Below are 72,089 nucleotides of genomic sequence, written 5' to 3'. Positions count from 1 at the left end.
TGTATCCAGCTTCTATTTGTAATAGATTTTGTCCATGAGAATTTCATTTTCTGGAAGAAAGGGGGGAAAAATGGACAGTCTTCACACTTCTGGAAGAATGTAATGTGACTCCAATGATCATATTTAATACCTTGAGGATTGTGTAATTTTATGGGAGGAGACAACCCTGGGAGGAAGGAGATGGACCACCGAGTAGAACCTTAGGAGGAAACAGATAACCTTAGCAAGTTTGGAGTGGCAGTAGCTGTGTCAGTTGGCCCTGACTTAATTTTTAATTTTACCAGTTAGGTGATAGCCACTGGAGAGGAATAAAAGGCTTGTTGGAGGGTGAACTTTTAAGAGGGTGGATGTCCTGCTAAACACAAATTGGTGGTCACTGCTTTGTATTTAATTTTTAACAATTCCCCCTTTTTGGTCATTCAGCAAGCTGAGAGTGTAACCAACTAGTATTGTGTTACTCTCAGTTACCACTGTTGATGTAGCTATGCTGAAGAATCACATATTCAGTGCTTCCACTAGTTGAGTAGTCAGGATGGAGGGCATTTTTGGTCATTTTTGGTCATTCAGCAAGCTGAATGGTCATTTTTTTTGGTCATTCAGCAAGCTGAGAGTGTAACCAACTAGTATTGTGTTACTCTCAGTTACCACTGTTGATGTAGCTATGCTGAAGAATCACATATTCAGTGCTTCCACTAGTTGAGTAGTCAGGATGGAGGGCCATGTGATTGCTGTTACCGACAGTTGCATCCTCACCAGGGACATGGACGGTCAAATCATTGAGTTCCTCAAGTTGTCTAATCTTGATGGCTGTCATTTGATGTGTGAGTGGCTGCCAAAAGGCATTTAAAACCTTTGAGAGGATACAACACACCAGAATGGTTCATACGATGACTATAAGGAAAATAATAGCCAAGGATTGAAAAATTCCCCAGAGCAGATATTCACAGGAGCCAAGATTTAAGCAACTGAATGAATCAAATTACTGGTAACATTATTCCAGGACATATAAGATTTTTAGGAATTTCATATAATTTCTGAATTACTTATTTTAATGATATATATCACATATAAACTTGCTCTAAGAATATTAAATGTTACTTTTTATTTGGCAGTGTTTCCCCTCCACATTAACATAACAAATAAGCCTAAATAAATAACATTTCTCTTTTTATAAGGCAAAAGAGCATCTCTTTTGAGATCTCCCAGGGACCCTCTGGAAAATCCCAAAGTTAGTTAGTTCAAGGTCAGAAAGACTTCATTCAGAATTTGATTTGGGGAATTTTGCTCGAAATGTCACAAGTTTTAAAACACTTGATCAAGCAGGATCACAGGTCACTGGGAAGCAGTACTTAGTTATCCAGTCAACCATAGTGACAACTAAAGAATTCCAAAGGTAAATACAGAAAGTTACATAGTTGTATTTAAAAAACCTTTGCTCTTTTAATATTGAGAAGACTGTTTTCGTAAATAATCAAATATCTGATGAAGATGACATGGATCACAGGAATTATTTTCTAAGACACAGAATCTTTGTTTTCCAGGCAATTTACAGCAAAGGTAAAGAAAAACCTTTTATAATCTTTTATTAAGACCAGACTGATAATCTAAGAAATTTTGTGATTTTAACAAAGAGGAAATTAAACTCTGCTTTTGTATTAGTACATTATTGAGTTCATTTAAAAAACCCTTATAAATTTATTCAATTTAGCCGGCTATGTCATAATAACATAAAATTTCTTTTCCTCAAACATGCAACTTTCTACATACATTGAGGTTTTGTCTTATTCTTTTTCCTTTCTTATTCTGGAACAACCCATCATTTTATTTAGACAACTTTACTGTCTTTTTCCTTAACAAAACACATCCTGTATTTCTTGCATACTCTTCATATAAAACTACATCTCATTTTATTCTCATATTTTGTGTATACAAAGTTGTTTTCCTTTACCCTTATCATTTTTATATATTGATTATAAAATTTAACTATCAATAACCTTTACTTTCCAGGGAAAATTAGGAAGCAGGCAGTTATGAACTGTCTATCATATATTAACATCAGTAGTAGGTTAACAAATTTATAAATACATAATTATAAACTTTAAAATTTTTAGAGACTTGTTTTTCATAGCACAGTTTTTCAATGTGGCAAAAGACATTTATTAATAGACTCTAGTATATTTTGTCTCTGTAAAAATTAAAAAGCCAAAAGTAGATAAATTTAAACTTATGTTTAGCAATCAATGTCTCAGTATATTATTTGGAAAGGATTTAAATTTGCCATGAATACCCATTATGTAGTTTAATTTGGTATAAACTTTTATTTACATTTATTTAAATTACTCGTTTTTAACAATCATGCTTAGTTTAGACATCAAATAGCTAACCATCATCTTAAGTTATTTTTCTTGTTGACAAATTCTGTAACATGGAGATAGCATGAGCTTATTTGACTGATAAACCCAGGTAGAAAAAGTTGTATGTTTGTATTACATTTAATATTGACAGTTCTGAAAACATGGCTGTTTTTATTAACCCAACAAACTTAAACTACTTTTATTTATCAAAGATGATCCCAATCATGTGATTATCCCAATTAAGTAGAACACTTTTTTTTTCTTGTCTTAAACTCTTAGTGAGGTAACGTGTCCATGGACTGAAAAGCCAACTCTGTGGCAGACATAGGTTGTGGCATCTGCAATCCTTAACTCATAATTGCCCTGACTTTTGATCATTCTATTTGGTACTTTAGTACTATTAAGCAACTCATTCAGTGAAACATGAAAGAGGTACTATAAAGAAATTAAACACATTTTTTCTTTCTACTTCCTCAATTTAATATTTTTTTCCTTCTTCTGCTAGATTGATGTGACTTTAATGTATAATTTGCCCTTCATTTAAAAAAATTTTATATTGGATATAGTTGATTAACAATGTTGTGTTAGTTTCAGATGTACAGCAAAGTGATTCAGTTAGACATATACATGTGTATGTTTTTTTCAAGTTCTTTTCCCATTTAGGTTATTACAGAATATTAAGCAGAGTTCCCCATTGCTATACAGTAGGTCCTTGTTATCTGTTTTAAATAAAGCAGTGTGTGTATGTCAATCTCAACCTCCCAATCTATCCGGCCTCCCCACCCTTCACCCCCGTAACCATAAGTTCGTTCTCTAAGTCTATGAGTCTGTTTCTGTTGTGTAAATAAGTTCACTTGTATCATTTTATTTAAGATTCCACGTAAAAGCGATATCATATGATATTTGTCTTCTCTGACTTTACTTAGTATGATAATCTCCATGTCCCATCCATGTTGCTGCAAATAGCATTATTTCATTCTTTTTAATGGCTGAGTAATATTCTATTATATATATGTGCCACATCTTCTTTATCCGTTCATGTGTGGATGGACACTTAAGTTGCTTCCATGTCCTGGCTGTTGTAAACAGCACAGCAATGAGTATTGGAATGCACGTATACTTTCAAACCATGGGTTTCTCTGAATATATGCCCAGTAGTGGGATTGCTGGGTCATATGGTAGTTCTATTTTTAGTTTTTTAAGGAACCTCCATACTGTTCTCCATAGTGGCTGTATCATTTTACATTCCCACCAACAGTGCAAGAGGGTTCCCTGTTCTCCACACCCTCTCCAGCATTTGTTGTTCGTAGATTTTTTGATGATGGCAATTCTGACCAGTGTGAGGTGATACCTCACTGTAGTTTTGATTTGCATTTCTCTAATGATTAGTGATGTTGACCATCCTTTCATGTGTTTGTTGGCAATCTATATATGTTCTTTGAAGGAATGTCTATTTATATATTCTGCCCATTTTGGATTGGGTTGTTTGTTTTTTTGATATTGAGCTGCATGAGCTGCGTGTATATTTTGGAGATTAATCCTTGTCAGTTGCTTCGTTTGCAAATATTTTCTCACATTCTGAGGGTTGTCTTTTCATCTTGTTTATGGTTTCCTTTGCTGTGCAAAAGCTTTTAAGTTTCATTAGGTCCCTTTTTTTTACTTTTGTTTTTATTTCCATTTCTCTAGGAGGTGGGTCAAAAAAGGATCTTGCTGTGATTTGTATCAAAGAGCGTTCTGCCTGTGTTTTCCTCGAAGAGTTTTATAGTGTCTGGCCTTACATTTAGGTCTTTAATGCATTTTGAGGTTATTTTTGTGTATGGTGTTAGGAAGTGTTCTAATTTCATTCTTCTACATGTAGCTGTCCAGTTTTCCAGCACCACTTATTAAAGAGGCTATCTTTTCTCCATTGTATATTCTTGCCTCCTTTATTAAAGATAAGGTGACCATATGTACATGGGTTTATCTCTGGCCTTTTTATCCTGTTCCATTGACCTATGTTTCTGTGTTGTGCCAGTACCATACTGTCTTGATTACTGCAGCTTTCTAGTATAGTCTGAAGTCAGGGAGCCTGATTCCTCCAGCTCCGTTTTTCTTTCTCAAGATTGCTTTAGCTATTCGGGGTCTTTTGTGTTTCCATACAAATTGAGAAAATTTTTGTTCCAATTCTGTGAAAAATGCCATTGATAGTTTCATAGGGATTGCATTGAATCTGTAGATTGCTTTGGGTAGTAGAGTCATTTTCACAATGTTGACTCTTCCAATCCAAGATCATGGTATATTTCTCCATCTGTTTGTATCATCTTTCGTTTCTTTCATCAGTGTCTTATAGTTTGCTGCATACAGGTCTTTTGTTCCTTAGGTAGGTTTATTCCTAGGTATTTTATTCTTTTTGTTGCAGTGGTAAATGGCAGTGTTTCCTTAATTTCTCTTTCATATTTTTAATCATTAGTGTATAAGAATGCAAGAGATTTCTGTGCATTAATTTTGTATCCTTCTACTTTACCAAATTCATTGATTAGCTCTAGTAGTTTTCTGGTAGCATCTTTAGGATTCCCTATGTGTAGCATCATGTCATCTGCAAACAGTGACAGCATTATTTCCTCTTTTCCGATTTGGACTCCTTTTATTTCTTTTTCTTCTCTGATTGCTGTCACTAAAAGTTCCAAAACTATATTGAATACTAGTGGGGATAGTGGGCAACCTTGTCTTGTTCCTGATCTTACTGGAAATGGTTTCAGTTTTTCACCATTGAGAACGGTGTTGGCTGTGGGTTTGTCATATATGGCCTTTATTATGTTGAAGTAAGTTCCCTCTATGCCTACTTTCTGGAGAGTTTTAGTCATAAATGGGTGTGGAATTTTCTCAAAAGCTTTTTCTGCATCTATTGAGATTATCATGTGGTTTTTATCCTTCAGTTTGTTAATATGGTGTATCACATTGATTGATTTGCGTATATTGAAGAAACCTTGCATTCCTGGGAATTCCCCACTTGATTATGGTGTAAGATCCTTTTAATGTGCTGCTGGATTCTGTTTGCTAGTATTTTGTTGAGGACTTTTTCATCTGTGTTCATCAGTGATACTGGTCTATAGTTTTCTTTTTTTGTGACACCTTTGTCTGGTTTTGATATCAGGGTGATGGTGGCCTCATAGAATGAGTTTGTGAGTGTTCCACCCTCTGCTATATTTTGGAAGAGTTTGAGAAGGATGGGTGTCAGTTCTTCTCTGAATGTTTGATAGAATTCGCCTGTGAAGCCATCTGGTCCTGGGCTTTTGTTTGTTGGAAGATTTTTAATCACAGTTTCAACTTCAGTGCTTGTGATTGGTCTGTTTATATTTTCTGTTTCTTCCTGGTTCTGTCTCGGAAGGTTGTGCTTTTCTAAGAATTTGTCCATCTCTTCCAGGTTTCCATTTTATTGGCATATAGTTGATGTAGTAATGTCACATGATCCTTTGTATTTCTGCAGTGTCAGTTGTTACTTCTCCTTTTTCATTTCTAATTCTGTTGATTTGAGTCTTCTCCCATTTTTTCTTGATGAGTCTGGCTAGTGGTTTATCAGTTTTGTTTATCTTCTCAAAGAACCAGCTTTTAGTTTTATTGATCTCTGCTGTTGTTTGCTGCATTTCTTTTTCATTTATTTCAGATCTGATCTTTATGATTTTCATTTATTTCAGATCTGATCTTTCTGCTAACTTTGGGGGTTTTTTGTTCTTCTTTCTCTAATTGCTTTAGGTGTAAGGTTAGGTTGTTTATTTGAGATGTTTCTTGTTTCTTGAGGTAGGTTTGTATTGCTGTAAACTTCCCTCTTAGAACTGCTTTGCTGCATCCAATAGGTTTTGGGTCGTCGTGTTTTCATTGTCATCTGTTTCTAGGTATTTTTTGATTTCTTCTTTGATTTCTTCAGTGATTGCTTGCTTACTTAGTAGCATATTGTTTAGCCTCCAGGTGTTTGTATTTTTTACAGTTTTTTTTCCTGTAATTGATATCTAGCCTCATAGCGTTGTGGTCAGAAAAGATACCTGATATGATTTCAATTTTTAAAAATTTACCAAGGTTGTATTGTGACCCAAGATATAATCTATCTTGGAGAATGTTCCATAAGCACTTGAGAAGTAAGTGTATTCTGTTGTTTTTGGATGGAATGTCCTATAAATATCAAGTCCATCTTGTTTAATGTGTCATTTAAAGCTTGTGTTTCCTTCTTTATTTTCATTTTGGATGATCTGTCCATTGGTGAAAGTGGGATATTAAAGTCCCCTACTATGATGCTGTTACTGTCAATTTTCCCTTTTATGGCTGTTAGCGTTTTGCCTTATGTATTGAGGTGCTCCTATGTTGGGTACATAAATATTTACAATAGTTATATCTTCTTCTTGGATTGATCCCTTGATCATAATGTAGTGTCCTTCTTTGTCTCTTGTAATAGTCTTTATTTTAAAGTCTATTTTGTCTGATAAGAGAATCGCTACTCCAGCTTTCTTTTGATTTCCGTTTGCATGGAATATCTTTTTCCATCCCCTCACTTTCAGTCTCTATATGTCTGTAGGTCTGCAGTGGGTCTCTTGTAGACAGCATATATATGGGTCTTGTTTTTGTATCCATTCAGCCAGTCTGTGTCTTTTGTTTGGAGCATTTAATCTGTTTACATTTAAGGTAATTATTGATATGTATGTTCCTAGTACTATTTTCTTAATTGTTTTGGGTTTGCTTTTGTGCATCTTTTCCTTTTCTTGTGTTTCCTGCCTAGAGAAGTTCCTTTAGCATTTGCTGTAAAACTGGTTTGGTAGTGCTGAATTCCCTTAAGGTTTGCTTGTCTGTAAAGGTTTTAATTTCACTATCGAATCTGAATGAGATCCTGCTGGGTAGAATAATCTTGGTTGTAGGTTTTTCCCTTTCATCACTTTAAGTATGTCCTGCCACTCCCTCCGGCTTGCAGAGTTTCTGCTGAAACATCAGCTGTTAATCTTATGGGGATTTTCTTGTATGTTATTTGTTGCTTTTCCCTTACTGCTTTTAATATTTTTTCTTTTTATTTAAATTTTGATAGTTTGATTAATATGTGTCTTGACATGTTTCTCCTTGGATTTATCCTGTATGGGACTCTCTGAGCTTCCTGGACTTGATTGACTATTTCCTTTCCCATGTTAGGGAAGTTTTCAACTATAATCTCTTCAAATATTTTCTCAGTTCCTTTCTTTTTCTCTTCTTCTTCTGGGACCCCTGTTATTCAAATGTTGGTGTGTTTAATGTTGTCCCAGAGGTCCCTGAGACTGTTCTCAATTCTTTTCATTCTTTCTTCTTTTTTCTGCTCTGCAGTAGTTATCTCCACTGTTTTATATTCCAGGTCACTTATTCGTTCTTCTGCCTCAGTTATTCTGCTGTTGATTCCTTCTAGAGAATTTTTAATTTGATTTATTGTGTTGTTCATCATTGTTTGTTTGCTCTTTAGTTCTTCTAGGTCCTTGTTAAACGTTTCTTGTCTTTTCTCCATTGTATTTCCAAGATTTTGGATCATCTTTATTGTCATTACTCTGAATTTTTTTTCAGGTAGGCTGCCTATTTCCTCTTCATTTGTTAGGTCTGCTGGGTTTTTTCCTTGCTCCTTCATCTGCTGTGTGTTTCTCTGTCTTCTCATTTTGCTTTACAAACTGTGTTTGGGGTTTCCTTTTCACAGGCTGCAGGTTTGTAGTTCCCATTGTTTTTGGTGTCTGCCCCCAGTGGGTAAGGTTGGTTCAGTGGCTTGTGTAGGGTTCCTGGTGGAGGGAATTGGTGCCTGTGTTCTGGTGAATGAGGCTGGTCTTGTCCTTCTGTTGGGCAGGGCCTTGTCCAGTGGTGTGTTTTGGGGTGTCTGTGAACTTAGTATGACTTTAGGCCACCTCTCTGCTAATGGGTGGGATTGTGTTCCTATCTTGGTAGTTGTTTGGTATGGGGCGTCCAGCACTGGAGGTTGCTGGCCATTGGGTGGAGCTTGGTCTTAGTGTTGAGGCAGTGATCTCTGGGAGAGATCTTGCTGATTGATATTACATGGGGCCCGGAGGTCTCTGGTGGTCCAGTGTACTGAATTCAGCTCTCCCATCTCAGAGTCTCAGGCCTGACACCAAGCTGGAGCACCAAGACGCTGTCAGCCACTCGCCTCAGAAGAAAAGGTAGAGAAAAAGAAAGAAAAAAAATTAAAAATATAAAATAAAATAAAACAATTAAAATGAAATATTTATAAAGTAACAGAAAAAAAAGAAGAGAGCAACTAAACCAATATCAAATCCACGAATGATAACAAGTGCTAAAAACTGTACTAATATAGACATAAAAATCAGAAATAAATCAGTGACAGACAGCAAACCCCAAGTCTACAGTTGCTCCCAAAGTCCACTGCCTCAATTTTTGGTTGATTCGTTTTCTGCTCAGGTATTCCACAGATGCAGGGTACCTCAAGTTGATTGTGGGGATTAATCTGCTGCTCCTGAGGCTGCATGGAGAAATTTCTCTTTCTCTTCTTTTTTCACATAGCTCTTGGGGTTCAGCTTTGGTTTTGACCCCACCTCTGTGTGTAGGTTGCCCTCAGGCTTCTGTTCCCACCCAGGCAGGATGGGGTTAAAGCAGCGGCTGATTAGGGGGCTCTGGCTCACTCAGGCCAGGGGGAGGGAGGGGTATGGTAGTTATAATTGGAATGTGGGGCAAGCCTGCTGTGGCAGAGGCCAACGTGACACTGCAGCAGCCTGAGACGTGCCATGTGTTCTCCCAGGGAAGTTTCCCTGAATAACGGAACCCTGTCAGTGGTGGGCTGCATAGGCTCCTGGGGGAGGCAGCGTGTAGATAGTGACCTGTGCTTGCACACAGAATTCTTGGGGGCTGCAGCAGTAGCGTTCGCGTTTCATGCCCGACTCTGGTGTCTGAGCTGATAGCTGTGGCTCGTGCCCATCTCTGGAGCTCATTTAGGTGGTGCTCTGCCTTCTGTGGGCAGACAGAGAAGGAATCCTCTCTTCGCACACCCTGAAACAATGGTTTCTTGCCTCTTAGGCAGGTCCAGAGTTTTTCCCAGACTCCCTCCCAGCTAGCCGTTACACACTAACCCCCTGCTGGCTGTGTTGACGCCGCCAACCCCAGTCCTTTCCCTGCTCTCCGACTGAAGACCGAGCCTCAGCTCCCAGCCTCCACCCACCCCGGCAGGTGAGCAGACAAGCCTCTCAGGCTGGTGAGTGCTGGTCAGCACCTATCCTGTGGGTTAGGAATCTCTGCTTTGCACTCTGCACCCCTGTTGCTGCACTCTCCTCCTTGGCTCTGAAGCTTCCCCCCACCCCGCCCATCCCCCATCTCCACCAGTGAAGTGGTTTCCTAATGCGTGGAAGTTTTTCCTCCTTCACAGCTCCCTCCCAAAGGTGCAGGTCCCGTCCCTATTCTTTTGTCTCTGTTTTTTCTTTTTTCTTTTGCCCTACCCAGGTATGTGGGGATTTTCTTGTTTTTTGGGAAGTCTGATGTCTTCTGCCAGCATTCAGTAGGTGTTCTGTAGGAGTTGTTCCATATGTAGATGTATTGTTGATGTATTTGTGGGGAGGAAGGTGATCTCCACATCTTACTCCTCTGCCATCTTGAAGGTCTCCCCTCTGCCTATGTTTCCTCTAGGAATTTCATAGTATCTGGTCTTTGATTTAGGTGTTTAATCGATTTTGAGTTTATTTTGGTATATGGTGTTAAAGAATGTTCTAATTTCATTTTTTTTTTTTTACCTGTAGCTGTCCAGTTTTCCCCACACTATTTATTGAAGAGACTGTCTTTTCTCCAGTGTGTTGTCTTGTCTCCTTTATTGTAGGTTGATTGACCACAGGTGCGTGGGTTTATTTCCTGGTTTTCTATCCTGTTCCCTTGATCTATATTTCTCTTTTTGTGCCGGGAGCCTGATTCCTCCAGCTCATTTCTTTTTCTCAAGATTGCTTTGGCTATTCGGGGTCTTTGGTGTCTCCATACGAATTTTAAGGGGCTTCTCTGGTGGCGCAGTGGTTGAGAATCTCCCTGCTAATGTGGGGGACATGGGTTCGAGCCCTGGTCTTGGAGGATCCCACATGCCATGTAGCAACTAGGCCCATGAGCCACAACTACTGAGCCTGCGCGTCTGGAGTCTGTGCTCCACAACAAGAGAGGCCGCGGTAGTGAGAGGCCCGCACACCGCGATGAAGAGTGGCCCCCGCTTGCCACAACTAGAGAAAGCCCTCGCACAGAAATGAAGACCCAACACAGCAAAAAATAAATAAATTAATTAATAAACTCCTACCAACAACACCTTTAAAAAAATTTTAAGATTTTTTTATTCTAGTTCTGTGAAAAATGCCATCGGTAATTTGACAGCGATTGCATTGAATCTGTAGACTGCCTTGGGTAGTATGGTCATTTTGGCAATATTGATTCTTTTAATATAAGAACGTGGTGTATCGTTACATCTGTTTGTGTCACCTTTGATTTCTTCCAACAGGGTCTTATAGTTTTCGAGTACAGGACTTTGGTCTCCTTAGGTATGTCTATTCCTAGGTATTTAATTTTTTTTTATTTATTTATTTTTGGCTGCATTGGGTCTTCGTTGCTGCACATGGGCTTTCTCTAGTTGCGGCAAGTGGGGGCTACTCTTCATTGCAGTGCGCAGGCTTCTTATTTGGTGGCTTTTCTTGTTGTGGAGCATGGGCTCTAGGCGCGTGGGCTTCAGTAGTTGTGGCAGGCAGGCTCACTAGTTGTGGCTCGAGGGCTGTAGAGTGCAGGCTCAGTAGTTGTGGCACACGGGCTTTGTTGCTCCGCGGCATGTGGGATCTCCCCAGAACAGGGCTCAAACCCGTGTCCCCTGCACTGACAGGCGGACTCTTAACCACTGCACCACCAGGGAAGCCCTATTTTATTCCTTTTGATGCAGTGGTAAATGGGGTTGTTTCTTTCATTTCTCTTTCTGATCTTTTGTTGTTAGTGTATAGAAATGCAATAAATTTCTGTGTATTTATTATATTTCCTAGAACTTTAGCAAATTCATTGATGAGCTTTAGTAGTTTTCTGGTAGCATCCTTAGTATGTTTAGTATGTTTAGTATGATGTCATCTGCAAACAGTGACAGTTTTACTTCTTTTCTAATTTGGATTCCCTTTATTTCTTTTTCTTCTTTGATTGCCATGGCTAGGACTTTCAAAACTATGTTGAGTAAGAGTGGTGAGAGGGGCGCTCCTTGTCTTGTTCCTGATCTTAGAGGAAATGCTTTCAGCTTTTCACCATTGAGTATGATGCTAGCTGTAGTCTTGTCATATATGGCTTTTATTTTGTTAAAATATGTTCCCTTTATGCCCACTTTCTGGAGAGTTTTTTTCATAAATGGATGTTGAATTTTGTCAAAAGCTTTTTCTGCATCTATTTAGACAATCATATGATTTTTATTCCTCAACTTGTTGATGTGATGTATCATACTGACTGATTTCTGGATATTGAAAAATCCTTGCATCCCTGCAATAAATATCACTTGGTCATGGTGTACGATCCTTTTAATGTGTTGTTGGATTCTATTTGCTAGTGTTTTGTTGAGGATTTTTACATTTATGTTCACCAGGGATATTGGCCTGTAATTTTCTTTTTTTGTGGTATCTTCATCTGGTTTTCGTATCAGGGTGATGGTGGCCTCATAGAATAAGTTGAGGTGTATTCCTTCGTCTGCAATTTTTTGGAATAATTTCAGAAGGATAAGTGTTAACTCTTCTCTAAATGTTTGATACAGTTCGCCTGTGAAGCCATCTGGTCCTGGACTTTTGTTTGCTGGTTGTTTTAAAATTACTGATTCAATTTCATTACTGTCAACTGGTCTGGTCATAGTTTCTATTTTTTTCCTGGTTCAGTCCTAGGAGATTGTGCCTTTCTAAGAATATGCCTGTTTCTTCTAGGTTGTCCATTTTATCGGCATATAGTTGTTTGTAGTAGTCTCTTATGATCCTTTGTATTTCTGTGGTGTCCATTATAACTTTCTCCTTTTTCATTTCAAATTTTATTGATTTGAGCCCTCTCCCTCTTTTTCTTGATGAGTCTGGCTAAAGGTATATCAATTTTGTTTATCGTTTCAAAGAACCACTTTTAGTTTCATTAATCTTTTCATTATTCTCTTTGTCTCTATTTCATTTATTTCTGCCCTGATCTCTATGATTTCTTTCCTTCTACTAACTTTGGGATTTGTTTGTTCTTTCTCTAGTTACTTTAGGTGTAAGGTTAGATTGACTATTTGACATTTTTCTTGTTTCCTAAGGTGAGATTGTATTGCTGTAAACTTCACTCTTTGAACTGCTTTTGCTGCGTCTCAAAGGTTTTGGATCGTCTTCCTTTTGTCTTCATTTGTCTCTAGGTATTTTTTGATTTCCGCTTTGATTTCTTCAGTGATCCATTGGTTGTTTAGTACCATACCATTTAGCCTCCATGTGTTTCTATTTTTTTACAGTCTTTTTTTCTTGTAGCTGATTTCTAATCTCATAGTGTTGTGTTTGGAAAAGATCCATGATATGATTTCTGTTTTCTTAAATTTACTGAGGCTCGCTTTGTGGCCTAGTATGTAATCAATCCTAGAGAATGTTCCATGTGTACTTGAGAAGAATGTGTATTTTGCTTGTCTTGGATGGAGTGCTCTATAAATATCAAGTCCATCTGGTCTAATGTGTCATTTAAGATCTGTGTTTCCTATTGATTTTGTGTCTGGATGATCTGTCCATTGATGAAAGTCGGGTGTTAAGGTCCCCCATGTTATTGTCGATTTCTCCTTTTAAGACTGTTAGTCTTTGCCTTATATATTGAGGTGCTCCCATGTTGGGTGCATATATATGTACAATTGTTATATCTTTTTCTTGGGTTGATCCCTTAATCATTATGTAGTGTCCGTCTTTGTCTCTTGTAGCAGTCTTTAAAGTTTATTTTGTCTGATATGAGTATTGCTACTCCAGCTTTCTTTTGGTTTCCATTTGCATGGAATACCTTTTTCCATACCCTCAGTTTCAGTCTGTATGTGTCCCTAGGTCTGAAGTAGGTCTCTTATAGACATCATATACATGGGTCTTGTTTTTGTATCCATTCAACCAGTCCATGTCTTTCGTTTGGAACATTTAATCTATTTACATTTAACGTAATTATCTGCTATTGATTCCTTACAATACATATTGATATGTATGTTCTTATTGCCATTTTGTTAATTGTTTTGGATTTGTTTTTGTAGGTCTTTTTTCTTCCCTTACTCTTTTGTTTTCTCATGTGTTTTGATGACTAACTTTAGTGCTGTGTTTGGATTCCTTTTTCTTTTGTGTGTGTTGTCTGTTGTAGATTTGGGGGTTTGGGTTACCATGAGATTTTGATATAGCAGTCTGTATATAAACAAGATTGTTTTAAGTTGCTGGTCTTTTAATTTCAAATGCATTTCCAATATCTTCCATTTGTACTTTCCTCAGAATTCCTGGTTGTGATATTTGTGTGTGGATGATTTCCTACATTTACTGTATGTTTTCATTTACAGGTAAGCTTTCCCATTCGTAATTTTCTTGTTTCTAGTTGTAGCCTTTTCTTTTCCTCCTAGAGAAGCTCCTGCAGGATTTGTTGCAAAGTTGGTCTGGTAGTGCTGAATTCTCTTAGGTTTTGATTTCTCCTTCGAATCTGAATAAGAGGCTTCCTGGGAAGAGTATTCTTGGTTGTAGGTTCTTCCCTTTCATCACTTTAAATGTATCGTGCCACTCCCTTCTGGTCTGCAGAATTTCTGCTGGGAAATCAGCTGATAACCTATTGTAATATCCTTGTGTGTTATTTGTTGCTTTTTTCTTGTTGCTTTCAGTATTTTTTTTCTTTATCTTTAATTTTTGTCAGTTTGGTTACTATGTGTATCTGTGTGTTCCTCCTTGGGTTTATCCTGCCTGGGACTCACTGCGTTTCCTGGACTTTGGTGACTGTTCCCATTCCCATGTTAGGGAAATTTTCAGCCATTATCTCTTCTAATATTTTCTCAGGTTCTTTCTCTCTCTCTTCTCCTTCTGGGACCCCTATAATGCAAATGTTTGTGTGTTTAATGCTGTCCCAGAGGTCTCTTAGGCTGTCCTTATTTCTTTTCATTCCTTTTTCTTTATTCTGTTCCATGTCCGTGATTTCCACCATTCTGTCTTCCAGCTCACTTATCTGTTCTTCTGCCTCAATTATTCTGCTATTGATTCTTTCTAGTGTGTTTTTCATTTCAGTTATTGTATTTTTCATGTCTCTTCATGTGTTCTTTAGTTTTTCTAGGTCCTTGTCAAACATTTCTTGTATCTTCTCCATCTGTGCCTCCATTCTTTTTCCAAGGTCTTGGATCATCTTTACTGTCATTACTCTGAATTCTTTTTCAGGTAGGTTGCCTATCTCCACTTCACTTAGTTGTTCTTCTGGGGTTTTATCTGGTTCCTTCATCTGGGACATATTCCTCTGCCTTCTCATTTTGTCTGACTTTCTGTGATTATGGTTTCTGTTCCATAGGCTGAAGGGTTGTAGTTCTTCTTGCTTCTGCTGTCTGCCCCCTGCTGGATGAGGCTGTCTGAGAGGCTTGTGTAGGCTTCTTGGTGGGAGGTACTGGGTCCTCCCCACTGGTGGGTGGAGCTGGATCTTGTTCCTGTGGTGAGCAGGGCTGTGTCAAGTGTTGTTTTTATCAGGCATCTGTGTGCTCAGGAAGACTTTAAGCAGTCTTTCTGCTGATGGGTGGTACTGTGTCCCCACTCTGTTGGATGTTTGGCCTGAGGCATCTCAGCACTGGAGCCCACAGGCTGTTGGGTGGGGCCAGGTTTTGGTGAGAAAATGGCGGCCTCCAGGAGAGCTCACACCAATGCGTGCTCCCCAGAACTTCTACCACCAGTGTCTTTGTCCCCACAGTGAGCCACAGCTGCTCTTTATCCTGCAGGAGACCCTCTAATACTAGCAGGTAGGTTAGGCCCAGACTTTTTTCCCTGGATTCTGGTGCACGTGAGAACTTGTGTGTGCCCTCCAAGAATGGAGTTTCACTTTTCCCCCTGTCCTGTTGAATTCCTGCAATCCAGCCCTGCTGCCTTCAAAGCCAGATTCTCTGGGGGCTCCTCCTCCCATTGCTGGACCTCCAGGCTGGGGAGCCTGACGTGGGTCTCAGAACTTTGACTCTTGTGGGAGATCGTCTATGGTATAATTATTTTCCAGTTTGTGTGTCACCTACCCAGTGTGTATGGGATTTGATTTTTTGCAATTGCACCCTTCCTACAGTCTTTTGGGCTTCTTCTTTGTCTTTGAATTCAGGATATCTTTTTTGGTAGGTTCTAGCAGGTTTTTTGGTCAATGGTTGCTCAGCAGCTTGTTGTGGTTTTGGTGTTTTTGTGAGGGGATGAGCTCACGTCCTTCTTCTCTGCCATCTTGTCTCTAAATAGAACTCTTAAAAATGTCACATATACATAATATACATACATATATATGTATATATACATAAACATATAGACAGACCGATACAGAGATCTTATAGCTTTCACTTACAAATTTCGTCAATGTCTCAGGTATAATAATACAAAATTAAAAAGAATAAATGGATCCAAATTATGTTTCTTGCAGGTAGACTAAGTTAAGGTTACCTGCTCAGAAGGCCAGAGTTTTTTGCTAAAGATTTGTATTTGACTGCTGTAAGCATTTTTTAGAAAAACAATTTTTGGAGTCGTTTTGTCTATGTAGAGCTTCTGCATACCAATCAAAGAATGCATTTCATTGTCTCTTTAATGTTTAAGATCCTCTCTTTTGAAGGGTGCCCCGTAATGTGGAATTACCTAAGTTAACATTTCCCCACAGTGGCCACTATAATTGCAAATTATCCAAAAGTTCACCCATTTTCCAAAAAGGCACAAGATCCTGGTTCATAGTGAGTATAGATATAGGAAGCAGGAATTTTTGAGAGAAGTAGAGAATTTTAGACCAGGTGGAACCCATCTTTGCCTTTAGATTTCCTAAACCCCAAATAACCTATGGGGAGCCTGGTAATCCTATCGCTCCCTAAAACCCAGGGAATCACAGGTTTCTCCCTTTATAGACAGAAGGATGACTTACCAAGAAACTTCAACAAACAAAATACAGCTATGCACAATAAAGTCAGAGAGCTCAAAAGGCAAAGAGAGCAGAGCTCAGATCCAAGAGAGACTCTACCCTCAAACTCCGAGTTTGGCATAAAGCAGTGAGCTCAGTGAGCCCTGTGGGTACCAGCACCTTTTGCTCACTGACCTCAGAGTTGTTGAGGGTCTTTGGGTCCCACTTCTGATGCCAGAAAGTGTCAAAAATCCAGAAATAGCAAAATTTAAACCAACAAATCAATGAGTAGTATTTAAGTAAGTGTTTATTGTGCATATAAGAACAGTTCACAAACTGGGAGCTTCTGAACTCAAAGACTGATACGAAGCTCAGGGACATTAATTTACAGCATGGCTTATAAAGTAGAAATGAGGAAGTTTTTAACCTTTTCAATGATTGGTTATTACTGTAGGGGTTTCCAGATGGCCGTGGATTGGTTAAAAGTGATTTTCTCATACCATTTTTAGGAAGATGACTTAAGTTTCTTTTATGATTATCAGAGGCATTTACAAGACGTAATCTAAGTTAAATTTCACTTATGTTCATGAAATAAGCTAGATTTAGTTTTACTTACATGGCTTCAATGGTTTTGTCTGCTCAGGGAATTCTTAAGTCTGGTCTCAGTTTTGTGTTTAATTTTAACACTATCGTGTAAACTTTTGGTAGAAATATATCATCACTTGTACCCACATAAAATTAAACAGAGCCACACCATGTTTATATCTGTATATTATCTACACTTTACATCTGAATTTATGATTCAGCTAATTACTTAGGTCATTATAGATATTTAATTTCTCGAATGTATTTTTTAATATCATATTAAGCTCCTGTTATTATTAAAGCTTGTTATTATTAGTATAAAGTCCTGACTAAGAGAGTTTTTTCATATTACTTTTTTTTTTTTTTTTTTTGCGGTACGCGGACCTCTCACTGTTGTGGCCTCTCCCTTTGCGGAGCACAGGCTCCGGACGCACAGGCTCAGCGGCCATGGCTCACGGGCCCAGCCGCTCCGCAGCATGTGGGATCTTCCCGGACCGGGGCACGAACCCGTGTCCCCTGCATCGGCAGGCGGACTCTCAACCACTGCGCCACCAGGGAAGCCCCATATTACTTTTACATAAGAATCTCAGATTGACCTCATCACCTTTATAACCTAGACTCCAAGGCCCACCATGAGAAGGCTGGTGGGCAGATATGTCTTAATACATACAGTAGAATGCTATCTAAAAAGTGTCTTCTATTTGGGAGTATATTGATTTCTTCTTTCTGCTGTAATAAGTTACTGCAAATGTACCAGCGTAACATAACATAAATTTATTATCTCACAGTTCTGGTGGTAAGAAGTCCTAAAATCAAGATGTTAGCAAGACTGTGCTCCTTCCAGAGCCTCTAGGGAAGAATCCATTTTCTTGCCTTTTCCAGCCTCTAGAAGCCAATGGCATTCCTTGATTTATGGCCCCTTCCTCTATCTTCAAATATCTTCAAATCTCTCCCTCCTTCTCCTTTTCCTTCTCCCTCTCCCCCTCTCCAATCTCTGCTTCTGTCCTAACATCTCCTTCTCTGACGCTGACCCTCCTGCCACCCTCTTATAAGGACCCTTGTGGTTATATTAAGCCTACCTGGGTCATCCAAAATAATCTTCTCATCTCAAGGTCCTTAAGTTAATCTCACCTGTAAAGTCCCTTTTGCCATGTAAGGTAACATATCCACAGCTTCTAGGAATTGGGACATGGGCTTCTTTGGGGTGGGACATTATTCTACCTACCATAGGGGGGTTATTTCCCAGTACACTTATCAACTGTGAAAAATTCTTTTCATTTCTTTTTTTTTCTTTCACATATATTTCCTGATCACCTACTAGGCACCTAGTCGAAGACACTAGGCAGGTACTGAAGGCACTGTCCCTGTCGTAAGGAAGCCAGATGTCTATTAGTAAAATAAAGTGAACTTTAGACTTCTGAAGATTTTTTAAAATCATTTTTAGGTTGTACAGCAATCCTGTTTATATTTGTCCTATTTATTGGTAATAATAATATTTCATACCACATTTGTACTTATGACACAAACATTAATGCCCTTTAGCCAGAGACCTCCAAGAAAGTAACTATAGTGGAACAAATTGAGTTTATTATTCATTGTAGTGAGGAAGAATACACACCATGGGAAATATGTGGTGTCTCAGTAAGAGGTTGTTAGAAGAGACTTATTATAGGATTTGGGTTTTGGCTAGGAAATTTGGGGCAAAGTCTAAAATAGTAGAGACTCACTCTAGATTGGGTGCTGTCAGTAAGCCAGGGTAATTTTGTGATTGGGTATCTCAAACATCTTGTCTGTAGGTATAGCAGACCAGAGTAGAATAAAGCTGTAATAGGCAAAGAAGCAACAGTCACTCATATTAGCCAAGACAGGGGGTTGTTCAGTATTCTGTGGATGACACAGTGAACTTGTTTATATCTCACTTATTCCTGGCCTCAGAGTAACCTAGTCTGATGTTGGTGTTTGAGATTATGCCCAACAAGGAACAATATGGCCTAGCAGTGAGCCTCAGTCCTGCTTATAATACCTTGGAGGCCTTGGTCATTCTACTTCCCACATGCTTGACTCATGGTGTTTCCCATCCCTGTCCCATCTGTGGCACTTGTTAAACATGCAGAATTCCAGACCCACCCCACAATCACTGCATCAGAATATCTGAGTATTGATTTGACCAGGTGATTCTTAGACACACTAAAGGTTCAAAATATCTTTATTTAAAAAAGCAAAAACAAAATCAAATATTTATCAGTGTTAAATGTTTGTGATTACTGTCTTTAGTAATGATTTTCTCACATCTTAGTCTTTTATTTTCATTATTTGTTCTTGTGTTGACTGAGTATCACCTGAAATCGGCACTGCAGTCTGCAGCAGGACTGAACAACTGTTGCTGTTTGGGTTCTGAATGCACACTTCACCGTCATCTCTCTGCATTGTCTTCCTGTTGGCAAGCTTTCCCACGTGCTTTACACCTGAAACCACATAAGCCTTACAACTTCACTCTGATGAGCATGCCTTTTAAAAGCTAAGCTAACGGTGTTTTCCTAGTTCCCACATGAAAACATGAAGAATGCAGGGCCTTTAGGATGGAGCCTGTGCCTTCAAAATAGTATCCATGACACTCATGCCTCAATTTCTGGGGTTTTTTTGTTTTGTTTTTTTGTGACAGTATAAATATGCACTACAGAAAGACAAAATCAAATGTACAGTCTGACATTTATTGGTAATTATTAATACTAGTACTATAAAATATGGCTCCAGGTCCTCAAAGTAAATTTTTCTAAAGCAATAATAATTTCAATATCATGCTTTAATTATGTTTGTATGTTTATAGGTAATTTTAGAGAAATGAATGTTCACAGAGGACATGCTAAAGCTCAACATAAATTAAGAGAGAAAAGATAGATATATGAAGTGTGTATTTACCCATAATTTGTTACAACTTGTAATTCCAGAAGAAAATCAGAATTTAATAGGCATTCTGGAAGAATTGCCATATTCTGAGTGTCAATAAAGTGTCCTATACTGGTGCTTTTTTAAGTGTTCTAAGCAGAGGACCAGTCGTTTTTATTTATTTGCTTGTTCACTTTTTAAATATCATTACCAAATTTTCACAGGTGGATAATTTTTAATAGAGTAATACTGAATTTATAAAAATAATTGAAAAGGAACATAAAAACTGCAAATCTATTCTTAAATTATTATTAGATTCAACAAGTATAAAATTACTGTCAAATTGCTATAAAAATTCCTAAGATTTAGTCTCAATTTCTGTGCTTACTTCATTGTAGATTAGTAAAAAACAAAAATCACAGATTACTACAGTTTCAGTGGTACTGTCTGATATCATACTTAAGCACTGGGTTTTTAATGTTTATAGCATCATAATTTGTTAGAGCTATGCTATAAGGAAACTAAGAAATTTAACCTCAGATTTTTTTCCAGTTTTATTGAGAAATAATTGACATACATCACTATATAAGTTTAAGACATACAGCATGATGGTTTTATTTACATATATTATAAAATAAGTAAGAGTGGTGAGAGTGGGCACCCTGTCTTGTTCCTGATCTTAAAGGAAAAGCTTTCAACTTTTCATCATTATGATGTTAGCTGAGGGCTTATCATACATGGCCATTTTTATGTTGAGATATTTTCCTTCTGTGCGTAAATTATTAAGAGTTTTTACCATGAATGGATGTTAAATTTTATCAAAAGCTTTTTCAGCTCTATTGAGATGCTCATATGATTCTTTTATTTTATTAATATGAAGTATCACATTGATTTGCATATGTTGAACAATCCTTGCTTCCCATGGATAAATCCCACTTGATCATGGTGAATGATCCTTTAATGTGCTGCTGAATTGGGTTTGCTAGTATTATATTGAGAATTTTTGCATCTCTATCAGGGATATTGGCCTGTAGTTTTCTTTTCTAGTAGTGCCCTTTTCTGGTTTTGGTATCAGGATAATGTTGGCCTCGTAAAATGAGTTTGTGAGTGTGCCCTCCTCTTCTTCTTCTTTTTTTTTGAAGAGTTTGAAAAGTATTGGTGTTAATTCTTCTTTAAATGTTTGGTAAAGTTCACTAGTGAAGCCATCTGGTCCTGGGCTTTTCTTCCTTGGGAGATTTTTGATTACTGATTCAATCTTAATAAGAACATTGAAAGAGGTAAGATTGACGTTCTTGGTCGGGGACTTGGCAGTTCCAAAGCAAAGATAGCTAGTTAATGAATGGAGCAGGAGAGGCTAATGGACAAGAAGGAATGAATATTATTTGGTTTATTTTGAATATTTAGAAAAAATAAAAATGAGAGTATGGTGCTACTTATAATTTTTAAATTTTAGTAGGAATGTGTTAATTATAGAAAGAGTAATTTGAGTTTTTGATATACCAAATGTAGAGGTTAGTAACAAAGCTAAATAGAACTGTGATCCATTTTTACTTCTTCCCAGAAAACTACTCTTGCTGTTGTGACTGAGCTCATCCTTCATTTGTCTTTTCCCTCCCGTCCCACTTCCATTGTGTCATTATGTCCCACTGAGATGGCTGACTAATGTTGAATGCCTCACATCTGTAATAGTCTCTGCTTTGTCCTTGGGACTTCTAATAGTGCCTGACACATAGTTAAGTGTTGAGTAAAAATTTTTCAAAAGATCAAATTAAAGTATGTTCCCCAATACATGCCACAATACTATGTTTTTCCTTGTGATTTTTAACATAAATTTCTCTGTTTGTATATAATGTTCTTTTCTAAAATCCTTGAAGACAGGTTCTATTCAAATGGCACAGTTTCCTTTAATATTTTCCCCAAATCCCCAGAAAAAGGTCTTAACTCTATTCTGAGCCTAGATGTATTATTTCATTGCAATTATTTGCTTATACATGTCTTCCACTGTGGTGTAAATGATCCTGAGTACAGAAATTTTGTCATTCTTCTAACCTTCTTCCTCTGTGCCCTAGCACAGTGCCCCCAGATCCTAGGCAATAAAAGTTTATTCTACAGAAGAATAAGTGAATTACTCAGTGAGATCAAGAGAAACTGTCAAATAGCTTTAGTTTTATTTATCATACATAGAATTTTGTATTTTGCTTCTCTATTTTGTGTAAAGCTTCTAACTCCTAAAGTCTAATAGTTATAATTTTCAATTTGATTGATAATAAGTATACTAGACTTCTCTACCCAATCTTTTTGTCATGTTATTTGTTTGTTTGTTTACTTTTCTGAAACAAGGAAGAATTTAACCAAATTTATAAGACCTGCTCTCATTAATATTCTAAAATATACAGCCCTCTCTCCTAGAAATAATTATGGAGGGTGCACTATCTACATTATGTTTTCTAAGGTCTGGGATGCTCTTCTAAATAGGAAAGATTTCTTGCCTCAGTACTGACCCCAATTTTATCAGAAGATGTTTATAATTGGGGGCACACTCAACTGATCCCTAATCTCTGTCAAGGTTACTTCCCTTAGGTTAATTACCCAGTACTTAACTCTTGCATTTGACCCTCATACAAGAGCATATTCAAAAGGATTCCAACCTTACTGAGTTAATGAATTGCATCTTTACGTAATTCTCTACTAGTTGGATAATAAAGTAGTTTGCAACAGAATTTATTCTCTTCATAACTTTATCTCCTTTGCAACATCATGAGATAAATCTTCTTTGAAGATCACTTATATAATGTCACATATTTTTCAGCAATCAGTTTTACTAATTTATAGTCCTAACTCCTATTCTCCCATTTTATCTTCTGCTGAGTAAATAGATTAATAGAATCACAGTCCTCTGGTTTACACTGGATATTTCACAGTGAAATTTAGGGGAAATTTTTCCTTTATTTTGTAACACATTGCTAGGCCACCTGTATCATCAAGTCACACATTTGGATTTGTCAGTTTAAGTTTTTCTTAGAGCACTCTTCCAAATTAATGTTGCAGGAACCCATCCTATTTTGATATATGGCCAACACACAAAATGCAAAATATCAATTTAACTGTAGTTCTTACACTCATTTATTAATGTGCCTATTCAAATACTTTTTCAAGTCTTGCTACAGAACAGGCTCTAGTTTTAGTCTGGAGATTCAGTGTTGAGAAAAACAAAACAAGTTTCCCACATTGGAACTTACATTCCAGTAGTTAAAGATAAATAACAAAAAATGGAAAACTAAATAGACAAGATGTCTTGCAATTATGTATTGTGTAGCATATACAGGGAAATGTGATAGTGACTAAACATTTTCTTTATATAGGTTGTTTAGGGAAGGCATTTCTGAAGAGGTGGTCTTTGACCTTAGACTTGAGGGATGAGAAAAGTCAGCAACAGAAAAAGGAAATTTTTTAAGTAGAGGAAACTAGCAAATGCAGAGGCTCTAAGGAAGGGATACCCTAGGTATATTCAAGGAACATTAAGAAGGCCAGTGTGTCTAGGGGGTAGTAAGCAGGGTTTTCAGGGAAAGGAGTATATGAACTGGATGTCTAGGGTTAGACCAAAACCAGATCACATAGGGTCTTAGAGTATAAAGGGAAGTCATAAGAGGATGTTAAGCAAGAATATGATACAATTGAATTTATGTTATCAAAAAATTTCTCATACTGCTATAAGAAGAATGGATTTTAGGGCATGGAAGCAGGAATCCCAATAAGAGGTTGTGGCAATAGTTCAGGAATAAGATGATGGTCACCTAGACTAGGAGAGAGCTGGACTCATTAGAGATAAATGCTGGAAGTAGAATAGATAGCATTTGCAGATGGATTGATTTACTGGGTAAATAAAACATAAGAATAAAAAAAGATGGCTAAATTTTTTACTTGAGCAATTAGTCAAAAAACCGTGCCTCTTACTGACACATGTACTTTGGGGAAATGTAGAGGGATAACCATTACTTTTTTTCCCGTTCAACTTCCACTCCCACTTTTAAATATAGCATTCTGATTTTTCATTGGGCATTCTCCCTCCTCCTACTGAATCATGTTATTTGTATGGGCGTTCCTCCATTTCCTAGCTCAGATATGGGTAATGAGATGCAAGCTTGGCTAGTCAGTGTTTTCAAATCTTCCATCAAAGTGATTGACTTAGTGACCACATTTGGCCCAGTTAGATGCAACCCTGAGACTTTGGATTGAGCTAAAAGAGATAAGGTGCTCTTTTTCCAAAGTGAATGGTAAATTAGGAGGATTTCATTTTGGAACAGCTAGAGGTTATCACATTGGGAGAGCATGCCAGAGAATGAGGCCAGTGCAGAGGCAAACCAGGCCAAATGGTAGAGTGAGACACCAAGTCCTGATGGTGTTTTTAATCCCCTAAAGCCCCATGCCTGAAGCGAAATTGGCTCTGGGAACTTTCAGTTATCTGTTCCAAAAATTAGTTTTTGTATGCTTGAGATGATATGAGTTGGGTTTCTCTTCCATGTAACCAAGAGCTCTTATTAATACAGGTAAGAAATTTGATTTAGGTATATTAAGATTGAAATGCCTGTTTAGGTTTGCCAAATTAAAATACAAGATGCCCAGTTTAATTGGGCTTTCAAATAAATGATGACTAATTTTTTTAGTGTAAGTGTGCCCCAAATATTGCTATTTCTGGCAAGCCCATACCAATTAGATAACAAAGTGGAGACGTGAAGTGGGTTGTTGCCTCTATAGAGCTAGCGCTCCAGAGAGAGGTCAGGGATTTTGATGTATATTTGGAAATTGTCACATTAGTGACAACATTCAAAGCCATGGGACTAAAGAATTAAATCTTGGGAAACACGGCAGATAGAGTTGAGGCAGTGTCCAGGGCTAAACCTAAGGAAGGCCCATTCTGTTGAAGTCTGGAAGAGAAGGACGAAATTGTAAGACTGAGAAGAAACTGCCAGTGAAGGTGGAAATAGTGTCAAGGAGAGTTTTTACTTTTTAGAAATGAGTTTCAAGGCTGGAGTCCTCAACATCTCCAACAAAGATTAGCAAACTTGCCTGTCAAAACAACGGACACCCTTTCCTCCTTGGCACTTACCTGCTGAGCCCTTTCAACATTTTCAGTATTTCTTGTAACTATCCCAATGTCCAGGCCCCTTTGGCCATTATTGGAGACATCTAGAAACTTACCTCCTCTTTTTTTTTTATTGGTGCAGAGATGTGCCTTCTCTGCTGCCTCTGATATTTTTGGACTTAAAAATCCCTTTTCTGTTTCTGTCAAATAGCTCGAGACTTTAAAGATAAGGAAGAGTTAGAACCGATATGTGCTATGACTAACTACTAGTTCAAAGTACTCTGTTCAGGTGTGAGAATAGGGAAACAAACAGCTCTAGTGAACAGTTGTTCATGACCACAGTGTTACCAACATTGCAGAGCCTACTGACTTCTTTTTTTGTCAGCCTCACTGTCTGACTTGTCTTCCATCTTCACTCTATCCAGGTGTCCTTATAGGGCCAGCAGTCACCCTCTTTGTTTCTCCCCAGTTACCTTCCTTTTCTTCCTTTAACTTCTCCCTTAATTAACTGTGAAATGGAAGTGTACAGTGGTAGGAGTTTTTCTTTCTTTGTTTTGTGATTCTCTTTTTATTTTTAACCAGATTGTTTATAATTATAAAGTAATAAAACTTGCACAAAACGAAAAGAATTAAAGCAGTCATATAAGGGACAAAAAGTAAGCACTAAAAGTCCCCTTCTGCCACAGCCCGTCTTCTTGAGATAATTGTTAACAGTTTTTGTCTATCTAATTACTTACATTTATTGTACATTACACATTGCTTACTATGCTCCAGAAGCTATTAAAATGCTTCAAATACGGTCATTTATTTAATCTTCACAAAGGCCCTTTGGCAGATAAGGAAAGTGACCTATAGAAAAGATAAATAACTTCTCCAGAGTCACAAAATAAGTATATATATGCATCTTTAATATGCATGATATAAATATTCTCTGACAAAAGTAAAATACACAGATGACTTCAGTGATACCCATTTAAAAAACGTGCTGCTGTAGACATACTCTTTATTGATACAAACACTAATAGAACTTTTGGGTCTGCAGAATTTCTTTAGTGGCATTGAGCCCCACATCTGTTACTGTTCTTGTCAGTGAGCTCAACTTCCGCTAAAGTTATCATTCTACAGAACTTTTCTTCTTTGTGTGATCTGAGTGGGAATCTTTTTATGGGAGTTGCTGGAAATACCCAGAAATTCAATTTTTTATATTTCAGGCCTGCATTTCCACACAAAGTGGACAGTACTTGCTGGACCACACCTACAGCATTGTCACAAACTTAAAATTCCCATTCATCCAAAGATGATTTTTTTCAGCCATGATATGGGGCAGGTAGCTTTTGATTGGCAAATAAGCCACTCAGTTAATTGGCAGAGATTTGCAGGTTACTTCTCAGGAACAAGAAGCATAGACTGGGCTTGGCTTCCTCCAGGGAACTCTGTTCTGACTTCCAGCAGCACTGGGGCTTGTGGCCTCCATTTTTATCATGAAGCAGGCATTAACACCATAGCTTCCAATGTCTGTTTTGTGTTACTTTCTTTATTTCCAACACTCTGAGAATTCTGATCTTTGCTTGTGTATTTGGAATTGGAGAGAGAAATTAATGCATGTGCTCAGTCGTCCACCTTGACTCAAAAGCTTTAGTACCACTTTTATGGTACAGATACGTAAATCTTAAGAACATGTGGTCCACTCACTTTCTTAATTACTCCTTGATTTTTAGTATTTGATAAGTTTCAAAAATTGTTTCACAAGTCCCTTCACTCTTTGCTATCCTCCTCCATTCACAACCTCCAAACTAAATGTTTTAACTTTGGCAAAATATGGAAAGACTTACACAAAAGGGCCGATGTATTTCACTGTGTTTTGTTTATAAGTTTAATAACAGTTTCAGTTATGCAAAAAATATTTATCTTAGTGTAATACTGCATATATTCCCTCACTTCTTTAACTAGGAAGAGTACTAAACTGAACAAAGTCTCCTCACATTGAGAGAATGTAGGAAGTAACATATACTTCAAAATGAAATGGCACATAGAAAAAATTTTTTGTGCCTCAAGGAGAAATAAATTTCTAATACAATTTAAATATTCTTATCCACAAGGAATAGGAAATCTAATAGCTTGCTTGTGTTTGAGCAGCAAGCCCCTTCACAAGATGGGCTTGGGAAACTTTATAAAGGCAGACATTTGATTATAAGTTGGGCGATTTGATTGCATGACACCCTGGTCAGGCGGCATTAATATATCTGTTTTTAAAATAGCCTTCCCGACTATTACATTTCACTTGATTCTCTGAAAAACTTAACTTGTTTGAGACGCTATGAAGGCAAGGTCAGAATTTGGGTCACTATCTTATTTAATACCTAATGTTTCCCTTAATGATAAAGAAGATATTTTTGAGCCTAATGCCTTCAACGTTCCAAAATATTGGTTGAGCACCTACTACAGGAAAAGCACATTATTAATTAATTCCAATTTCTTTCTTAGAAGCCTTTCCCATTCTAAATTTGCCTTTAATCCAGGACTTTTTGCTTCTTAAAGATTGTGACTTTCAGTCAGTGCCTGCTTAGCCACTTCCTAGATTTTGGCAAATGATTCTATAAACACTAATTTTCTGTAGGTGTAAACCAGATTCCCATATGCTGTGCTATCTGAAAACAATGAAAAGGAGAAAAGGCAGTGGACTGAAAAGGAACTCAAGAGAAGCGATTAAAAGGTCCACACTAATTCACAATGATAAAGAATGTCAGATAATCTTGCTGACAAATTCTCTAGAAGTAGACTCCTTAGTTTTTCAGGGGAAAAAAAAGTACCTGTTTTGAGACCATAAAGCCTTGGCATTTATTGTGAGAGACATGGAAACTTCCACACAAAGACATAGAGATAGTCCAAAAGTCTTTTATTGACCTTAAGATGTATATGTCATATATATGTTATTTATATATCATGATATATATTTTTATTTGTTTAAAAACATTAAGCACCTTTCTATGCTAGAGCGAATACTGAACAACTCATATCTGTTCCAATTTTATTCTTCCATCTAAAGTTAGTAAGTCGATAATATTTTTAACTTCTGTGCATATAGTTTCAATATTTACACAGTTTTTATTACATCCCAGGATTTCTGGAATGATTATCAGCTGGTATTTTTATAACAGTGTTTTCCAGGGATTTTGACTGCTTCTACAGTTAGCAAACAAATACCAATTTTTGTTTGCATTGATGAACACTGCAATATGATTTCACCTGAGATAATGGATAGTTTTTTCTATATTTGATAGCTTTTCCTATCCTTTTCTTACAATTGTAACTTTTAGATGAATCCTTATTTATATTGTCCTCCATTCTAACATAACACCAACTAAAGTGAAAAACAGCATACTGCATTCCAAAGTCAAAGTGTCAGATAGTTCTCCAGGATGACTCGATGACCCCTGTTCCTAAATATTTGCATTCATTTCAGGACTCAGGAAAATTGTCACAAATAATGGCTGTAATTATTACAGTACATTTGTTCCCTAAATCGACTTTAGGGAGAAAAAGTTATGCTGTTACTTTTAGCGATGATATAAACTAGGCTCTTGAATTGAGGGATCACTTCTGAACTGACCTGGAAAGGAGACACAGCTACGGCGGCTTCAATTACATTAATATGGAGGACCTGACTATTTTAAGAGCTATTTAGTCTTATATTTTGGGGCCAGGAATCACAAAGTTGCCACCCCTTCAGTAATTCTAATGCCCAAATAAAGAAGGAAATGTGATTTATTTATCTATTCTACATATTTATTATTATTTTAATGTAATCCATCTTAATTGTTTATTAATAAATACTGAAATTTTATTTGGACGTTTGCAGATGTAAAGCTAAGTGAATTCAGGATATAAGTCACAAAATTAAGGTAAGGTTCTTTTATAGACTATTTTTAGTGATAAAATCAAACGCTTCTAAATCAACTGAGACTGTATATATCTTTCAGTGAAGTCCCAAACTGGTAGCTTTATTGTCTGTGTCAACCTTGGAGGAGTCAGTCTAACAAAAAGGGTGATAGTAATTTGATTTTTAAATTGACTTCAGTTTTTATTTATTATAATCTTAAATTCCTATTTCTCATCGTACTAGTATATCTGAGTTAAAACAAAATATAATATGAATGGTGTTTGCATATAAACCATCCTTAAAATCTTTCAATTTTGCTTTTGTCACCCTTCATTTGTTATTATTTTTGTTTGTTTGCTAAGCTGATTGTTTGTCCCCCCATTCCAAATTATTTGTATAAAACTGAATTATGTATCTTACCAGCTACAAATAGTTTTTTTCATTTTTGAAAGTAGAGAATATTTTCAGAAACATAGTCTAAGTTAAAAAAAAAAACATGGTAAGAGGAGAATAACACCAAAAGGGAAGAGGAATAGTGATTTCTATGGTTACACTATTAAATAACAATAGCAACAACAACATTAATAGTGTTATTAGGTACCATTTGTGTAGCATTTATCATGAGCTCTATACTGTTCTAAGTGTTCATGTACACTAACTCATGTAATCCTCACAACAGTGGGAAAAAAGTCAAAAAGTGGTTAAGTAATTTGCTAAAGGTCACAATGGAAAAGTCACAAAGGAAAAATGCAAAAGTCAAGTTTAAGCAGAAGATTTCTTTTTTTAATTCAAGAATGTTGTTAAGTGCAGCTACTTGAGGAACGCAGGAATGAAAATTCTAAAAATATTGAGATATCAGGAAAAAAAAAACTTACCTAATTTTCAGGGACCTGAATGCAAAAGAAAGATATCATGAGTTCCTAGAAATAAATCAAATTAGCCTGATTAGCCTGTCAATGAATTTTATGTTGAAAGACCAGACTTCTGAGGCTCAGTTCCAATCCCATGTTTGCTAGTTTCATTGGGCAAGTCATGTTAATTCTAGGCCTGGATATTTTTCACTCTAATAAGAGGGATTTGATAAATTTCTAAAGACGCTTCCCCCAGATCAAATAGATTACCTTTATTTAATACTATACCAGCCATGGATTTTTTTTGCTGAAGTTTTAAAAAGTGGGATCACCTAAGTATAATGCATTGGAAGGATACTGGAAGAATTCAGTGTCTTGAAGGGAAAGGCAAAGAACCAGGTGTGGTCCAGACTGGAATCTGGTGTCTAGCTAGCTAGCTAGCTTACTTGCTTTATTTATTTATTTATACTGCTGCGTTGGGTCTCCGTTGCTGGGTTTTATACTGCTGCGTTGGGTCTCCGTTGCTGGGTTTTATACTGCTGCGTTGGGTCTTTATTTTGGCTGCGTTGGGTCTCCGTTGCTGTGCATGGGGGCTCCTCTTCGTTGCAGTGTGTGGGCTTCTCAGTGTGGTGGCTTCTCTTGTTGCAGAGCATGGACTCTAGGTGCACAGGCTTCAGTAGTTGTGCCTCGCAGGCTCTAGAGCACAGGCTCAGTAGTTATGGTGCACGGGCTTAGTTGCTCCGCGGCATGTGGGATCTTCCCGGACCAGGGATCGAACCTGTGTTTCCTGCATTGGCAGGCGGACTCTTACCTACTGCGCCACCAGGGAAGTCCCAGAACCTGGTAGCTTTAGAAGACCTTGATAATGTTTATGTGGCAATCCCACCATCCTTCACCACTAGAGCAAATAAATCCCAAAGATTTCTTAAAACTTTGTATCACAGACACTCTAGTTCTAAGAGAGTCAAATCGGCCATGGTTTTGTCCTGTGTCCAAATATTGGTGACACCAAAGCAGGAAGAGAAAAAAATGTGGTGGGAGGAGCCTTACAAAGAAAAAAGGCAAGTTTACCCAATGGAATTTTTGTCTGCTATGGCTTAATAACTGGATACTCTAAGACTCCTGTACTAGAATTTTTTTAATGTGGGGCTTTAATATATGGCTCTTTCCCTTGAGATAATTAATAACTAAATTGGGACAAATATATTAATAATGAAAAAATAAGATGTTAGAATTATTGTGCATTTCTTCCACAGATTTATATAGGAGGGTTATAAAACTGATGAGCAATATCTCTTAAAAATCTTCCCCTTCAAGTTTTAAGTTCAAGTACATAATTATTGATGTAAATGCCTAAGAATGTTTTTAATCTTAGAACTGACATGATGAACATAATTACTAATTTCTTCCCAGAATTTCTACCTTTGATAAACTTTCAAAGTTTTTTTCCTCAATAGATAGACACCCAATTTAAAAATTACAAAAAGAAAATATACTTCTAAAAACTGAAGAAAATATCTGAGTGGAAAAATGGCAACCCTTTATTGAGAATTTTTATATTATTACAAACTAAGTGAATGATTAACAATGCCAGAGAACAGATGATTGTTTCATATGGCTCTCTGTTCAGTGCGGATTGCCAACGTGGGAGAAATCCTTGTAAATCTTAGCATTGCTCCCACACAACCACCTACACAGATGATCGCTTGACTTTCATGCTAACAATAGATGTGTTAGTAGAACTCTCACCATCTGCAAAATGGAGTGCACTTTAGAAAAAAGTAACTGCAGCAGACAGTAGTAATTGCTTATATGTTGTGATTAGCATTTTATATTTACATTTAAAAGGTATGAATTTAAGCAGTGATGACTCCCAGTTTAAATAAGGTCAGTCGCTGTGATAGCTCCCGGATTAAATAAGGTCAGTCCTAGATAACAGATAAATTTATGTTAGAAAACTTGATTTTGAATTAATTTCTACTTAAAATTTATCTGTATCCAAGAATGCATAATAAAATGTGAATTAAATGAATATTGATATACTCACTTCTCCTCTAATAATAATACTTAGAATCATGTACATTAGTTATAAAATTCTCTACAAAGTCTGTCACAACTGTCCTAATTTTTTTATAGAATTCCTTCACAGGCACATTTATTTGGGTTTCCCTATTCTTAAATCTATTTTATTATCAGTGCAGGATGAGTATTGTGGAAAATAAGCTTTATACCATTGGAAAATACAGTCTTTGGCCTCTTTTCCCACATTGATTTTTTTGTCAAGGATGGAAGGGTCCATGATTCCATTATTGGGACTTAGTGGAGGACTCTAAGGCAAAGTGTTAAAAAATGAATTATCTGGTTTCTCCATAGGGAATAAAGTGGTTAAGGGCTCATGTGTAGACCCTGCTCATGCTTGGAAGGTTGGATGTGACAGAGAGGAGAATGGACATGTGGCTGATGGAAGGTGGGATGAGTCCCATTTTTCTCAAATTAACACAAACAGGTACAATACCACTCTGTACTGGCAAGGCTCCCATGTGTTTCTAACCCATGTGTCTCTAACATTTGGCCTGAATAATCTTGTCCTTTCATGTAGATGATGGACACAGTCTATATGAGGTATGAGAGCTCCTGTAACCCCAAAATATCATCCTAAATAGCATTGCCTAAAATTCTGTGATGAAATGTTTCTTTATTATAAACATGGCCTTTTCCAAGCCTATTTTAATGCAGATTATTTTAGAAAGAGTGGTACATTAAAACAATAGAAACTTAGTATGATTTAGTTTTGTCTATTTTCCACTTTAAATAAATTACAGTTCTAGAAACTTAATATTAGAAGGACATTTAGGATTAGAAGGAAAATGAAACATCATCTAGTCCAAACAGTGCATTTTACAGATGATAAAATTGAGGCTTAGTTAAGACTCACACACCTAGTTAAGCACAAGTCCAGAACTAATCCCTAAGACTTCTGACTCCAGCCAGTGCTTTTTCCATTTACTGTCATAAAACATTGAGAGAACAGTGGTCCCTTGGGGTGAGGAAGGGGTGCTGGAAAGGAATAGAAAGCAGGAGAAGAGTAGAGAAAAGTAAATATGCTGATCCCGTGCAATTATTTTTCTAGGGTTGATCCACATAACAGAGTCATTAGCAGGATTGAATTTAATTAAATCAATGTTAGATATGTAGGTCAGTTAGCCCCACAAATCACTGGTACCTTTTGACTAAAGTTTAGCAATAGGAAAACGTCTCATATTTCAGGGCTGGGGAAATCTGCACTCATATCAGTCCCATCCAAAAAGCTATGAACCTAGAATAAGATAGGAGGAGTTGTTCAAATATCTTTTGTACTAGCCAGTTCTGCTACAAAAGCAAATTGCTTAGGATTGGGAAGTATATAAAAGGAAGATCATCTTTTCTAAGGTTGGAGGTATATTATTTCTCCTCTAAGTCAGAAAATAAATAAATAAAAAGACTTAGGCTCAAAGGTATACAATATAACCAAAAAAATTCAGTTCTTATAAGTACATAATTTATTCATTTAAAAAATATCTATATAGTAAGTTCAATGAATAAGAGTAGACAGAAAACTTGAAACATGCGATAACTAATCTATATCATATATTTGGCAAGTCAGTACATTTGAAATGATAAAATATCTCAATTTTTACTCATGTTTTATTATTCATGTTGTATTATTCTATTAATCAACTTTTATTCTAACACATGAGGTGGACCCATGTGAAGTTAGGAAATTAATTTCATCTTCCTTGTATGTGATGAAAAATGAACTCATAAATTGAGTAAAACCAGTTAATGAAAACTGCATTGTGTATAGTGGATAATTAATAAAGATTTGTTAGGTAAAATGTTTCTTGAAAGCTGAAAGTAAATTTACTTCGTTTAGTTTTTTCATTTCCTAATTGGAAATCGTATCTCTCTTGGTTTTCTCTGCTTAGGAGATTGACATCTAATAAGGTAATGCAGTTAGAATCAGAATAGCCTAGGATAAGACAACAACTTCAAAGTCTCCGTGGCCCAACTTTAGCCAGGAAGGAGTCATTAGAGTTTAAGGGGGAAGCTGAACTTATACTACACCCATCTCTCATGAGGCAGTGTGAGTCAGTGCCCCACTTTTGTCAGGGTGGTGTCGGTGGGGTCCAGTGAGAAACTGAGCCTACATGTCCACCCAGCCCTCATGCTACACATCAGTGGGAGACTGTTGATGGGCACTTGGATTGCTTCCATAATTGGCTATTGTAAATAATGTTGCTATGAACATTGAGGTGCATGTATCTTTTTTAATTAGTGTTCTTGTTTTCTTTGGATGTATATGCAGCCTTGGAATTGCTGGATTATATGGTAGTTCTATTTTCAGTTTTTTGAGGAATCTCCATACTGTTTTACATAGTGGGTGAACCAGTTTACATTCCCTCCAGTAGTGTGCTAGAGTTCACTTTTCTCCACATCCTCACCAACATTTGTTTTTAAGTTTAATTAGATCCTGTTTGTTTATTTTTGCTTTCATTTCCTTTGCCTTAGAAGACAGATCAAAAAAAAATATTGCTATGATTTATGTCAAAGAGTGTTCCGCCTATGTTCTCTTCTAGGAGTTTTATGGTTTCAGGTCTTACATTTAGGTCCTTGATCCATATTGAGTTTATTTTTGTTTATGGCATGAGGAAATGTTCTAATCTCATTCTTTTACTTGTACCTGTCCAGTTTTTCCAGCACCACTTATTGAAGAGACTGTCTTTTCTCCATTGTATATTCTTGCCTCCTTTGTTGAAGATTAATTGATCATAAACAGGTGGGCTTATTTCTGGGCTCTTTATACTGTTCCATTGATCTCTGTGTCTATTTTTGTGCCAGTATCATGATGTTTTGATCATTGTGGCTTTGTAGTATAACCTGAAGTCAGGAAGCACAATACCTCTGGCTTTGTTCTTTTTTCTTAAGATTGTTTTGGCCGTTCGGGGTCTTTCATAGTTCGATATAAATTTTAGGATTATTTGTTCTAGTTATGTGAAAAATGTCATGCGTATTTTGATAGGGATTGCATTAAATCTGTAGATTGCTTTGGGTAGTATGGACATTTTAACAATATTCTTCCAATCCAAGAACATGGGATATCTTTCCATTTTGTTGTATCATTTTCAAATTCTTTCATTAATGTTTTATAGTTTTCAGAGTATAGGTCTTTCACCTCCTTATTTAAGTTTATTCCTAGGTGTTTTATTCCTTTTGATGTGATTGTAAATGGAATTATTTCCTTAATTTCTCTTTCTGATAGTTCATTATCGGTGTATGGAAAAGCAGCAGATTTGTATATATTAATCTTGTATACTGCAACTTTTCTGAATTCATTTATTCTAACAGTTTTTTGGTGGAGACTTTAAGGTTTTCTTTCTATAGTATCATGTCATCTGCTAATAGTGATAGTTTTACTTCTTCCCTTCCATTTTAGATACCTTTTATTTCTTTTTCTTGTTTGATTGCTTTAGCTAGGACTTCCAGTACTATGTTAAATAGAAGTGGTGAGAGTAGGCATCCTTGTCTTGTTCCTGATTTTAGAGGAAAAGCTTTCACCTTTTCACTGTTGAGTATGATGTTAGCTGTGGGTTTGTCAAAAATGGTCTTTATCTTGAGATATGTTCCTTCTATACCCACCTTGATGAAAGTTTTTATCATGAATGTAAGGTGGATTTTGTCACATGCTTTTTCTGCATCCATTCAGATGATCATGTGATTTTTATCCCTTCTGTTAATGTGGTGTATCACATTGATTGATTTATGAATATTGAACCATCCTTGTATCCCTGGAATAAATCCCACTTGATCATGGTGTGTGATCCTTTCTATGTATTATTGGATTCTGTTTGCTAATATTTTGTTGAGGATTTTTACATCCACATTCATCAAAGATGTTGGCTTATAATTTTATTTTTTTGTAGTATCTGTCTGCGTTTGATATCAGAGTAATGGTGGCCTTGTAGAATGAATATCGGAGTATTCCATCCTCTTCAGTTTTTCGGAATAGTTTGAGAAGGATAGGTATTAGCTATTCTTTATATGTTTGGTAGAATTCCCCTCTGAAGCCATACATTCCTGGACTTTTGTTTGCTGGGAGTTTTTTTTTAATTACAAATTCAGTTTCACTACTAGTGATCAGTCTGTTCAGATTGTGTATTTCTTCCTGATTCAGTCCTGGAAGGTTGTATTTTTCTAGAAATTTGTCCCTTCTAGGTTATCCATTTTGTTGGCATATAACTGTTCATAGTTGATTAATTGTATCTCTGTGGTATCAGTTGTTATTTTTCCTCTTTCATTTCTTATTTTGTTTATAATAAGATAAACTTTCTTCTTGATGAGTCTGGCTAAAGGTTTGTCAATTTTGCTTATCTTTTCAAAGAACCAGCTCTTGGTTTCATTGATTTCTTTTTCTTTTTTCTTTTTTTTTTTTGTTCTCTATTTTCTTTCTTTCCTCTATGACCTTTATTATTTCCTTCCTTCTGCTGAATTAGGGCTTTCTTTGTTCTTCTTTTTCTGATTCCTTTAGATGGAAGGTTATGTTGTTTATTTGAAATTTTACATGTTTTTTGTTTTCTTCTTTCTACCCTCACTTTCTTATCATTTTCCTTCTGTCCAAAATGGCTTTGTTCCTTTTTCTATAATAATCAAACTCTAACTCACAGTTTTTTAGTCATATGAATCTAGAGTTCCCTTAGTGTTTATTTTTACCCTCTGAGTTCATTTATTTTTTCACTAATATGTACAGTACTTTTACATAATTGTTATTAATGTACACATTTCATTTTGTGTCCAGCTTTTGTTTAATTGAAATATAGTTGATTTATAATATTGTGTTAGTTTTAGGTGTACAGCAGTGATTCAGTTATATATATATTTTTAGATTATTTTCAATTATATATATTTTTTCAGATTACTTTCCATTATAGGTTATTAAAGGATATTAAAAATATTATGCAGTAAATCCTTGTTGTTTATCTGTTTTATATATAGTAGTGTGTACCTGTTAATCCCCTACTTCTAATTTATCCTCCTCCCCCCTCCTTTCCCCTTTGGTAACCATAAGTTTTTTTTCTATGTGTGTGAGTCTGTTTCTGTTTTGTATATTGATTCATATGCATTATTTTTTAGAGTCCATATATAAGTGATATAATAATTGTCTTTGTGTGACTTAACTTCGCTTAGTATGATAATCTCTAGGTCCATCCATGTTGCTGTTCTTTTTTCTGGCTGAGTAATATTCCATTGTATACATGTACCACATCTTCTTTATCCATTCCTCTGTTGATGGACATTTAGGTTGCTTCCACGTCCTGGTTACTGTAAATAGTGCTGCAGTGAACATTGGGGTGCATGTGTCTTTTTGAATTATGGTTTTCTCTGGGTGTATGCCCAGTAGTAGGATTGATGGGTCATATGGTAATTCTATTTTTAGTTTTTTAAGGAACCTCCATACTGTTCTCCATAGTGGCTATATCAATTTACATTGCCACCAACAGTGCAAGAGGGTTCCCTTTTCTCCGCACCCTCTCCAGCATTTATTGTTTGTAGATTTTGTGATGATGGCCATTCTGACTGCTATGCGGTGACACCTCACTGAAGTTTTGATTTACATTTCTCTAATAATTCACAATGTTGAGCAGCTTTTCATGTGCTTCTTGGCGATCTGTATGTCTTCTTTGGAGAAATGTCTATTTAGGTCTTCTGCCCATTTTTTGATTGGGTTGTTTGGATTTTTTGATATTGTGCTGCATGAGCTGTTTGTATATTTTGGAGATTAATCCTTTGTCCAATGATTCATTTGCAAATGTTTTCTCCCATTCTGAGGGTTGAATTTTCATCTTGTTTATGGTTTCCTTTGCTGTGCAAAAGCTTTTAAGTTCCATTAGGTCCCATTTGTTTATTTTTGTTTTTATTTCCATTACTCTAGAAGGTGGGTCAAAAAAGAACTTGCTGTGATTTATGTCAAAGAGTGTTCTTCCTTTGTTTTCCTCTAAGCGGTTTATAGTGTCCGGTCTTAAATTTAGGTCTAAAAATACGGAATGCTTCACGAATTTGTGTGCCATGCTAATCTTCTCTGTATCATTCCAATTTTAGTATATGTGCTGCTGAAGCGAGCTCTAGTTGTAGACTTTTTGATGATAGCCACTCTGTGTGTCCAGCTTTTTAATTTTTTGCCTTAACATTATTTCATTTGCACATGAACCTTATCAATATAGCCCACATACGGCTCAGTATTCTCTTCTATTAATCTTATAAAACACTTCAGAAAGAGATTACATCATCAGAGTCAAGTACTCCCTTTTTGTAATACAAATATATATTCTAGACTAAGAGGTAATTTGCAGCCACTGGAAATGCTTAAACAAAATAAATCATGAGGGACATAATTGATCAGGAATGTGACTACAGTTGTCTATTAGTCCGCAGGGTACTGGTTCCAAGGACCCACTATGGATACCAAATCCCTGGATGCTCAAGTTCCATAGTCAGCCCTCTGTATCCATGGATTCTGCATCTGCCCAGGTGCAGAACCTGCAGATATGGAGGGCTGACTGTATTTACTGCAGAAAATCTGCATGTAATGGACCTGCACATTTCAAATCCATGTCGTTCAAGGGTCAACTGTATATGCGTAAACAACAGAACAGGTCTGTGAAATAAAATGACTCTGTTACTTTGGGGCAGTATATTGTGGTTTTTAACTGTTATTTGACTAAATTAACAATTAACCTAGATGTTTTTCTACTGTGTAGATGCTACCTAATTCATGTAGAGTTAAAGCCACAATATTTTACAAATTAAGAAATTACATATATAGAAAGAATAGTTCTCTTTCTGCTTTCAGCTGTAGTCAATAATCTTTTTTATTCTCCAGATAGTACAATCTAGCCTTTAGCAGTACAATATTGCTTTGAGTTATTTTCTTGCTGGTTGCCCTGGGGATTAAAATTAGCATCATAATTTAAAACAACCTAATTCAGATTAATACTAACTTAATTTCAATAGTATACTTTGCTCCAATATAGCTCCTTTCCCACCTCCTCCTTCATACTGTTATTGTCATACAAATTACACCTTTATTATGCATTATATACTATGCATATGTTATACACTATATTTACTATACCTTCCAAATTCATTGATACAATTTTATAATTATTGCTTTATGCTGTTGTCTTTTAAACCATATAGGAGAAGAAAAGTTATTAAGAAAAATACATTTATACTGTCTTTTATATTTACTGATTTACCTTGTGCTTTTTATTTTTGTATTGAGGTATGATTGACATACACAAAGGCTGCACATGTTTAATATATACATCTTGATGAGTCTGAAGATAAACATACACCTGTGAAACCATCACCATATACAATACCATAAACTGAACTATCACTTCTAAAATTTTTCTCCCTGTCATTTTTTTTTTTCTTTATGAGCGTAAGTAAAACTGTGTACCCTTTAATCAACACATCATGTGGAATTGAGTTACTCTCTGGTGTTCTTTCATTTCAGCCTGAAGGACTCTCTTTAGTATTTCTTATAGGGTAGGTCTCCTAGTGACTAATTCTCTTAGTTGTTGTTTATCTGGGAATGTTGTAATTTCTTCTTCATTTCTGAAGAATAGTTTTGCCAAATATAGGACTCTCGGTTGACAGTCTTTTTCTTTTAGCACTTTGAATATGTAATCCCATTGCCTTCTGGCCTTGATGGTTTCCAGTATTTGGGGCAAGGTTTGACAAACACTCTCTTAAAGAGATAGAGCTGGCACAAAATCATTGCTCTGCAGTGGGGAGCAGGTAGGACTGCTGGGAAACTCATTCCAAGGGGTGGTGTAGCAATCTTCAGATGTGACTCATGTCAACTGAAGTCTGACGTCAAGTAGAGGTTTGTTCCCTGAGGTATTCAACTCTACCTAAACATGTCAGACAACATTCCCAAAGATGAAATATTTTGAAATGAGTTGGCATTCACCAAGGAGACACTTTGTAGGTAAAAGAAAATCAAGTTGTGGGGAGCCACGTGTGCAAATCAGACTTCAGAAAGGGTGTTGGCTGATTAGGAAATTCAGCTACTATGCAGGAGGACTGTACAAGTGGAGAAAAAGGTGAGAAGTTGGTAGTGACCACATTTTAGTGGGCCTTTCAGTCACCCCACCGAAAGTGGACACAATACTGATGTGTATGGTGGAAGGTAAAATCAGATTTACTTTCTAGATGTTTGTTAAAGTAAGGGAATTAGGGACATCCTTGCTAGTTCAGTTACCAAACACTGTGGACTCAATTCCAAAGCAGGCTGAGGACAGCCTGAAGGAAAAAGTGAGGGATGTATAGAGACTCAATACTCTGGCCAGTAAGCACATATTTGTTCAAGAAATGAGACAGGATTAGGCCCCCTTACAGGCAAGCAGGAGAGCAGTGAACCCACACAGTGAAGTAGACTTAAGTAGAGGAAAGACCTTTTATGTTTTGTCTGATCATTGCCACTCTACAAGTTACCTGACCAGGGAAACAGAACTAAGCTAAAGTTTTAAATGAAGGTCAGAAACCTACAGATTTGAGGAAGATGGTCATAAAAAGAGGCTATAGAGTAATATTTCCTCCCAGGAAAGGAAAGAATAAGCTTTGAGGTCATATTGAACCGGTTTTATACAATGACCTGGCCACTTTGTCACTTTATTAACTTCCTCATAGTTGTGAGGATTAAATTATTTTTAAAATAATACTTGTATATATCACTGCTGTGTATGACATTGTAGACACTCAATAAATTATTATCATTATTATTCTTCAATCATAGAATGTTTCTTTGGAATAAGAAATGGAGTAAAGGTTTTGCTCAAACGAATTATTTTTCTGTAGCAATTATTTCTAGAACCTATGAGGAACATTGTGCTGGATGATGAACAAACTCCTGCAAGAATCAATGTTGGTGAGTCACCACACAATTAAACTTAGAATCATGGTGGGAAAGGTAGTCAAAGGAATACGTAATATAATTATCCAATATACAAATGAAACCCTGACAAAATTCAATAGTAAGTCAAAATTTGAAGATAAAATATAAAAGTCAGTAACCCACAGGAAACCAGTGTACTATTTAGTTACTTTAAAGCCATGTTATTAAAAATTTGAGATAAATGTTTTTAAAAGCAAAAAATAGCGATTCAAAATAGCTTTATTGACCCTTCACCTCCTTCCATTACTATGTTTGATACCCTACTTTAGGCTCTTATTACTTTACTCTTCTCACATGAACTGTGTCAATAATAACCCAATAGTTCTTTGTTTCTTTAGACATCCACCATACTTCTCATCTTACTTTCTGTCCATCCATCCATTCAAATATTTTTCCATCTACTAGGTGCTGTGTTCATTCTGGGGGAGCTATTAAAAAAACAGATCTATTAAAAACAAATACATCTAGAAGTCTCTGTTCTCAATAAATACTTGTCTTGTGAGGAGGGCACATACATCATAAAATTATAATGCAATATGATAAGAATTATAGTATACCCATACGTTGAATTACTATGCAGCTACACATATTAGAGAGTGAAAAGGGAGATAATAGAACAGAATATGATTTTGATATGATGTTGATAGCAATATATCTACTATATATCTGAATTATACAAATATATTTTAGACAGCTATTTCTATGCGTATATATATGCATGAGCACATCAAGAATGATATTCATCCTCGTGCTAACAGTTTTCTGTCGGACTATCAGAGTTGGGGGAATTTTCACCTGCCTCTTTACTCTTTTGTACATTGTTTGGATTTTTACAATAAGCATATATATATGTAATTAATATATGTAATTAGATTTATAATTTAAAACGCTGTGCAGACAGACAACATCAACTTGTGCTTGACTTTTTAAGTGAATCTCAGACCCACCTTTTCCTATATAAGCTACTTGACCTATCAGTGCCTTTCTTCTTCATCTGAAAAATGGAGGAAATTATAATGCCTTTTGCATAGATTTGATATCATTCTGAGATAAGATAATCCAACTAAAGTCATGTTCAGTGGTATCTGAAAAAGAATAAGTGTTCAAAAAAGTTTGTTAGAGTAAGGAAGAAGAGGAGGAGGAGATGAAAAATTCATTTAAAGTCCCTTCTACCATAGACCTATCTCAACACGGAGTCTCAGTCAAAGAAGCCTAGACTAGAAGGGCTTATCCTCTCCTTTGAGCTAGATTAAGTGTTTTCTCAGGTTTGCCCAGTGTAAGGCCCTGCCACATGTTAGCACGTTTCAGGTGGTTCTCATGATTGTTCCATGTGAACCAATGACCAAAGTTGGCCTGTGGAAAGAATGGAGTAATGGAAAATGGATAGCAGGAGTCATAAGTTGATGTGCCTTGTGTGGGCTCTTAAGGTTCCTGAGGTATCCAGGTGTTCTATTTTAGCAAATAAAAGCAGTATATTCAGAGTATCAGGATAATGAGGAAATAGCAAGCATGGGGTTAGAGTTCAGGTGAAAAGGGTGTTGTAAAAGTTAGTGTGCAGTGACTCATTTTAGTTTGATTCTGCTATGAAGAGTCATGGGAAACAGTAATGCTGTTGAAGGCAAAATAACAGTAATGTATTCTTCCCCATCATATTGATATGGTTTTCTCATGTTTGTTGAAGAAGTTGAACCATGCTTTCTAAATTTTACGCATATAGTCTTGGGGAAAGATGTGTACCAAACATGGCAGGAAAGCTGCAGAACTTTTGGACCTGAGGCAGCTTACGGAGTTGGGAAATGAGCACCTCAAAGATAAGCTATGTGGAAAGAAGAGGCTGACTATACCTTGTTGCTGTACAAGACCCCAAGGCTATTGAACATTTCACTTAGAGAAGGAGAGTAATAATGACAGAGGCTGAATATTTCTCTCAAATGTGATGAGATTGAGTCTTAACTAAGAGTTACAATTTTGTTGATACAAGAGATATTAAGGAATTTGCTATGTTTTGATGCTTCTGAGTTTGTGGATTGGAGGCTCTTGTACATCATGTATGAGGACCTCATTCAGGCTTATTAAGAGTTCTTATACTGCATTTTTATGCATCGTGGACCAATTTCAACTCCTGGTATTGGCAGTTACTCATTTTGAGACAACAGTTATGATCATATTTTTTAAATGGTACACAGAAATAACTGTAAACTCTCAGAAATCCTTTCAAATATATAGGATAAAGTGGACTCTGATGAGAATAAATTTGGAAGAGTAGTAAATATTGCTTTAGAACCTCTGATAGCACATAATGTGGTTGTCAGAAGGAAGAGAGAGGGTGAATGTAGCTTTGTTTGAATCTGAAGAGACTCATTTCTCTATGCCTCCCAGAGGATAACCTAGAGATGGAGGCACCTGAGTGGTGAAACTTAAGATGCCTATTTCAAACTAATAAAAAGTGAAACCAAACAAAAAAGACAAAATTTCTTTCTAGAGTTGGAGAGTCACAGAGTGGACAATACTACCATAGTAGTACTAGGACATCAAAACAACCTTAAGGGAATTTCCTGGCAGTCCAGTGGTTAGGTAGGACGTCGTGCTTTCATTGCCAAGGGCCCAGGTTCAATCGCTGGTTGGGGAACTAAGATCCCACAAGCCACGTGGCTCGGCCAAAGAAAATAAATAAATGTTAAAAACTCCTAAAAACAATCACAACTTTAATAAGCCAAGACGTGGACCAAAATGATGACCCATGAAAATTTAAAGGTGTGGTTTCTTTTTTTTACTGACTATAAGCCTCTTTCTCCAGAAGAAGACACATTTGAATTTTGTCTGAAACAGTAAAGTTGATGGTGCCAAATAGGTACTGTGACATCCAAATATTTGCGGTTAGTGAACATTAGTAATCTCAAAGCAAAAGGTGCTACAGGAACTATGGATTATATTAAACATAAGTGTTAGGGTAACGGATGTTTAAAACAGAACATACTTAGTAAATTTGGTAAAGATTTTTCAGGAGGCAAGAGTACAATCATACAAAACTGGAAGACTTGTCTCATAAGACAGTGGCCTTTGGAAACTTAAGAGTCAGAAATCCTGGATCTGGCCTTTTTAGAACATATTCAGGCAAGCACAGAATTGAACTGGATTGCCTGCAAAGTTTTCTAAATAATGATGCTATTACAGGAAGGGGAGAAGGTTAAGGTAATTGCCCCCCTCCATGGATCCAGGGAAGCCAGGCATGGACAGTAGATTTCAGTGATATCACATCTCCTTGAAGCACCTTTGCCTCAAGGAGAAGCAGAGCCAGCTTCTTGGGTGTACAGCCTGTGCAGTTGCACAAGGCATTTCACTTAGCAGGGCCCCATACTTGGGTTAATTCTCTGTTATCACAGTCTTGAACCTTATTTTAAATAAAACTTTACATTAAGTGCAACTTTACTTTTGTAAAATATTTTGCCAGTTTTATGGAAAAATAATTGACATCAGTTTATAATTTTAAGGCATACAGCCTGATGGTTTGATTTACACGTATTGTGAAATGATTACCACAATAGGTTCAGCTAATATCCATCTTCTCATATAGATAAAATAAAAAGAAAACAAAAGAAAAAATAAATTTTTTCTCCTTGTGATAAGAACCCTTAGGATTTACTCTCTGAACAACTTTCCCATACATCATACATCAGTGTTAACTATAGCCATCCTGTTGTACATTACATCCCTAGTATTTATCTTATAACTGGAATTTTGTACCTTTTGACCACTTTCCTCCTATTCCCCCTCCTCCCCCACCCTCCACCTCTGGTAACAAGAAGTCTGATCTCTTTTTCTATAAGTTTGGTTGTTTTTATTTTTGTTTTTTTTAGATGCCACATATAAATTGAGATCATTCAGTATTTGTCTTTGTCTGACTTGTTTCACTTAATGTAATGCCTTCAAAGTCCATCCATGTTGTTGCAAATGGTAGAATTTCTTCGTTTTTATGGCTGTATAATATTCCATAGTATGTATACGTGTGTGTGTGTGTGTGTGTACACACACACATACCAGAACTTCATATCCATTCATCCATTAATGGACAGTTAGGTTGCTTCCATGTCTTGGCTATTGTAAATAATGCTGGCATGAACATGGGGGTACAGATATCTTTCAAAGTTAATGTTTTTGTTTCCTTTGGATATAGTCCCAAAGGAAATTGCTGGATCATATGATAGTTCTATTTTTAATTTTTATCATAGTGGCTAATTGTGCGTTAGCCTTTTTGCTTAAGTTAATTCAAGTTGAGTTTATGCATATATAAGAAAGGAATCTGATCAATGAATACTGTATCTTCAAGGTTTATAAAAATAAAATAATAAAAAGATTACTCATTAAGACGGTTGGGAAAATTTACGTTTCTTCATATATTCACTATTAGGAAGAAAGGAAATAAGCTATTATTCCCTAGAACCCATTATAAAAAGAGTCCAGGTTTATCTTAATTGATTCCAGACCTCAGAAAGCTGAAGACACATTGTTATAATATGAAGGAATGAATATAAGCTGTAGGCAGATGAGATAATTAGACCCTTTCTTTTCTGTTCAGGGACTTATCTTTGTATTCATTTGAGTAGTAGCTCTTCCACAAGTGATTAGTTCTTTGAGAATGTAGGCAGACCTTTATCAATCCCTTTTAAAAGCAAAGTTCGTTTCCATGAATGGCTTTCCACCTATGAACTAATAAAAACATATGCCTTTGATATGTTAGCAGTTTTTGTGTGTTTGATGCAAAAGAGATTTTGGTGTCTTGGGTATTTGATATCCTTTTATTCCTCTCTGTAAATCTCACAGACATTTTCCCTGGCTGGAATGTAAATCATTGTGTATATCAATAAAGAAAGTCATATTGGACTAGAGGATGAGAAGACCTTAACCTGCAAAGATGCCTCCTTTAGACTGGACTTTTTATTTTGTCCCTATGCTTTCAATTCCAGAGCTTTCCAATTGCTCAGGACGCTTTCTCCATTAACACCACCTCAGTTTACATCAGTTAAGCAAACATTTACAGAGAACCTATTCTTGTCAGGGACTGTGATAAGTCCCATATGGCTTTTAGCATCTCCCAAACTTTTTTTTCCCCCTTTAATGTGGGACTTTTTGTAACAAACCTTCTATAGCTTTTTTAAAATGCCTAATGAGGACTTCCCTGGTGGCGCAGTGGCTAAGAATCCACCTGCCAATGCAGGAGACATGGGTTTGAGCCCTGGTCCAGGAAGATCCCACATGCCGCGGAGCAACTAAGCCCGTGTGCACAACTACTGGGCCTGCACTCAAGAGCCCGCAAGCCACAACTACTGAAGACTGCGTGCCACAACTACTGAAGCCCATGTGCTTAGAGCCCATGCTCCGCAACAAAGAAGCCCACGCACCGGAACGAAGAGTAGCCCCTGCTCACCACGACGAGAGAAAGACCGCGCAGTGCAACAAAGACCCGGCGCAGCCAAAAATAAATATATTAAAAAATTAATTAATTTTAAAAAATGCCTAATGATGTATTATACTCTTACATATGAATTTCAATTTGACTGGTTATATATATCTAGATGAAAAAATCTTTTTCTTCAGTACCTTAAAAATACCACATCATTCTCTTGTCTTTGTACATCCAAATACACTAAGATATCAATCTGGTTCTTGGTTCTTTGAAGTTCATCTTCATTTTTCCTGGAATTTATCTTTTTTCCTTTGGCCTTTTATGTACCTTTACAATCTAAGTGTAGTATTTATAATCTGTGGATGATTTCACCTTTAATTTGGCAATTTTATCTTTATTATTTCTTCAAATCTCTCTCTCCCTTTCTACCTTACTTCTTCCCGCTTCCCTCCTCCTCCTCCTCCCCTCGTCCCTTCCTCTCTTTTCTGTCTCTAAAAATTTTCCTCTGCTTCTCCTGGTATGTGTTGCTACTATTCTGTATTCTGTATTTTTAAACTTTTCTTTTGCACATGCTCTCTATTCTTTCTGTTTTCAGGAAAGGTAATTCTCTTTGTTGTTCTACCTCATAAACACACCTATTGTGTTCCATATTTCAATGATCATAGATTTTATGCCCTAATAATTCTACTGAATTCATGATTGTTCTTGTTTCATATTCTTAATATATTTACTTATTTACAATTAATTTACGTGTGACCTCTACTGCAGGCTTTTAGGATTTTCTCTTTTTTCTGGAATCCTGAACATTCCTAATGATTTGACATGACACAAGTCCCTTTCATTCATGTTCTAGGCTCTTGGAGAGCCATTTAAATCTGGAGATTTATCATTCCATTTTGGAAATTTCACTCTTTGATAATTTACCTCCATCTGTTTTCTCTATTCTCTGTTTCTGGTACTGCAATTAGTCATATGTTAGAATGAGTCAATTGTTTACCTATTTTTTTATTTTTAGTATCGTATTTTCCATCTCTGTCTCATTCTATTTTTTGTGAGATTTTTCTCAACTTTATATTTCAGCCCTTCTGTTTAATTTTTAATTCTTAATATCTTATTATTATGAAGAACTCTTTGTAATTATCAAGTTCTCTAACTTTTTTCCTACTTTAATAGAATTCTGTTTTTAATTTTTGGATGAAATATCTTGTGCTCTGTGGATATTAATATATTCAATTTTCTTTTTCTGTATATGTTGTCTCTGTTTCCTCCGATTTTCTCTTTTTTTTTTTTTTCCAAGATTGAGACTCATCAAATGCCTACTAATTTGGGGCAGTTGTTTTAAATTAAGAGTGAGACACTACAAAAGCCTGTCTTTTGGTTACCTTAACTCTTGGGCTTCCAGATGTCAAGTCCAGCTTTTTTTAATAGATCTCCCAAATGTCGGTTCCCAAATGTCGGTTTTAGGACTTTTAAAAAAATTTTATTTTTTTTTTTAATTTTTATTTCACATTGGAGTATAGTTGATTAACAATGTGTTAGTTTCAGGTGTATAGCAGAGTGTTTCAGTTATACATATACATGTATCTATTCTTTTGCAAATTATTTTCCCGTTTAGGTTATTAAGGAGTATTGAGCAGAGTTCCCTGTGCTGTACAGTAGGTCCTTGTTGGTTATTTGTTTTAAATATAGCAGTGTGTACATGTCAATCCCAAACTCCCAATGTATCCCTCCCCACCCACCCTTCCCCCTGGTAACTCTAAGTTTGTTATCTAAGTCTGTGAGTCTGTTTCTGTTTTGTAAATAAGTTCATTTGTAGCATTCTTTTTAGATTTTACATATAAATGATATCATATGATATTTGTCTTTATCTAACTTACTTCACTTAGTATGATAGTCTGCAGGTCTATCCATGTTGCTGCAAATGGCATTATTTCATTCTTTTTAATGGCTGAGTAATATTCCATTGTATATATGTACCACATCTTCTTTATCCATTCATCTGTTGATGGATATTTAGGTTGTTTCCATGTTGACTATTGTAAACAGAGCTGCGGTGAGTATTGAGGTACACGTGTCCTTTCAAACCATGGGTTTCTGTTGATATATGCCCAGGAATGGGATTGCTGGATCATGTGGTAGCTCTATTTTTAGTTTTTTAAGGAACCTCCATACTGTTCTCCATAGTGGCTGTACCAATTTACATTCCCACCAACAGTGTAAGAGGTTGCCCTTTTTTCCACACCCTCTCCAGCATTTATTGTTTGTAGGCTTTTTGACAATGGCCATTCTGACTGATACGAGGTGATATCTCATTGTAGTTTTGATTTGCATTTCTCTAATAATTAGCAATGTTGAGCATCTTTTCATGTGCCTCTTGGGCATCTGTATGTCTTCTTTGGAGAAATGTGTATTTAGGTCTTCTGCCCATTTTTTGATTGGATGGTTTGTTTTCTTGATATCGAGCTGCATGAGCTGTTTGTAAATTTTGGAGGTTAAACCCTTGTTGGTTGCTTCGTTTGCAAATATTTTCTCCCATTGTGTGGGTTATCTTTTCATTTTGTTTATGGTTTCCTTTGCTGTGCAAAATCTTTTAACTTTAATTAGGTCCCATTTGTTTATTTTTGTTTTTATTACTCTAGGAGGTGGATCAAAAAAGATATTGCTTCAATTTATATCAAATATGTTCTGCCTATATTTTCCTCTGAGTGTTTTATAGTATCCCACCTTACATTTAGGTCTTTAATCCATTTTGAGTTTATTTTTGTGTATGGTGTTAAGGAATGTTCTCGTTTCATATTTTTACATGTAGCTGTCCAGTTTTCCAAGCACCATTTATTGAAGTGACTGTCTTTTCTCCATTGTATAGTCTTGCCTCCTTTGTCATAGATTAATTGATCACAGGTGCGTGGGTTTATTTCTGGCTTTCTGTCCTGTTCAATTGCTCTATATTTCTGTTTTTGTCCCAGTACCATACTGTTTTGATGACTGTAGCTTTTTAGTATAGTCTGAAGACAGGGAGCCTGATTGCTCTGGCTCTGTTTTTCTTTCTCAAGATTGCTTTGGCTATTTGGGGTCTTTTGTATCTTCATACAAATTTTAAGATTTTTTTGTTCTAGTTCTGTGAAAAATGCCATTGTTAATTTGATAGGGATTGCACTGAACCTGTAGATTGCCCTGGGCAGTATAGTCACTGTGACAATATTGATTCTTCCAATTCAAGAACATGGTATATCTTTCCATCTGTTTGTGTCATCTTTGATTTCTTCCATCAGGGTCTTATAGTTTTCAGAGTACAGATTTCTGCCTCCTTAGGTAGGTTTATTCCTGGGTATTTTATTCATTTTGATGCAGTGGTAAATGGGGTTGTTTCTTTAATTTCTCTTTCTGATCTTTTGTTGTTAGTGTATAGAAATGCAACAGATTTCTTTGTATGTATTTTGTATCCTGCAACTTTACCAGATTCATTGATGAGTTCTAGTAGTTTTCTGGTAGCATCTTTAGGATTTTCTATGTATAATATCATGTCATCTGCAAACAGTGACGGTCTTACTCCTTCTTTTCCAATTTGGATTCCCTTTATTTCTTTTTCTTCTGTGATTGTGGGTGCTGGGACTTCCAAAACTATGTTGAATAAGAGTGGTGAGAGTGGACATCCTTGTCTTGTTCCTGATTTTAGAGGAAATGCTTTCAGCTTTTCACCATTCAGTATGATGTTAGCTGTAGGTTTGTCATATATGGCCTTTATTATGTTGAGGTATGTTCCCTCTATGCCCACTTTCTGGAGAGTTTTCATCATACATGGGTGTTGAAATTTGTCAAGAGCTTTTTCTGAATCTGTTGAGATGATCATATGGTTTTTATTCTTCAATTTGTTGATGTGGTGAATCACACTGATTGATTTGTGGATATTGAAAAAATCCTCGCATCCCTGGGATAAACCCCACTTGGTCGTGGTGTATGATCCTTTTAATGTGTTGTTGGATTCTGTTTGCAAGTATTTTGTTGAGGATTTTTGCATCTATGTTCCTCAGTCATATTGGTCTGTAATTTTCTTGTTATATCTTTGTCTGGTTTTGGTATCAGGGTGATGGTGGCCTCATAGAATGTATTTGGGCATATTCCTTCCTCTGCAGTTTTTTGGAATAGTTTCAGAAGTATAGGTGTTAATTCTCCTCTAAATGTTTGATAGAATTTGACTGTGAAGCCGTCTGTTCCTGGGCTTTTGTTTGTTGGAAGTTTGCAAATAACAGTTTCAATTTCGATATTTTTTTTAAATTATTTATTTATTTATTTATTCATTTTTGGCTGTGTTGGGTCTTCACTTCTGTATGAGGGCTTTCTCTAGTTACAGCAAGTGGGGGCTACTCTTCATTGCAGTGCGCGGGCCTCTCTTGCTGCGGAGCACAGGCTCCAGACATGCAGGCTCAGTAGTTGTGGCTCACGGCCCCAGTTGCTCCGCGGCATGTGGGATCATCCCAGACCAGGGCTTGAACCCATGTCCCCTGCATTGGCAGGCAGATTCTCAACCACTGTGCCACCAGGGAAGCCCCCCAATTTCAATACTTTTGTGATTGGCCTGTTCATATTTTATATTTCTTCAGTCTTAGGAGATTGTACCTTTCTAAGAATTTGTCCATTTCTTCTAAGTTGTCCTTTTTATTGGCATATAGTTGCTTGTAGTAGTCTCTTATGATCCTTTGTATTTCTGTGGTGTCCATTATAACTTTCTCCTTTTTCATTTCTAATTTTATTGATTTGAGCCCTCTCCCTCTTGATGAGTCTGGCTAAAGGTTTATCAATTTTGTTTATCTTTTCAAAGAACCAGCTTTTAGTTTCATTGATCTTTTCTATTGTTTTCTTTGTCTCTATTTCATTTATTTCTGCTCTGATTTCTGTGATTTTTTTTTTTTTTTTTTTTGCAGTACGCAGGCCTCTCACTGTTGTGGCCTCTCCCGTTGTGGAGCACAGGCTCCGGACGCACAGGCGCAGCGGCCATGGCTCACGGGCCTAGCCGCTCCGCGGCATGTGGGATCTTCCCGGACCAGGGCACGAACCCGTGTCCCCTGCGTCGGCAGGTGGACTCTCAACCACTGCGCCACCAGGGAAGCCCTCTGTGATTTCTTTTCTTCCACTAACTTTGGGTTTTGTTTGTTGTTCTTTCCCTATTTGCTTTAGGTATAAGGTTAGGTTGTTTATTTGAGATTTTTTTTGTTTCCTGAGGTGAGATTGTATTGCTATAAACCTTCCTCTTAGAACTGCTTTTGGTGCGTCTCATAGGTTTTGGATCATCATCCTGTCATTTTCATTTGTCTCTAGGTATTTTTTGATTTCTCCTTTGATTTCTTCATTGATCCATTGGTTGTTTAGTACCATACTGTTTAGCCTCCACATTTTTGTGGTTTTTTTTAGTTTTTTTCTTGTAGTTGATTTCTAATCTCACAGGGTTGTGGTCAGAAAAGATCCTTGATATGATTTCAGTTTTCTTAAATTTACCGAGGATCGCTTTGTGGCCCAGCATGTGATCAGTCCTGGAGAATGTTCCATGTGCACTTGACAAGAATGTGTATTCTGCTGGTTTTGGATGGAATGCTCTATAAATATCAATTAAGTCCAACAGGTCTAATGTGTCATTTAAGATCTGTGTTTCCTCTTGATTTTGTGTCTGGATGATCTGTCCATTGATGAAAGTGGGGTGTTAAAGTCCCCCACTTTTATTGTGTTATGTTGATTTCTCCTTTTAAGGCTGTTAGTATTTGCCTTAAATATTAAGGTGCTCCTATGTTGGATGCATATATATTAACAATTGTTATATCTTCTTCCTGGATTGATCCCTTGATCATTATGTAGTGTCTTTCTTTGTCTCTTGTAATAGTCTTTATTTTAAAGTCTGTTTTGTCTTATATGAGTGTTGCCACTCCAGCTTTGTTTTGATTTCCATTTGCATGGGATACCTTTTTCCATCCCATCAGTTTCAGTCTGTATGTGTCCCTAGATCTGTAGTGCGTCTCTTGTGGACAGCATATATATGGGTCTTGATTTTGTATCCATTTGACCAGTCTGTTTGTTTTGGTTGGAGCATATAATAGATTTATGTTTATGGTAATTATCAATATGTGTGTTCTTACTGCCATTTCATTAATTATTTGGGATTTGTTTCTGTAGGTCTTTATTTAAGAAATAAAGGTAAAAAGTAAGATTAGTATTGCTATACATTTGACACTACCATTAAAAGAAACACATCTGATGTGTGCCTAATGTTAGAGAGGAACTATTCATGGTTTTTGTGCTTATTAATGCATTCAGGCAACTCATAATTTAGATAAAACCCAAGGTACCAAATTTGGAAAAAGCACTGCATGGTAAGATACAGTGTTTGGTAGGCTATAGTGTCAGTGGTGCTTTTTATTTTTTTTTAATTTTTAAATTTTTTTGGCCACGCATGTGGCATGTGGGATCTTTAGTTCCCTGACCAGGGATCGAACCCGTGTCCCCTGCATTGGAAGTGTGGAGTCTTAACCACTGGACTGCCAGGGAAGTCCCGTGAGATGCTTTTTAAATTGTTATTTTTAATTAGCTTTTTTGTGTCTGGAATGTTTTACTTTTCCCCTTTTTTCTTTATTGAGGAATAACTGACCAATATAATTGTATATATTTAAAATGTATAATGTGATGATTTGATAGACATTGTTGAATGAGGTGATGGATGCATTAATTATCTAGCTTTGCTTTTGATCTACAAAAGATATACCTGACATTAGTATATCTTATTGTAAGTGAAAACAAATGAAACATTGAGACATGCTTAAAAGTTAAAATTCTTTGTAAAACAGTGAAACAAGATTTAAAAAAAATAAATTGCAATAAAAGTTATATACATATTCAGTAACAACATAAAATCTGCTAAGCTGTAAGTATTTTAGATCAATCACATGGAAGATAATTGGTAGCAGTGGAAATCAGAGAATTGATAGACAAATCAAATAAAAATTAAAGGAATCATGATTATAATATGGGTGACTTCCAATACAGTATTTAAGTTAGAGACTTGAGATATCACATAGAAAATGTTTCTACAGTTTTAAATAGGTCACTCAAATATTTAGGTGAAACTGGGACTTACTCTTTTCCAAAAATGTAAACAAATGCAACTCTAATTGTACTTTATTGTTTCTGAGATAAATTTCTCTCTCTCTGTTCTTCATATTATCCTTAGGCATTAACCTCCCGATCCCTCATTTATCTTCAGTCTTCACTAAGCATTTGTTAAACTCTGTACTGTGATCTTGATTTTTTTAATATTTTATTTATTTTTATTTTCTTTTTAGTTACATTGAGAAGTAATTGATGTACATCACTGTATAAGTTTAAGGTATGCAGCATGATGGTTTGATTTACATATATTGTAAAATGATTATCACAATAGGTTTAGTTAACGCTCATCATCTTGTATAGATACAATAAAAAGAAAAAAAAAGTCTCCTTTTGATACGAACTCTTGGGATCTACTCTCTTAACAACTATCCTGTATATCATACAGCAGTATTAACTATAGTCATCATGTTCTGCATTACATCCTTAGTACTTCTTTATCTTATAACTGGAAGTTTGTACTTTTTGACTACCTTCCCCCAATTCCCCCTCCTCCAACCCCCCACTTCTGATAACCACAAATCTCATCTCTTTTCCTATGAGAAACAGTAGAATGGTGGGTGGTGGTTTCCAGGGGCTGAGGGTTGGGGGAACTTGGGAAATGTTGATCAAATGGTACAAACCTGAAACTAGAATATGAATAAGTTCTAAGTATCTAATGTACAGCATGGTGACTATAGTTAATAATAGTGTATAATTGAAATTTGCTAAAAGAGTAGATCCTAAGTGTTCTAATCACACACACAAAAATGGAAAATGTGAGGTAATGTATGTGTTAATTTACGTGATTCTAGTAAATATTTCACAAGGTCTGTGTATGTCAAATCTTGTTATACACTTTAAATATATACCTTTTTTGTTAATTATGCCTTGGTAAAGCTGGTAAAAATTATTCTGTAGTGCAGATCATTTATTCTGGGGATTTTGTTGGGTTGGCTGGTTGGTTATGTCATAATTTTTATTTCTCTTTTTCCCCTCTTTTTCAAATTATGCTCCTGAATTTCCAATTTTTTTAATTTTTGCATATATATTTCATTTCACCTTATCCACAGGTAAGGTAGTGGGAAGTTCCATGAATACCATCTATTTGCTCTAGTTTAATGTGTATGAATGATCTTTGATTCTTTCCCAATATATCTGAGACCTGCTTATCTCAGAGTTTCTATATGAGAGCTATATACTAAGTATAATGTTCACATTTTTTTTTCTAATCCAGTTACCTTTCAGATACGGTGGTGGCCAGAGAAAGAGGGACAGAAGCTTCCAGGAATTGGTATAGGTCTTGAGTGTATCATAATTTTCTAGATGACCTTAGCAAGTAGTGGTGGTGTTGGGAGTTGTGAGGAGGTTAATATTTCAATGCATAAAATTTCTGAAGAAATATAATATATGGGGGTATATTATTTTTGTTATAGGTCCAAGGAAGGTAGACTTGATGTTCTAGGACTTTTATAGACATTATTTTTTTCCTTAACTTTCTTTAACTCTAAAGAGAGTAAGTTAGTTTGTAAAATGTCTTAGTCTTCTTTTAATTAGCTCAGCCGATCGTTAGCTCTAAGAATTGTGTGAGGGTATTCCTCACATGCTGTAAATTGTTCCTTCAAATCCAGGTGGAGCCTTGGTAACTTGGCTTTAGATAGAGACAGTTACCCTAAGTTCTCATGCCCCATGCTTCATCGGCTTCTTTCCTGAAATTATATTAACTCTCTTCTCAACCAGTGGAGGTAAACATAGGTGAAATCTGTCAGGAAAATTCTCTGAAATTTGAAAATGGGGAAAAGATATTACTGGGCTTGCCCTTCTGCCGTCTGGGCTATTTTATAGTTTTGTAGAGCAGAGGTTAACTGGTAGAGATGAAAGTCATTTCCGTCTGTTGGAATAGATAATCCCTAATGGTTTATGGCCATGTTAGACATTAACAAGCTTCGTATCTTACCCAAGAATCTAATTCTATCATTTCTTTGGTAAACTGCCTATCTATCTAACTTTTCAAATGATCTTTGGGCTATTTGCCTTAGATTAATGATTTTATCTTTTTGAAAATTATACCTGAACCATGTTGGAGGTTTCACTGAGATGCCCCAGTGGACTGACCTGATGGAGACAAGTAAACTAAACCATGTGGGCTGGTTAGTTCCAGGCCTGTCTTCTCCTGACTCCTGGATTGGATTCCAAATAACAATAGTACTTCCACTTTGCTGACTCTTGATTTTTCTAAGTTGCTTTTTTTTCCTTTCTGTTGATTTTGTGTTTTTATATTTGTTTCTGTTTTGCACTCAACTGATAAGTTATTTTCTCTTGGTGACAGCAGCGATTGGAAATTTGGTCTTATGGTCTGATCATTTGGTGATATAGGTTAGATCAATGATAGAGATGTATTCTCCGATGTGAGAGAGATAATGGAGAATATAGTTTGTTAATCTTTTTGGGTTTTTGTTTGTTTGTGAGCTTATGTCAATTAAGAATTTTGTACCAATTAGAAGGAAAAACATCTCTCTGAGATTTTAACTGGGGAGTTTTGGTGTTTAATGTTCCCCTGTGGCTGAAGTTACGGAACAGAAGCTATAGGTACTCTCTGTGTCTATGCACCTGTACTTGATAAAAGGACTTTATCTTTCATGAAGTCAGTGTGAAATGTTTTCCTACTTCAATAGAGAATTAATAAGTTCTATTATTATGTCCCTTAAACTTAAAGGAATTCTATTCTGATTTGTTTATAGAGGTAAAAGAGCCCTTATATAAATCTAATATTCTTCCTTAAAATCATAGGAAGAAGAAAACACCTGACCTAATAACTCTAAATGTGCAATGCACACCAGAAAAATACAGAAATTGCTGGCTTAAAAACATTTTTAATCTAAGTTTACATAATTAAGATGAATCTTTAGACAAATTAGACTGGGTTAGTAGTTTTGGCTAAAATAATAAATAGTAACTCTCTTGTCTTTTCCTTGAATCTATCAGTATGCTTTATAATCCAAGCATTTTGTTTTTGTTTTTGTTTTTGTTTGGGTTTGCTTTCTCTTGAAGTGACAAGTTGATCTGAACTTCTAGGCTTCTTATTATTGGTTTACTGATCAAATAAGTTAATATTACTCCTGGAAAACATTTACAATTATGAAAGAGATTAGTTTGTGTGTAGCTAAATTGAATCATTATTCTGACACTTTTTTATATCAACAGTGATTATGTGTTGTAGTGTTTCAGTTTAAATATAATTTACAAATTTGGATTAACATTAAATTGAGTTAATTAATAGATAATGATTAGATGCCTAGATAATTTCTAAGTAAAAGTGAATACTCAAACATTGATTACTAAACATAATTTTAAGTTTATATTCTGTTACTTATTATTTTTATATGCCTTACAGTAGCTATATCTTTCGGTAATGTTAATGAACATGTTCATTTAAGGTACTTTATGAAGGTGTAAAAGTGCTATGTGTGGCTGCAGGGAATGAGTTTTCTTAGTCTGCTAAAGTAGTTGATAGAGAGTTCTCAAATAATAGGCCTCTCAGTATTTTTCTGTGAAATAGAAGTTCATTTTCTTTATTAAAAGTTACGATTATTATGGTTGGTTGAGACTATATTAGGAGGAAGAGTACCAAGATAAATATACTTAGTATGTATGGTAATAGGATGTGGTTTTGTTTATCAAGAGAAAAAGAGGGTCATTTTGTTTTAAAGGTTCCAGTTGTTCCAGAATGTCTTTAGTGAGTGACAGAATCTTAACAGATATAGAAAATTGTAGAAGGTTTAAAGAAAGGTAGTTTTTACTCAACTTAGTTTATAATAATTCAGCATGAAAAGGAACAATGAAATGTATTAAAATTTTGCCAAAGTTGGCTCATTTTAGATGAGGTTATTTATACAAAAAAAGAACATTGAAACTTCTACTGCCCAAAATGTAAATGCAAGAGTATACTGTGACTTTTACCTTTGTTAAAATGATTAAGGTGTGTTAGAGATCTTAACAGGAAGTGATAAACGTTATTATTTACCTTCTGTAGGTAATCCCTGTCTCACCAAAATAGTTTCTGTTTTGCTTTATTATTTAATTAACAACGAAAGCAGCACAGATTCTTCAATTGTCAAAAAGATAAAGTTCCTTACAACTGTGTTACCTTCTTAAATAATTATTTTAAAATATTTTACTCACTTTGATTAAATAGGTAACCAGGTATTGTTTCTCAGGCATCCATCATCCTATCTTAAACAATTGATCAGATCTTGACAATTCCTTTGATTTTACTTGCCCAAGATAGGATCTAAGTTGAGAAAAAATAAATAAAACTTCAACTCTGGGGGCTTCCCTGGTGGCACAGTGGTTGAGAGTCCGCCTGCCGATGCAGGGGACACGGGTTCGTGCCCCGGTCCGGGAAGATCCCACATGCCGCGGAGCGGCTGGGCCCGTGAGCCATGGCCGCTGAGCCTGCGCGTCCGGAGCCTGTGCTCCGCAACGGAGAGGCCACAACAGTGAGAGGCCCGCGTACCGCAAAAAAAGTAAAAATAAAAAAATAACTTCAAGTCTAACATTCATATTTAAAGAGATCTTACAGATTCTCCAGGAGGCCCTTGGAAAATCACAAGAATTTATTATTTACCTTATAAAAGAAAAGATGCTATAAATAGGTTTGTTTTATAACTCCATCTTAATTAACATTATTGTAAGAATTATGTGAACAAAACTATCAAATCAGAAGAGATACTTGGTTTTCCTAAGGTTAAATTTTTATAGTTAAAATATTATCAATGTAAATATTATAGAGATTTTACATTTTATGGGAAGGCTTAGAGATTTGCCAGTGCCTATGCTGCCATAATGCATTCTTATGCTTAGAGGAACTATTGATTAAATCTTTATGAAATAGTTATTTACTGTACCCCAATAGAAAACTATGATATTATTAGCATTGTGTTAAATTAACCACAGCCTCTCAGTCTCATCAAATGCTTTTCTGCTCCTAGGTGTTTGTCTCAAGTCTCTGGTATAATCTAGAAGCTAAAATTTGTGTCTTCAACAAAGAAGGACAGTCTTAGAGCCTCTTGGAAAGGATTCTAACAGGTACTCTGAACTATTGATACATCAAAGAATAGACTTTTGGCTACAAGCTGCCCAGTTGGCATTGCTTAACAACTTTGAGTTTATGCTATGGAGTAAGTCAGGATTTCTAGGACCCTTTTTAGTCCAGAAGCAAACAGACTTTGTGAAAGCAGATTGCTGACTTGAGTCCCGATGAAACAAAATTCATCATTTAAGACTGAGGAAAACAATCTTATTATAGTTATTTGTTTGGAATATTATTGGAATTATTTTTTTAATGTTTCAATTTTAATGTTATGGAAGGAAGTCTCATGCATTTTTTTCTTAAGCTATTCCTAACACTTAATGTAGTAGACTGTGCTTCTGTAAAGCAAAATGAAACGTTTTAATGTTATTTGATTCTCACTGGCCTCTCACAGTTCAGAAACAAATAGTACTTTTTACTTGAGTGCCCTTACCTTTCATAGCAATGTTATTTATTTATTTGTACAGGTTCAATAAGAATTTGTCCTCCTTTATTCCCAGATATATAATTGAACAAATTACTTGTGCAATCATGGCCATACTTAGAACATCATATTTGCAAGTGACTCTCATCAAATCAGGCATAATAAGCCCACTCTTAAAGAACAAGTATTGACTTCATATGTTGACCAAATGACTACAAAGCCCTCCTAAGAAAACTGACTTGGTATCTGGTTTATAAGGTCCCAGTCTCACAGGTAGTAAGAAAGGTCACTTTCTGACAGGCTAGGGACCTTAGAAAAGTTTGGGGACCATGCCATTTTCTGGAAAATTCTATCTTTATCCCTCCATGACTAGTTTTTAAAGATAATTGCATTATTTTGTAAATACAAACCATAGTTTCTTGGAGCTGCATTGACAGGATTTCCATCAGTATTCATTTTTCATGTTATAGCAGTCTTCCATTAAATTATGAAAGGATATGTCATTTAATAAAATGATTCAGTCTTCCTCAAATTATTTCATCAATTTGGTAGATTTGAGAAATGATGGTCAATATTTTATTGACTACTTTGATATTCTCATATTTTTTTGAAACAATGAGGGATGGCATTTATCATTTTATAATTTTTAAAACTGCACTATTTAGGAAACTTTTTTAAAAAGTAGGTTCACTGTATAAATGTTTGTCTTTATATATAAATCAAAGTATCAATTGAAATTAAGAAGGTAGAGTCTGGAGGAAAGTCTTTCAGCATTGAACTTATAGGGAATTTGGAAATTGGGACAGATAAGAAAATATACTGAGACCAAAAACTTTGCTTACCTAAATTATTTGTGTTTCACTAATTCAGTAGTAGAATTCATCAAGTCATTGCAGAATAAAGAATCATTATAATCAGAAAATTAGGATTTTTCAAAATCTACAGGCATTTGTTTATAAATGATATGTGCATTAATAGTTCTAAGTTTCATTTTATGCTAAGACAAATGTATTTCCATGTATTCTTCTTTAAATAACTCTCGTTATCAGTAGGAAAACATGTTTTGGATTTTTAAAAACTTTATTACCATACAGATTTTTTAAATGTTCCCATTCCTAGAATCATAGAATGTTTAAAGTATAAGCAACATATTCTTTAACATATACATTTTCAAACTAGTGAATTCTACTTTCTTATGTGAAATGTTTCAGTCAATTCCTTTAATCTTGATTCAAATACATTTTCCTACCAAATTTTTTCATTAATTGTATTATACTACCTGCCTTCTGATTAAAGAGCCTTAAAGTCCAAAGAGAATCTTTTTGTTTCACATACCAGTGACTTAAATACCTTGCTGCTAAGGGATTTTTATCATTCATGCCAAAATTTCTCTCAATTACCACATTTACAAGCAAAATGAATTTTCCTATTGTTTTGTCTTTATGAATTAAATCACATTTGTTTCATAAAATTGCAGTTTTACAACCCAGAGTTTTATAAGTTTCTAGATACTTATAGAAATCAAAAATTCCCTTTTCCTAAAAGCTAATGTAATTTGTGTATGTAACATTTCTGGGTTTGATCATAAAATGTAACATATCTTCCACTCAAGTAATATAAGTCCCATATTTCTTGAGATTTCAGCCGAAATATAGTTCAGTGTTTTGTACCTATATAAAATTGTTGGTTGCAGCGTCACCATGACTAAGCACCAATATAAATATAGCTTTCAGTAAAAGCTGCAGGCAGAGAAACATTTCGCGGCATATTGTGACATTTTGGAAACAGAATTTGAGATGTGATTACAAGTACCAGTATAGTTATGGAAGCAATGGCTGGGGTGTTTAATGGTAGGTCTGTATCCTTCATATACTTTCAAAGCAAAAGCTAGTATAGTGTAGTGGACGAGTTTATGGTCTATGGATTTATTATGTCTGCATTCAGGTCCCACCTAGGGGGTCACACCAAAAATCTTTGCTACCACTACTGGCGTAGACTAGTGGTACGATGCCAGGGGACTGATATTCTTTATAGCTCATAAAAGCATTTTGGATATTAAACTGTGACATGCCAAGCATCTGAAACAGTGTCAGGCTTGTAGTTTGTACAAGTGTATTAGTTCTCGATGTTATCATATACTTTTTACCAAAGGAATATTGTTTATTAGAAACATATTAAATCAGAAATCACTTTTATCAATGATGTGTGTGTATACTACTATGATGTTATATACACATATTTTTACCTTTGCCTAACATTCATTTAGAAAGACTTATTTATGCTCTGCCTGTTGACTGATGCCACTCTGTCTGACATTAAAAAGTCATCCCATGGCCTTTTATAATACCCCTTCCTCTAAATAACATCCGAAGAGTGGTTTATTATCAAAACTCCCCTGTTGAGGTGATAATGTAGATATGTATAATAGATAGTCTAGTGTAAAAACATTTCTCATCTTTTTTTTCCCTAGGATGGAGTGCTAGAAATGAAATAAGTGAGACTTATAGGATTCTTTTCTTTTCCCACCCACCACCCCTGATGTTGGCAACCACCAGTCTGTATCTATGAGGTTGGGGCTTTTTTCCCCTAAATTCTACACATAAACATCATATGGTATTTGTCTATTTCTGCCTGACTTACTTCACTTAGCCATAATCCCCTCACTGACCATCCATTTGGTCACAAATGGCAAGTTTCATTCTCTTTTTTATGGCTGAACAATATTCCACTGTGTGTGTGTGTGTGTGTATGTAATATAATTACTTTATCCATCAATGGTAGCTCAGATTGTTTCTACATCTTGACTATTATAAATAATGATACAGTGAACATGGGGCTACAGATACCTATTCGAGTTAGTGTTTTTGTTTTCTTTGGATAAATACCCAGAAGTGGAACTTCTGGATCATATGGTAGTTCTATTTTTAATTCTGTGAGGAACTTCCATACCGTTTTCCACAGCGGCTTCACCAGTGTGTGCCAAAACTGAAGCCTGACCCTCAGGCAACAGCCATGATTACTTAATAGGCCTTTCTCACAGAAAGACAGAACTCTTGGGTCTCTTTCCTCTTGTTGTGGCCTGGGGATGGTAGCTGTTTAAGAACCTTTTCTCCATTGGTTGCAGTCCTACTGGACCCACAAGCGTAAGCCCCACTGGCCACCAGAGCCAGGCAATGTAGAGGTGTCCCCTGGCAGCAACCGCAAAAATTGGGGCACCAGACAGGGGTATGAACTCCTTTCTCTGTGATACTGATTATTACAATCCCATGAGACCAGGAATGCAAGCTCCCTGACCTCCAGGATCAGATGGTCTAGAGGTGTCCCCTGGGTGGCAGCCACAAAAATCATTACACCAGATATGTAAAAGCTCCCTACCAGGAGATACAGCAAAGGGAGAGTGCAAAGATGGCACCTGCCAATCTCTGTCCTGGAGAGTGTTCCAGCAGGCTCCTAGATGTGTCTGTTTAATTAGATGTGTGCCCCTGAGGCCGACACTTTAATATGAGCACATGAGCCTTCTTCATTTTAGGTCTGGGCACGATCAGCTGCTTCTGAGCTGGGCCCTGGGGTCAGTGAGTCTGAGCATGCGAACCCTGTAAGAGCAGCTTCTGAGATCACTAGAGTCTTATATGTCTTGGGACATAAGTCCCATTGGTTTTAAAACTCTGGGGCTTGTCAGGTGCAGATCTTAAAAGTTGAGGTGCCCCATGTGAGGTTCAAACCTTTCCCTCCTCGGGGAGAAGCTCTGGGTTTTGAGTTCCCTCCTGGTTGTGGGTCACCATGCCAGGGCGTGGGGTTTATGGTGAGATTGGGTTCCAGCCTCTCCTACCGACTTTGATTTGTTGTTCATCTTCATCTACCTGGTGTATTGGCATCACTCAGCCAGCCTTTAGGTTTTTTAAGGAGGAAGTTGTTTTATAGGTAGCTGTACACCCAGTTTGTCCAGGGATGGAGGTGAGTTCAGGATCTTCCTAGTCACCATCTTGAGCTGGAACCTCATTCTTTATCTGCAAGATAAAAGAATTTACTACACATTCATATTCAAATGCTATTAATGAAACTACATCAATATTAAGTAACTATTTCTAGTGGTTACACGTGGAGTAAGCTAAGTGTTACAGAAACACTATAATAATCCCCTTTAGTATCAACAGTTGTATTTTGAAATAACAGGTTTTGAGTAAAACAGAATCTAAATGAACCTATTTCTAAAGGATTTGAGCCTAAAGGATTTGAATTAGGATGTTGTAAGATAGGTTATTTTTAGAAAGAAAGAAGACATAAAATAATGAAAGAAAGGAAACCAGAAGGGGTACAAGAATGAAAGAAAAAAGGAAGGGATAGAGAGAGAAAAAAAACTATTTTATAGAAAGAAATACAATTGACGCTTGAACAACATGGGTTTGAACTGCATGGGTCCACCTATGTGTGGATTTTGGGGTTTTTTTTTGATATACAGTCGGCTCTCCATATCCATGGTTGCACAACCATGTATTCAACTAGCCGCAGATCACAAACTTAATATACAATCTGTGGTTGGTCTAATTTGTGGATGTGGAACTCACAGATGGAGGGTCGACTATGGGACTTGAGCATATGTGGGTTTTGGTATCCACAGTGGGTCCTGAAACCAATCCCCTGCAGATACCAGACAACTGTAGTTGTATTATGGATGACCTGTTCTGGCTTAACTGCACAAAGAGTACTGTAAAATTCTAAGTGCCATATTTGCCAAGTGACACTGAAAACCTGGATTACATTCAAAGGTGAGTGACCTGTATATCATACTCTTGAATTTCTGCCCTAAGTTGCCTGAGAACTATACCTAGATTTAAATCTAGCAGTGTAGCTTAGTAGCTATATTCTTGTGGATGGTGAAAACTAAAAGAATGAAATAATCTCCACACCTAAAATTTGTTGCTGAATTTCAAAAAAGGGTAAATTATCCAATTTTACTCATAGTGTGTGGCTTTGTAGTTCATGTAAGTTATATACCTCTCTGTGATTAATTACATGAACAGTACCAGTTCAGTGCTCCCCAAGATGTAATCAGCATATGACAAAGTGCTCTCACTTTAAACTCCGGAGTAAGCAAGCTCAAACCTTCTTATTTACTGTATTATATCTCTGGGCCTTTACTCTGATCATCTATACAGTGACACTCTAAGAAGGGGGTGTGGTTTGCAGCATTTTCTATATGTATATGACATAGGGACACTTGTTCTCTGGAGAATTTCTTGAGGCTGATATGGAGAATCATTTCTCTAGTCCAGTCTTAGTGGAATTTTTAATTTGTTCACACTTTTCAATAGCTCAATAACCCTTGATTGTTTTATTTACACACTTATATTTTGCCAAAATATTCCATTCCAGTCTGATACCATCTCATCATAAGGTATTTTGAATTCCCTGAAGTTGGAACTGCCAAATCCAATTGAATTTTTTAGAATTTAAAACCTGATTTTACCTTGACTTTAAAGTATAGCCTCATACCTCGTTTCTCCTACCACAGCCACTCTGCTCTGGGTAAAAGGTAGAATGTGGCCAAGTTTGGCCAGAGATGGGGTCAGGGAATTTCAGTCAGGGTCAGCAGTTTATGGAGCAGTAAGTACAATCCCATGTGGCCACAGGGTTTCAAGTTATGGCCCAAACTCCCTTAATAAATCATGCCTGTGCCACTATATGCAAGTGAGAATAAGAATACTTCTTAGACCAGAGTATATATAAATGTGGGATGGAAGATATACCTACTGGCCCCCACTTTTCTCCAACTTCACCTCCAAAAATAAGCAGAGACAATACTTAACAGAATATCACTTCCCTTGATTGCACCTAAGATGGAAGAGAGGGCCTTGAGCCAGGGAGTTCTCTTCTACAGTGAGAGGGTCTCAGCAGGTAGCTGATAAACTCACATACCTGAAAGCTTTTATCATCTCGTTAGTTTCCAGTTGTCTTCTAGTGCTCTCACATCATTTAGCTAAAGCCTCAGCTGGCCTTTGTCAGCTCTCATCAGGAAATGTACATCCCAGTGATATCAAATCAATTTTATATCACAGTACAAGTCAAATTGTAAGTTTGCTTGGCCAGCATCTATGAACTACTTTATAATAACTGAAATTCAGCATTTCCAAAATCTGTGTTTTGAAAATGCTGCCAGATGAAGGCCCATAATGGACTTAGGAAGACCAATTAATTAGGATACTGTTTCATCTGCCAGGATTGTTTAGCAGTATCCAAGTTAACAGCCATGTGTTGCTTCCAGGTGTATTGCTCAATTTCCAAACTTTCTTCTGGTATTTTTAGAAGAGTTCAAAGCATCTGTCCTCAACCTTGGCTTCACATTAGAATCATCTAGGGAGCTTTTAAATATATCCATCCTTAGACTTCACCTCCAGAAGTACTGATTTAATTGATCTAGGGTGAATCCCCGGCATTGGTATTGTTTAAAAACCTCCCCAGGTGAGTATAATTTGAAGCCAGCATAGAATACCACTGTTTTAAAATAACAGCAGTTGCTTTTTCTAAGCTTCATAATAAGCTTCTGCTAGGTCAATTAAAAAAGTGTTCCATCGAGAAAAAAAGAAATTAATAATTAAATGCTTTAGTCTTTTTTCTTAACCAATATGTTTCTGTACTTCCTCTAGAAAGTCCATATTTGAATACTCTGTCTTTAGCCTGGACTTTTATCCTTGAAATAAAAGATTCTTTGTTCACCTCAGAAGTGACATATCCATTAAACAACTGCTGATTATTGAGCACCTACTATGAGCAGGTTAAATTCTATGAGAAAAATTCAGATATTTAAAACATATTATTAACCTCAAGACATATCATTTCTGAAGAAGACATACTTATCTGAAATAATGACCACCCATAATACAAAAATTAAGTGATGCTTGTCAAGTTAGAAATAGATGCCAGTATTTACCAACCTAGCCAACACACTGCTAGAATTCTTTCCCTCAGGCCTTGAGGGTGAAACAACCCTCATGGGGATTAGGTGAGAGAACCTAAACTACTATGATGAAGTGGGAAGGGATGTGAGGTGGCAAAAATTGGCCTTATTATTCAAAGACCACTGATTAAGGTTACAGACATAAGTGCCAGCAGTACATTGCAAAACTAGCCCCAATTATTTCCTCTTCCTGTATCTACACATTGTCATGCTGTTCTCCATTAATGCTGCATTTGGCCATGTGACTTGCCAGCTGTTGGTGTGCCGCCACTGAGTCTTCCGTATTTCTGCTTTCCTCTTAGGCCTCTGTTGTCACCATGGGAACATGCCCTGGCCAGCCTGTTGCAGGATGAGAAATGTGGATGAGAGTAGTCGCCCCAGTGAAGAGTCAGCTGATTCCGGACGTGACTAAACACAGGTAAGTTCAACACAGCCGTCTAGCCAGCCCACAGTTGACCTTGCACCTGCGAGCATTACACTCAAAAAGATGAATAATAATCCAACAAGTAGATTGGAGGAATGGTATGAATAAAAGCATGTATCTTTTATTTATCTCTCTGAGTTTTAAAATATGAAAATTTTCCAGAATAAAATCACCTTTCTAGTTGCTATCTACAATGATAATTATTGCACAAATAGTTTTATTTCATGAATAGTTGTAGGAATGCTTGTTATTCTATAGAAATACATCTACCTTTGTATGTTACCTCCCAGAGAATTACCTAAACTTTTTAAAAGAAAAAGCTTTGTTTTGAGACACACACTTTAAATTTTCCTCATCACCCAGGAAAGTGGGAAGGAAGATGAAGTATCTGACTCCTTCATAGTCTAGGAGTTGTACTTGGAGAAAAAAGGTAATAATACCTTCTAAACTTAATTTGCTCTTTCCTCCTCCAGGGTTTTCAAACCATGCCCAATTGCTCTTACAAACAGCTCAAAACATCCAGGTTTATTAGAGTGTTGATACTCCCAGGAATAGATCAACCCACACAGCCAGTAGATTTTTGCAGAAGTTTGAGGCAAAGTGATATTCAGTGAACCTTACGGAATTAATAAAGAGCAAAGTATCAATAAAGTATTTAAGGAGGTACACAGTAAAGACAAAGAACTACTTAATTCACCCCCAGTGTTCTTTAAAGTTTGCCATCGGACTTTCTCAGTATTCCTACTGCCTGTTGCTGATAGCAATGCATATGGGCTTCACACAGCAAATGCTTATCATACCACCTAATTGCAGAGGCACAAGATTAAGGATTAATCTTCATCCTTGGTTCCTAACATATAATCATTGTTGGCCCAGGCATGACCTTCTTTTATTATTCACTTAGTTAGATATGCATATGTTTCTATTTGTCTGTTTTTTAATTTATCTATGTTTTATAATATAATAAGAACCTGGGAAATCATCACTGTGAAAAACAGAACCTGGATGATAACTTAAATTTACGTATGTGATCTTATACAAACCATTCTCCCGCCCGCCACTCACATAATGGAATTGCCATCTGAATCCAGTGTTCATCATTTCCTTAGGTTAAATTGCATAAACTATATGTATTCCTAAAAATTGTATGCAAGGATATATAGACAGAGTTTTAGATTTTTATAGATATTTATATGTATTTTATAAAGATGCATATTTATGTTATCTTTTAGGATTTTTTAACTTAAAAATTCTGAGTTTTACATATATTGTCATATCTTGATGTAATTTATTCATTTTAACTGCTGTACAATATTTCTTTGTGGGAACATAAACAGTTCATTCATCTATTCTCTTGATGCATACTGGGTTGTTTCCAGGTTTTTGCTGTCTAAAAATGGTGTCACTATGGATGTTCCAACATACGTCTCTGAATGTAAGTATATGCGTTTCTCTTGGGAGTGGAATTGTTGAGTCATAGATAATGTCTGTGTGTACAATTTTATGAGAGAGTGCTGTATGTTTTTCAAAGTAGTTGTAGCAATTTAGACTCTTACTGCCATCTATTAGAAATACTGTCATCTATTGGGCTGGCCAAAAAGTTCATTCGGGTTTTCCGTTAAGATGGTATGGAAAAACCCAAATGAACTTTTTGGCCAACCCAATATATTCGCTCCAACATGTGGTATTGCTAGAAATTTTATTTGAATTTATACCAGTCTAAATGGAAAAAAGTTATATTTCACTTTGATGTTGATTTGCATTTCACTTATTAGAACATATTTTCAAATTTATTAGCACAGTTTTTTATCATCTGTCAAATGCCTGTTCTTTATTTTCCCTCATTTTTCTGTTTCTGGTTTCCTTAGTGGTTTGTAGAAGTTTTTTACATATTGCTAATATTTATTGTTTGTCATTTGTGTGATGACAAATACATTCCCAGTTTGTAACTTGACTATTTCTTTTTGGTATCTCTTGATGGCATTTTCAAAACTAGAGAAGAGTTAAAAGAACAGTACAGTGGATACCAGTTGTTCACCATTGTTCACCTAGATTCATCAGTTTTTAACATTTTGCCACATTTTCTGTGTTAACATATATGTTTATGTGTATATTATTTTGCCAAGCCACTTGAAAGAAAGTTGTTGACATCATACTTCATCCTTAACTGCTTCACCATGTATCTCTTAAGAATAAGGACATTGTCCTATATAACCACAATACCATTATTACTACTTTTAAAATAACAAATATATTTCTGTAATATTACATAATATAATGGCAATACTCTGATATCCCCAGTTGTCCTCAAGTTGTAGTGGGATTGCTGGGTCGTATGGTAGTTCTATTTTTAATTTTTTAAGGAATCTCCATACTGTTCTCCATAGTGGCTGTATCAACTTACATTGCCACCAACAGTACAAGGGGGTTCCCTTTTCTCCACACCCTCTGTAGCATTTATTGTTTGTAGATTTTTTGATGACGGCCATTCTGACAGGTGTGAGATATCTCATTGTAGTTTTGATTTGCATTTCTCTAATGATTAATGATGTTGAGCATTCTTTCATGTGTTTGTTGGCAATCTATTTCTTCTTTGGAGAAATGTCTATTTAGGTCTTCTGCCCATTTTTGTATTGGGTTGTTTCTTTCTTTGATATTGAGCTGCATGAGTTGCTTCTATGTTTTGGAGATTAATCCTTTGTCAGTTGCTTCATTTGCAAATAGTTTCTCCCATTTTGAGGGTTATCTTTTCATCTTGTTTATGGTTTCCTTTGCTGTGCAAAAGATTTTTAAGTTTCATTAGGTCCCATTTGTTTATTTTTGTTTTTATTTCCATTTCTCTAGGAGGTGGGTCAAAAAGGATCTTGCTGTGATTTATGTCATAGAGTGTTCTGCCTTTGTTTTCCTCTAAGAGTTTTATAGTGTTGGCCCTACATTTAGGTCTTTGATTCATTTTGAGTTTCTTTTTGTGTATGGTGTTAGGGAGTGTTCTAATTTCATTCTTTTACATGTAGCTGTCCAATTTTCCCAGCACCACTTAATGAAGAGGCTGTCTTTTCTCCACTGTATGTTCTTGCCTCCTTCATCAAAGATAAGGTGACCATATGTGTGTGGGTTTATCTCTGGGCTTTCTATCCTGTTCCATTGATCTATATTTCTGTTTTTGTGCCATTACCATACTGTCTTGATCACTGTAGCTTTCTAGTATAGTCCGAAGTCAGGGAGCCTGATTCTTCCAGCTCTGTTTTTCTTTCTCAAGACTGCTTTCGCTATTCGGGGTCTTTTGTGTTTCCATACAAATTGTGAAATTTTTTGTTCTAGTTCTGTGAAAAATGCCAGTGGTACTTTGACAGGGATTGCATTGAATTGGTAGATTGCTTTGGGTAGTAGAGTCATTTTCACAATGTTGATTCTTCCAATCCAAGAACATGGTATATCTCTCCATCTATTTGTATCATCTTTAATTTCTTTCATCAGTGTCTTATAATTTTCTGCATACAGGTCTTTTGTCTCCTTAGGTAGGTTTATTCTTAGATATTTTATTCTTTTTGTTGCAATGGTAAATGGGAGTGTTTTCTTAATTTCACTTTCAGATTTCTCATCATGATTGTATAGGAACGCAAGAGATTTCTGTGCATTAATTTTGTATCCTGCTACTTTACCAAATTCATTGATTAGCTCGAGTACTTTTCTAGTACTGGTAGCATCTTTAGGATTCTCTATGTATAGTATCATGTCATCTGCGAACAGTGACAGCTTTACTTCTTCTTTTCCTATTTGCATTCTTTTTATTTCTTTTCTTCTCTGATTGCTGTGGCTAAAACTTCCAAAACTATGTTGAATAACAGTGGTGAGAGTGGGCAACCTTGTCTTGTTCCTGATTTTAGTGGAAATGGTTTCAGTTTTTCACCGCTGAGAATGATGTTGGCTGTGGGTTTGTCATATATGGCCTTTATTGTGTTGAGGAAAGTTCCCTCTATGCCTACTTTCTGCAGGGTTTTTATCATAAATGGGTGTTGAATTTTGTCAAAAGCTTTCCCTGCGTCTACTGAGATGATCATATGGTTTTTCTCCTTCAGTTTGTTAATATGGTGTATCACGTTGATTGATTTGCACATGTTGAAGAATCCTTGCATTCCTGGGATAAACCCCACTTTATTATAGTGTATGATCCTTTTAATGTGCTGTTGGATTCTGTTTGCTAGTATTTTGTTGAAGATTTCTGCATCTATGTTCATCAGTGATATTGGCCTGTAGTTTTCTTTCTTTGTGACATCTTTGTCTGGTTTTGGTATCAGAGTCATGGTGGCCTCGTAGAATGAGCTTGGGAGTGTTCCTCCCTCTGCTATATTTTGGAAGAGTTTGAGAAGAATAGGTGTTAGCTCTTCTCTAAATGTTTGATAGAATTCACCTGTGAAGCCATCTGGTCCTGGGCTTTTGTTTGTTGGAAGATTTTTAATCACAGTTTCAATTTCAGTGCTTGTGATTGGTCTGTTCATATTTTCTATTTCTTCCTGGTTCAGTCTCGCAAGGTTGTGCATTTCTAAGAATTTGTCCATTTCTTCCAGGTTGTCCATTTTATTGGCATAGAGTTGCTTGTAGTAATCTCTCATGATCCTTTGTATTTCTGCAGTGTCAGTTGTTATTTCTCCTTTTTCTTTTCTAATTCTATTGATTTGAGTCTTCTCTTTTTTTCTTATAAGTCTGGCTAATGGTTTATCAATTTTGTTTATCTTCTCAAAGAACCAGCTTTTAGTTTTCTTGATCTTTGCTATCGTTTCCTTCATTTCTTTTTCATTTATTTCTGATGTGATCTTTATGATTTCTTTCCTTCTGCTAACTTTGGGGTTTTTTTGTTCTTCTTTCTCTAATTGCTTTAGGTGTAAGGTTAGGTTGTTTATTTGAGTTGTTTCTTGTTTCTTAAGGTAGGCTTGTATAGCTATAAACCTCCCTCTTAGAACTGCTTTTGCTGCATCCCATAGGTTTTGGGTCGTCATGTTTTCATTGTCTTTTGTTTCTAGGTATTTTTCGATTTCCTCTGATTTTTTTCAGTGATCTCTCGGTTACTTAGTAGTGCATTGTTTAGCCTCCATGTATTTGTATTTTTACAGATTTTTTCCCTGTAATTGGTATCTAATCTCATAGCATTGTGGTCAGAAAAGATACTTGACACGATTTCAATTTTCTTAAATTTACCAAGGCTTGGTTTGTGACGCAAGAGATGATCTATCCTGAAGAATGTTCCATGGGCACTTGAGAAGAATATGTATTCTGCTGTTTTTGGATGGAGTGTCCTATAAATATCAATTAAGTCCATCTTGTTTAATATATCATTTAAAGCTTGTGTTTCCTTATTTATTTTCATTTTGGATGATCTGTCCAATGGTGAAAGTGGGCTGTTAAAGTCCCCTACTATGATTGTGTTACTGTCACTTTCCCCTTTTATGGCTGTTAGTATTTGCCTTATGTATTGAGGTGCTCCAATGTTGGGTACATAAATATTTACAATAGTTATATCTTCTTCTTGGATTGATCCCTTGATCATTATGTAGTGTCCTTCTTTTGTCTTGTAATAGTCTTTATTTTAAAGGGCATTTTATCTGATATGAGTATTGCTACTCCAGCTTTCTTGTGATTTCCATTTGATTGGAATATCTTTTTCCATCCCCTCACTTTCAGTCTGTATGTGTCCCTAGATCTGAAGTGGGTCTCTTGTAGACAGCATATATATGGGTCTTGTTTTTGTATCCATTCAGCCAGACTGTGTCTTTTGGTGGGAGCATTTAATCCATTTACATTTAAGGTAATTATCGATATGTATGTTCCTATTACCATTTTCTTAATTGTTTTGGGTTTATTATTGTAGGTCTTTTCCTTCTCTTGTGTTTCCTGCCTAGAGAAGTTCCTTTAGCACTTGAAGACTTAATTTCTTAGAGCAGTTTGAGTTACAGCAAAAATGAGGAAGGTATAGAGATATCTCATATACCCCC

At 36.1% G+C, this 72,089-nt stretch overlaps 1 pseudogene; it reads right to left on the bottom strand.

Annotated features, from left to right (window-relative positions):
• Positions 1 to 37,743: 37,743 nt before the first annotated feature.
• LOC115846516 (U6 spliceosomal RNA) lies at positions 37,744 to 37,833 on the bottom strand (annotated as a pseudogene).
• Between the last annotated feature and the right edge of the window lie 34,256 nt (positions 37,834 to 72,089).

Source organism: Globicephala melas, chromosome X (genome assembly GCF_963455315.2).
Source record: "Globicephala melas chromosome X, mGloMel1.2, whole genome shotgun sequence".
In the NCBI taxonomy this organism is placed as follows: domain Eukaryota; kingdom Metazoa; phylum Chordata; class Mammalia; order Artiodactyla; family Delphinidae; genus Globicephala; species Globicephala melas.
The sequence above is the reverse complement of the archived record's forward strand: the minus strand, read 5'-3'. Positions and strand labels throughout refer to the sequence as shown.